This window comes from Callorhinus ursinus, unplaced genomic scaffold, assembly GCF_003265705.2.
Source record: "Callorhinus ursinus isolate GAN/ISIS: 27379988/994484 unplaced genomic scaffold, GSC_fseal_2.0 scaffold40, whole genome shotgun sequence".
Lineage (NCBI taxonomy): Eukaryota > Metazoa > Chordata > Mammalia > Carnivora > Otariidae > Callorhinus > Callorhinus ursinus.
This window is the reverse complement of record NW_027397102.1, coordinates 1,226,125-1,298,213: the sequence shown is the minus strand read 5'-3', so window position 1 is coordinate 1,298,213 and position 72,089 is coordinate 1,226,125. Positions and strand designations below refer to the sequence as shown.

At 37.8% G+C, this 72,089-nt stretch overlaps 1 protein-coding gene across 1 annotated transcript; it reads left to right on the top strand.

Annotated features, from left to right (window-relative positions):
• Window positions 1-47,842: 47,842 nt before the first annotated feature.
• NEXMIF (neurite extension and migration factor) lies at window positions 47,843-55,179 on the top strand. Its single transcript, XM_025866649.2, has 3 exons — window positions 47,843-47,962; window positions 48,654-53,025; window positions 53,618-55,179. Exons 1-3 carry the CDS (start codon window positions 47,884-47,886, stop codon window positions 53,709-53,711), a joined length of 4,545 nt encoding a protein of 1,514 aa, XP_025722434.1. The 5' UTR covers window positions 47,843-47,883; the 3' UTR covers window positions 53,712-55,179.
• The last annotated feature ends 16,910 nt before the right edge of the window (window positions 55,180-72,089 follow it).

Here is a 72,089-nt window from a genome sequence, read left to right as displayed (position 1 = left end):
TGTATGAGTTCTAGTAATTTGGGGGTGGAGTCTCTTGGGTTTTCCACATAAAGTGTCATGTCATCTGTGAAGAGAGAGAGTTTGACTTCTTCTTTGCCAATTTGAATACCTTTTATTTTTTTGTTGTTGTTGTCTGTTGTTTTTAAGACTTCTAGTACTATGTTGAACAATAGTGGTGAGAGTGGGCATCCTTGACGTGTTTCTGATCTTAAGGGAAAGGCTCTCAGCTTTTCCCCATTGAGGATCACATTTGTTGTGGGTTTTTCATAGACGGATTTTACGAATTTGAGGAATGTTCCTCTATCCCTATGCTCTGAAGAGTTTTAATCAGGATAGGATGCTGTATCTTGTAAAATGCTTTTTCTGCATCAATTGAGAAGACCATATGGTTCTTCTCTCTCCTCTTATTAACGTGTTCTATCACATTGATTGATTTGTGAATGTTCAACCACCCTTGCATCCCAGGGATAAATCCCACTTGGTCATGGTGGATGATCCTTTGAATGTATTGTTGGATCCTATTAGCTAGGATTTTGTTGAGGATTTTGGAATCCATATTCATCAGGGATATCGGTCTGAAATTCTCCTTTTTGATGGGGTCTTTGCCTGGTTTGGGGATTAAGGTAATGCTGGCCTCATAGAATGAGTCTGGAAGCTTTCCTTCTGTTTCTATTTTCTGAAACAACTTCAGTAGAATAGGTATTATTTCTTCTTTGAACGTTCGGTAGAATTCCCCAGGGAATCCATCAGGCCCTGGAATCTTGTTTTTTGGGAGGTTTTTGATCACTGCTTCAATCTTGTTACTGGTTATTGGCCTATACAGGTTGTCAATTTCTTCCTGTTTCAGTCTTGGCAGTTTATAGGTTTCCAGGAAGGCATCCATTTCATCCAGGTTGCTCAGCTTATTGGCATAGAGTTGTTGATAATAATTTCTAATAATTGTTTCTATTTCCTTGTTGTTAGTTGTGATCTCTCCCCTTTCATTCATAAGTTTATTAATTTGGGTCCTTTCTCTTTTCTTTTGGATAAGTCTGGCCAGTGGTTTATTGATCATAGTAATTCTTTCAAAGAACCAGCTTCTAGTTTTGTTGATCTGATCTACTGTGTTTCTGGTTTCTAATTCATTGATCTCTGCTCAAATCTTAATTCTTTTCTAATGCATGGCTTAGGCATTGTTTGTTGCTTTTTCTTTAGTTCTTTAAGTTGTAGAGTTTGTTGGTGAATTCGGGATTTTTCTATTTTTTTGAGTGAGGCTTGGATGGCTGTGTATTTTCCCCTTAGGACCGCCTTTGCAGTATCCCATAGGTTTTAAACCAGTGTGTTTTCGTTCTCATTGGTTTCCATGAATTGTTTAAGTTCCTTTGAATTTTTGTTTCATTTTCTATATCTATTCTTTTAATCTTTCCCTTCCTACCTAGGCTGTAAGCAGGTTGGAATGGGCTAGGAATACTTTTGGTGGTTTAAATTTTTATAAGATGGTATCTAGCCCTTTAGTTTTGAGGTTGGTGTACTGTGTGTGAGTATATATATTTATCACATGCAGTCACTATCTTCGAAAGTGAGGATGCACATCTTTCTCAGACGTCTCTTTCCTATAAAGCCATTGAAGTAATGTCAAGTTGTGAAACTAGCACATTCTGATTCTAGGCAGTCAAGGGTTATTTCCTTGAAAAGTTTGACCTGACCAAGTTCCTTTACGAATAGGGAGTAATATTAGTGTGATTTCCATGAGTGGCCCCAACTATCCCTTGGGAAGTAGACATTTCTTGCTCTCAAATATTACCTTTCCATGTCTGGTGAATAGAAAGAGTGACATTTGTGAGTACCTGGGTGGCTCAGTCAGTTAGGCATCTGACTGGACTTCGGCTCAGGTATGATCTCAGCATAATGAGATCAAGCCTTGCGTTGGGCTCTGTGCTTAGTGGGGAGTCTGCTTCTCTCTCTCTCCCTCTCCCTCTGCCCCTCCCCTCCTCTCTCTAAAATAAATAAATTAAAAAAAAACGGAAGAAAGAGTGACATTTTGAAGGCACGTTGGTTTATTTGCAATATGCCCTTGCTTAGTTAGAGTGGTTGAGAAGTGGTAGCTTAGCAAAAACCAACTTATCTCTTAACTGTACAAATACAAGTTTTGGTTCATTTTCCCCTTTTCTTAAGCCCCACCTATATATGGCTTTCATATTGCCCTAATTTCTTGGAGAACACAGAACTCTGCTCAGAAAACAGGCTTCTACCATGCTCAGTTCCATCCTGCTTCTTACTGAACCCATCTCTCTGGGATTACTAGCAATTAGAACTCACATGGAACATTCTACTTTGAGCTTGTGTTGGTAAAGCAGCTGGTATTGTTAAGCAAACCCAAAGGAAGTTTTTGGGTTCTGTTCCTGCCTCCCACACAGCTAAAAAGGAGCCCAAACTACGTAGATCTGAAAGGGCTTTTGGAGACCATCTGGTTCAACCCCAGATGGAAAATTCAAGCTCAGAGTTGAAAAAAGGAACTCACTCAAGGTTACAAAGGTCAGATAATAGTGGACCTCTGACCTTCAGAAGATTGTGTCAATCCTTAATTGTATGTTAAGGAGGAATCTGATATATATATATTTAAACTACTAATGTGTGTGTGTGTGTGTGTGTGTGTGTGAGCATTTCCATATATTCCATATGGTTTGAGTTTTTAAAAACTTTATTTTGGATCAATTTTATATTTACAGAAAATTTTCAAAAATAGTAGAGAACTTCCATACATTCCTCACCCATTTATGTTGTCAACTTACATTACTATGCAGCATTTATCAAAACTAAGAAACAAACATTAGTATATTACTATTAACTAAACTTCAAACTTCATTCAGATGTCACCAGTTTTACCATTAACATCCTTTTTAAAATGGCAAGATCCAATCCAGGTTACCACATTGCATTTAATCATCATGTGTCTTTAGTCTTCTGTGGTCTTTGTCAGTTTCTCAGTTTTTCATGACTTTAACATTTTTGTAGAGTACTGGCCAGTTGTTTTTCAGAATGTCCCTCCCTTTGTGTTACTCTGATATTTTTCTCATGATTACACTGGGGTTATTGGTTTTGGAGAATACCAAAGAGGTAAAGTGCCATTTTCATCACATTATATCAAGGGGTACGTAATACAAACAAGAGTTGTCACTAGTAATTATCACTACTTAATTTTAATCACTTGGTTAAGTGATTATATATATATATATATATATAGTCTCTGCATCTTCTATATATCTATCCACTTGTGTATATATATATATATATATATATGTATATCACTGAATAATAGTCCATTGTAAAAATGTTTATCCATTATCCTGTTGAAGGACTTCTTGAATACTTAAAGTTTTTGGAAATTATGAATAAAGTCGCTATATACATTTACAAGCAGGTTTTTGTATAGACATAAGTTTTTAATTCACTTGGGTATATACCTAGGAGTGCACTTGCTGGGTTATATAGTATGTCTATGTTTAAACTACTAACTTTTAACATTATCCCTTTCAAAGAAATCTGGCTTGAGGATGTGTGTATGGTGCAGTGGTATATCTGCTGCTGAACTCAATTGGAAGAGTGATCACTTTAGTACCATATTGAATGTGGATGGAAGATGGAATATCCACAGTATATCTCCTCCCTAGCATAGACAGAGATGAAATTCCCGCAAATGACCACTAGATGGCAGGGTACTTGCGGGAGCCCTGGGAGCAGGAAATCTTTGGAAGATTCCGGAAGCTGGTTAAAATTCTATCTTCTTCTCTTTTCTTGGTAAAGGATATTTGAGCAAAATCAGGAAATAATACAAGATTTCTGTCTCCTAGCATGTGCCTCCCTACTGATTCAAGAAGTTAAGCTTGAGGGAACATACCTCAGTATCATAAGAGCCATGTATGAAATACCCACAGCAAATATCATCCTCAATGGGGGAAAACTGAGAGCTTTTCTTCTAAGGTCAGGAACACGACAGGGATGTCCATTCTCACCACTGTTGTTCAACATAGTACTGGAAGTCCTAGCCTCAGCAATCAGACAACAAAAATAAATAAAAGGCATCCAAATAGGCAAAGAGGAAGTCAAACTCTCACTCTTCACAGATGACATGATACTTTATGTAGAAAACCCAAAGACTCCATCCCAAAATTGCTAGAACCGATACAGGAATTTAGCAAAGTTGCAGGATATAAAATCACTGCACAGAAGTCAGTTGCATTTCTATACACTAACAATGAGGCAGAAGAAAGAGAAATGAAGGAATTGATCCCATTTACAATTGCACCAAAAACCATAAGATACTTAGGAATAAACCGAATCAAAGAGGTAAAGGATCTATACTCTAAAAACTACAGAACACTTATGAAAGAAGTTGAGGAAGGCCCAAAGAGATGGAAAAACATTCCTTGCTCATGGATTGGAAGAACAAATATTGTTAAAATGTCAACGCTACCCAAACAATCTACACATTCAATGCAATCCCTATCAAATTACCATTGACGTTTCTCACAGAGCTGGAACAAACAATCTTAAAATTTGTATGGAACAAGAAAAGATCCCAAATAGCCAGAGGAATGTTGAAAAAGAAAACCAAAGCTGGAGACATCATAATTCCGGACTTCAAACTGTATTACAAAGCTGTAATCATCAAGTCAGTATGGTACTAGCATAAAAACAGACACATAGACCAATGGAACAGAATAGAGAACCCAGAAATGGACCTTCAACTCTATGGGCAACTAATCTTCAACAAAGCAGGAAAGAATATCTAATGGAAAAAAAGTCTCTTCAACAAATGGTCTTGGGAAAATTGGACAGTCACATGCAGAAGAATGAAAGTGGACCATTCTCTTACACTATACACAAAGATAAACTCGAAATGGATGAAAGACCTAAATGTGAGACAGAAGTCCATCAAAATCCTTGAGGAGAACACAACCAGCAACCTCTTTGACCTCTGCTGCAGCAACTTCTTCCTAGAAACATCGCCAAAGACAAGGGAAGCAAGGGCAAAAATTAACTATTGGGACTTCATCGAGATAAAAAGCTTTTGCAGAGCAAAGGAAACAGTCAATAAAACCAAAAGACAAGTGACGGAATGGGAGAAGATATTTGCAAATGACATATCAGATAAAGGGCTAGTATCCGAAATCTATAAAGAACTTATCAAACTCAACATGCAAAAAACAAAAAACCCAGTCAAGAAATGGTCAGAAGATATGAACAGACATTTCTGCAAAGAAGACATCCAAATGGCCAGCATTCACATGAAAAAATACTCCACATCACTCAGCATCAGGTAAATGCAAATCAAACCCACAATAAGATACCATCTCTCACCAGTCGAATGGCTAAAATTTACAAGACAGGAAACAACAAATATTGGCGAGGATGTGGAGAAAGGGGAATCCTCTTGAACTGTTGGTGGGAATGCAAACTGGAGCAGCAGTCTGGAAAACAGTATGGAAGTTCCTCAAAAAGTTAAAAATAGAGCTTCCCTACGACCCAGCAATTGCACTACTGGTATTTATCCAAAGGATACAAACATAGTGATTCAAATGAGCACATGCACATTTGTTTATAACAACAATCTTATAACAACAGTCTTAACTATTGCCAAAATATGGAAACAACCCAGATGTCCATCGACAGATGAATGGATAAAGAAGATGTAGAATATATATACAATGAAATATTACTCAGCCATCAAAAAGAAAGAAATTTTGCCATTTGCAATGACATAGATGGATCTGGAGGGCATTATGCTAAGTGAAATAAGTCAGCCCAAGAAAGACAAATAGCACGTGATTTCACTCATATATGGAATTTAAGAAACAAAAAAGATGAGCATAGGGGAAGGGAAGGAAAATACAATGAGAGGAAACAGAGAGGAGGCAAACCATTAGAGACTCTTAACTATAGGGAACAAACAGGGTTGTTGGAGGGGAGAGGAGTGGGGGGATGGAGTAACTGGGAGATGGGCATTAAGGAGGTCACTTGAAGTAATGAGCACTGGGTGTTGTATGCAACTGATGAATCACTGAATTCTACTAATAATACAGTATACGTTAATTAAATTGAATTTAAATTAAAAATTTAAAAAAACTTAAAAGAAAGTTAAGCTTGGGTTTCATGTTGGCAAGCATTCCAACAGGTAAACTTGTGTAATGATAAACCTTGGGTTAGATAACAAACTTTGAGCTGGAATAGGGTATGCAACATCATCATGTTTGTGTCCCTTGCTGACCTTACCTCAAAGTAGGAGAAGCTTGGAATCTTGATCCCTGGATTCTAATGCCAGCTGTCTAGTACTCAACCTCTCTCAGCCTCCTATTCATCATCTGTAAAATAAGGATAATAACACATACCTATTTACACCCACAGGACTGTTGGCAGAGATCAATATAAGATAAATAGTATGAAATATGTTGAAGTACTTTATAAATTTAGCATCACAAAAATGTGAATTATTAATTATTAATGATCAAATCAGAACATAAAATGTTACACATTTTAAGTTGTATCATACATTAATAAGTCAGTCTTGAAGATAAAATCTGTTTCCCTCCATCAGAATCAGTACATTTAGTTCTTAAAATGACCCAGTATTTTTCTCACAACTTAGTGGGTAGGTAATTTTTTATTTTAGCAGTTGTAGAAAATACATTAGCTTGACTCCAGATTGAGCTGATTTATTCTTTGCCCTCACAAAATCCACATTATTTCAGTTCTCCACATAGACAAACATGCTTTTTTTTCTGAGTGATATAAATATGTGAAAACTCTCACACATTGCAGTGAAACTGGAGTTGCTGATGCCAAATGCAGAAGACCCTTTAGGAAGCCATTGTCAAGACAATAAGACTAATTGTTACATAGGTAGGTGTCTGTCCACTCTCCTCTCTCAGTGGGAAATTTTGCCTAGCCTGGCAAAAAATAATCTAAGCCCAGGACCTTGAAATTCACCCAGTGATATTTTTATGTTGGGGATAAAAGCAAGGCTTCAGCCTAATTCATTCATTTGCTTTATTGTTCTTTTTAAAACATAATACGTATTTTATACATATTAAATTTAATGAAGGGATTCATTTCATATGTTTTATCTATTATCCTACTTAGTCACAATCTCTCTCCCATCATATGCATAACATATAACTTAATGAGTGAGACAAACTACACAGGTGTATGGGAAGTGTTGAGTGACAAAGCCAGTCCTTTGGGAGTTTAGAGCAAGGCAAAGTTATATTGATATTATCAGGTCAGAGAAGGCTATAAATTTTCCCTTCCATTCTTAACCCTAGTAATGACAATGAACAAACCCAACCAAAATCTTTCCCAAATCCATGTGTACAGTTTTATTTTTCAAGAACTAGGTAGATTCCTTGGGTAAAATCCTGCTTTGTAGAACTAGTCCTTCCTTAAAGTGTAATTTTTTTCCTTGCCTACACATTATTGCAGTGTCAGTAGAGCTCTGTATACCCTAGGACAGAAGTGAGGTGGGCAAAGGGGGAATAGGTAGAGATGACCTGAAAAAGCTTTGCATTATTTTTAGTTGTACTTCCCCCCTTTTTTCTTTTCTTTTTTTTTTTGTGTGTGGGTTTCTGGACATACAGTTTTGGATTTTCAGAGCTGAAAGAGACCTCTGATACCACTTTATCTACCCCTCCAACCTGAACAAAATTTATAGGGGGAATTTAGTATAGTAGAAAAAGTGTGGGATTTGGCAAGAATTGTGTTCTAGTTCCAGTTCAAGCACTGACTGTATTCTTGGGGAAGCCATCTGATCTCTCTGGAACTCAGTTTCCTTATATGTAAAATGGAGGTGATAATACTTACAACATTGTAAGACTGTATTGGTGGTTCCTAAGGCCACCCTCAGGCTCATAGGTGTGCTAGAATGACTCACAGGACTTGAAAGTCATTATAATCAGGCTATGGTTTATTACAGCAGCAAAAGGATAAAAAGGAAGATCAATAAAGGAAAAAGGTACAATCAGGCAGAGGCTAAAGGACACCAGGTGCAAGTTTCTAAGAGTCCTCTCTCAATGGAGTCACACAGGATGTGCTTAATCCCCCAGCAACGAACTCCAGAAACATGCAAAATATTTTCTGCCAGAGGAGCTTGCTTGAGCCTAAAAGTCCAGGGTTTTTATTGGGGTTAACTATGGTGATTGATTGCAGTTATGGAAATTCCAGACCCCCCAGAAGGAAAGCAGATGTTCACCATAAATCACATTTTTTATATAATCTAAGCAAGCTGGTACAGTGTGGTTAAGGGCTTTAAGTATGCACAGTGCCCTTATCAGTTAGTAACATAGGGAATTCTAAGACCTCAGTTCCCAGGAGCCAGCCAAAGGCCAGTCGTATAAGTAGGCCCGTCTGAGAATGTAGAAGATTTGAACAATGCAGGCGTGCTGGGTTAACTCTTTTCTTCACAAATAAGCATTAAATTATTGTGAATTTAATACACTGCTTTATCATACATATGATATATACATGTATATATATATGGTGTATATATATATGACATATACATGTCAAATGTCATATATATGATAAAGTAGTACATGAAGTGTATTAAATTATTACTAAATGTAAATAAATATATATCACAGGCATCATCATATATATATGATAAGCAGTACATTACACATGAAGGATTATTATTATTACAAATGGGTAATGAAGGCTAGAGGTGCTTTAGGGTATGACTGAGAGCAGTAAGAATGGAAATTTTGCAAGGCAACTCAACAGAGCAGTGAATGGGAGGCTATAAAAAAAACTCACAAAGGATTTTATTTTTCTCTGTGATGGAGATAATTTTGTCACTGGAACCATTCTGTCCCTCTCCAGTTTGACATTGTACTTTCTTATCAGTAGCTTTATATTTCCGGGGGCGGGGGATGCTGCACAAGCCAAATTGCTCCACCACCCATAATAGAGTTTTGGCAAGGATGTTACCCTCCCAAGGAAAGTGCAAAATTGAGCCTCTGGAGAAAAGCATAGACAGGTGCTTCCCAGAAAGCCCTGATCCAGGCCCAGTGAAAAACTATGACTGGTAATATAGCTAATACCAACAATGAATTTGAATCTGAATTGAATTGAGATGAATCTATGTGAACCTGAATACTGTTGGAGTATAAATTTGAGGTAAATACTGGGCTATATGCCCAGCTAAACCCTGATTTTTTAAAAAAAAATTGCCTTCTAAGGATGAAGAAAAAGGCTTTGGAAAGGAAACTTGGGCATCATGCACTAGGATGATTTCCTAGTGTGGAGGGGAACAAGGAGGGCCATCTTGAGGAGGCACACATACTCATACCTAAAACTGCTAGAAGCATATACCAAAGAATAGTCTTATTATCTGAACCCAGGTGGTAATGGCAGCCAGTAGATTGGAGAATAGCTTGGAGGAGGGTAGATCTTACAGATGGACAACAAGCCCCTTGATGGTACTTTGGTAGGGGAGAGCCTGGTTAAGAGTATTTTGGCTACTGTCAGATTCTTCCTTTCCTTTATACCAACATAGCTGCTGTTGTTCCCTGCCCCCAAATCACCCAAGAGTGAAACCTGAGGCAGTTACCTTTATTCTTCATTTAAGCTAAAATTAGCTCATTTGTCTTGCTGGTATGTTCTTTTACTCTTTATCCTTGAGGTATGTGAGCCATGTCAGTAGTTCAAATTGGCCCTGTGCTTCCAGACTTTCCGAACATTATTTAAGGCTGTTTCTGAGCCCCCTGCTCCAGGTGGCCCTGGAAAGTTTTCATGCACAATGTAATGTAGGATCTTTTGTGTGCTGGCAGAAAAGGACAGAGAATAGATGGAGGCCCTGCCATCAAGGGACCCCTTTGCTTCTTCTGAAGTAACAGATTTGGCAGGTTGTGCCTAAAGAATTAAGGGATTGAAGCACTTCTTGCCCCACCTTATCATTCCTTAGAACAGCTTCTTCTAACACTCACCACAGTTAAAATACTAGCCTTCACATTTGTATGACATCTTATATTTTTCTAACACTTTCCTGTATATTATTTGATCCTTAGAATATTTTTGTTCATGCTCCAAGGCCAAGTTCAAATGTTATTTTCTACAAAGGGAAATTTAATTTTAACTTCCTCTGACTTCTTGAGGATCTTTCTATGATGCTTTCTTGGTATTTAACCACTTTTCCTATTTTTGTTCTAATTATATATAAAGTTTATTAGACTGTAAAATCTTCAATGGGAATATCTAGATAGGATCCATCAACAACTTAACCTATATCAGACAAGTAATGAATAATGGAGTAGAAATAGAGTAGAAAACAAATGCTTGAAGCTTAGATAACTTTGCCAAAGTCATTTACTTTTGTTAGTGGAAGATGTGAACTGGAACTCAAATTTTCTCCTAATTTTATAATACTATTTTAAATTTTCTACCACACTACTTCCCTTATCCTGACTTCTTACTGCAAATCACACTTACTCTTCAGAAGGAGGAAGATCAGCAAAGTCCCTAATAGTCAAGGAAAGCTTTAAGGAGGAAGTGGACTTTGACACATGGGTATAATTTTACTAGGTAAGATGCAGAGGGGAGGGTGTTCCAGACAGAGCTAACATTAAAAGTACATAGGTAGGTAGGTAGAAGAGCATGATATGTGGAGATGCCAAGCTTAATCAAGGTATCAGGACTTGTTTGGGGGCAGGTCTTGAATGCCATACAGAAATGTTAAGATGTTACGTAGTAGGAAATAATGGCCCATGCAGGCAGCCTCATATGAGGGAATGGTCTGTAGTAGGGAGGACTTAGGGTTTTCTGGTCTGCTAACTCTTTTGGAAGTTAGGAATGATGGCAGGGACCTAAGCCCCTGAACCTCCTGCTTCCTGGCTTGGTCAGCTCTGAATATAAAATATATTTTATTAAAATATTCTAACTTGTTCAGTGCATAAAATATCAGTTGCCAAATTTCTAAACCTCAGCTCAGAGAGGGCCATCTTACAAGTCTGAAAGAGTTTCAGAACTCTTTGTCATGGTAATGTGGATTTTGCCTTGCCTAGGAGACACTGCCAACTTCTAAAAGCCTCTCTCTGGCACTCTAATTAGAGGAGTTTAAAGTAAAAGGAGCTTCTGAGACAGAGGATACCTCCTTAAGCCACCCCTCTCAACCTTTTAACATCTGGGTTTAGCCTCTGGGGAACACTATCATTCACCATTTGGTTCATGGCACTTAAGTTCTTACCTACTGTCCAGGCTTTTAAATGTCCATGTCATCTGGTTGGTCCCCTATATTGCAAAGACTTACCAAATTTTTAATCAGTCCATCACTACCCTGTCCTCAAAAATAGCAAGTATCAAAAATACATTGGCCTCCACTAACAAAGCTCCACCACACCTGGTAAGAGGGTGAATCTTTTTTATTCATTTTATTTGTTTTTTCATTTTTTAAAGTTCAGTTAGCCAGCATAAAGTACATCAGAAGTTTTTGTTGTACTGTTCAACGATTCATCAGTTATGTATAACACAAGAGGGTAAATCTTAATATAAATTCCATATACACCAAACCTGTGGGTTCTCTCTCCCTCTTTTCCTCCCTTACCTCTCTCTTCCTCTACTCTTCTCCCGCCTCCTTTCAAGCATACTTCTTATGGTTTGTTGTTTGATACAAATTGCATATTTGACAATGGACAGAAATACAAAAATCCTGCTCTCATCTGTTCATACCACTAACCTCCTGCTTTCAGTTGTCTCTGCAAAACACCCTAGCAACCTGTCCTAATATTTCTTTCCAACAAATATGCTCTTATTCTTTATCTGAAGAGCCATGGAGCTTCACCAAAGTCTACTTTTTTAACTCTTCCAAAAGGCAGCCTCTGAAAGCTAAAGGGAGAAAAGACAGAAGGTGGTTAGTGGGATTTGAGCCTTCGCAACAGAATTGTGGGAGGCAATGTGGAATAATAGAAGGAGCATAGGTTGGAAGACTGCATTTTAGACTTAGTTTTCTTTTAACTAACAGTTGTCTAGGCTTTACATATATTTCTCACACATTTATATTCCTTTAGGGTCAGGATTATGGTTAATGTTTGTATCATCTAACAGTACCTAGCATGCAGCAGATGTTCAGTTGAATCACTAAGGCCTCCACTGTGCTGTACCCTCCCTTCCCCTGCCCAATTTCTCTATTCTTTGGGTTTAGATCTTGCTTCCCCCACTTCCTAACTTTGAGGCCTTGGGTAGTTTTCTTAACTTCTCTGATTATAAAGTTTTTTCACCATACACAAAAGACACATAATACTTACTTTATAGTTTTATTACAGATCAAATAAAATAATAGATATGAAATGTTTTATGACCATAAAGTACTGTGAAAAATGTAAAGTGGTTTTATCATATTAGTCAAGAAATATCAAAAAGCACAGAATTTTATCACATCTGTGAACCATGCTTCCAAAAAGATTATGTTGTGTCATTCCAGGCCCATTTTACAGACCCAGGTTTGCTTAGATTCAGCTCATTTGGACACTTTGATTAAAGTTAACATTAAGAAAGAAAAAATCCAATCTTTATCTGTGTTTGATACAAAGGCCAATAGCCATTACATCACTTGAATGTAGTTCATTTTCCTTTGGTTCTTGGTGAAATTCCCGAAAGTATACCCATGAGTAATTAAAGCAGACTGGTTCTGGTGGAGGAAGTACAATTAGTAAAATATTAAAAACTTCAATAAAAACTGAATCTACATTCTCCCAGCCATTTCAAAATATAAACTGTATAAATCTGTGTTCTAAATTACCCAAAGGAAATATTTTCGGGGAATCAAGAAACAAGGATTTACTGATCCCTTGTTGCATGTCCATCTCTGCTAGGGGCATGGTGGGTGGTAGATGTAAAATCCTGAAAACCTGCTTTCCAGGAGCTCAGATACTGGTTGGGTCCACAAAACATAGGAAAAATAAGGTTCTTTCTTTTGTGGGATGGGCCTTGAGAGGTAGAGTTTAGAGAGGCAAAGAAGAAGGCAAAGAAACCTTGCCTGTGCTAGGATAGTAAGCGTTGCAAGTGCTGTGCATGATGCTAGGTAAGGCTTTTGAGGTATGGTGGAGTCAGATTACAGAAGTCCTTGAAAGCCTTGTAGAAGAGACTGGATTTGGTATGATTAGCAGTGATGATTCACTGTGAGTTCCTGAGCCAAAAAACTGAAAATAGTGTTGTTAGAAGCAATGAGCAGGTTTAACTATAGACAGACACCTACTACCAAAAATTCATTTATTGGCTCCCCTTGTAGAATGTGGTGGTAGGCATGGAGAAGGACTATGGAAAGCAAGATGTGGCTAGAGAAAAGAGAACAAGGACAATGGGGGTCAGAAGGTCAGAGTACATTTTATTTAATTAGTCAGGACTCTGGCATCAGATGATTTTTATGAAAAAACATTTCTGTCAGAAACAAATAACATTAAATAGTTTATAGGCTTAAAGTGTAGTGGGTTCCCCAACAGTAGATTAGCAGACGCAGAAGAATGTATCAAAGATATTAAAGACAATGTAGTGGAAAGCACCCAAGCTAAATAGCAAAAAGAGAGAAAAATTTTAATTAGGATAGGTTAAGGGATTTCTTGGACAACATCAAGCAAACAGACATTCACATTATCAAGGTCCTAGAAGAGGAAGAGAGATAGAGGGGCCAAAAACTTATTTGAAGAAATAATAGCTAAAAACATCTCTAACCTAGTGAAGGAAATAGACATCCAGATTCAAGAAGCACAGAGTCCCAAACAAGATGAACTCAAAGATGTCCACATCATGACACACAGTAATTAAAATATCAAAGGTTAAAGAGAAAGAGAAAATTTTAAAAGCAGCAAGAGAAAAACCAAAAGTTTACACACAAAACCACCCTATAAGGCTATCAGCTGATTTTTCAGCAGAAACATTGCAGGTCAGAAGGGAGTGGTATGATATATTTAAAATACTGAAAAGAAAAAAGAAAAAAACTAACAACCAAGAATACTTGGCCTGGCAAGATTATCATCCAGAATTAAAGGAGAGATAAAGACTTCCCAGAAAAACAAAAGTTAAAAGAGTTTATTACTACTAAACCAGCCTTGTAAGAAATGTTAAGGGGACTGAAGTGGAAAAGAAATGTCCATATTTCCACATGAGAAGATTATGAATAAAAAGATATAAAATATGATAGCATATACATATACATAAAAAGTGGAAAAGGGAGTAAAAAGGGTTTTCTTTTAGAATTTGAACTTAAATGACCATTACTTAATTAAGACTGCTGTACATTTGAGATGTTATATAGGAACCTTGTGGTAACCACAAAAGCAAACCTATAACGGATACAAAAAATAAATAGAAAGAAAGCCAAACAAAACACTACAGAAATACTACAGAAATCACAAAGAAAGAGAAGAAAGGAACAGAAAAGAACTACAAAAATAACTAGAAAACAATTAACAAAATGGTAATAAGTACACACCTATCAGTAATTATTTTTTCAACAATTACCTTAAATGTAAATGGACTAAATGCTCCAGTCAAAAGGTATAGGGGGATGGAATGGAAAAAAAAATAAAACAGTATGCTGTCTAGAAGACACTCACCACAGACCTAAAGAGAAAGACAAACTGAAAATCAAGGAATGGAAAAAATTTACCATGCAAATGAAAGTGAAAAAAAAAGTCAGGGTAACAATACTTATATCAGACAAATAGACTTTAATACAAAGACTGTAGAGGAGAAGATGGAAGCAGAGCAGGAAGTCCCTAGGCTTGCATCTTCCCACAAATACAACTAGATAACTATCAATCATCCTAAATACCCCAGAAATCGACCTGAAGACTAGCAGAACAAACACAACTAAAGATAGAGAAGAGGCCACAATGAAGATAAGAAGTGTAGAGATGCAGCTAGGAGAGAAATGGATCATGGGTGCTGTGGTGGGGAGGGAGCCATGGTTGAGGAGAAGGACAAGAGACAGACTAGCACACAGGGGAGCCCTCACAAGGAAGAGGAATCCCCATAGCAATTGGCTTGGAAAGTGAGAGGGGCTGAATTTCGTGAGTTCTTACAACCAGTGTGGCTTAAAACCTGGAGTTCTAAAGGTCAATGAGTTTGGCTTGGATAGAGCCCAGAGGACATTGGGCTGCTCTTGGAGAGAAGGCAGGAGAAACAGCCCACAGACATACAGCATGGAAACAGCAATCTGAAGAGTGCCTGGGACACAAAATGGGGAGGTTATTTGTTCATCTCAGAGTGTGTCCCAGACAGGCAGTGTTCACAGAGAGATCCCTCCAGGAACAAAGGAACTGATTGGCACCAATTCCTTCCCCCACCCCTCAGCATAAGCACAGGAATTAGCGCAGCACAGGCACTGGTTACCTAACTTACTTAATTAAACCAAGCCCCACCCCCACCCCTACTCTCTGGTGGAACCAACCTTCCCAGTCACACTTGCCTCCATCCCAGTGCAGTGGGCCCCCTCTCCCACAAGACCAGACCAGAACTCTGCCTAAACTACATATTCCAACCCAGGAATTTTGTAAGGCTCCAATTCCAGCAGCAGTGGCAACAAGTCTCATTTCGTAAGTAGACCAGAGCAAACATAGTTAAAACATGCCACATTTAGGCCAGGGAACAAACACTGCCCACAACAGACAAAGAGAGCCTGTGCAGTTAACTGGCCTGAAGGATAAAGCAACCAGGACACAAAAACAGAGCACATGCAGAACACATTTGAGACACTCCCTGAAGCATTAGGCCCTGGGGAACAGGGGTCATTACACAGCAGGGCACTACAGGACCTCTTCTTCTAAGGCCATTACCCTCAAAAACATTAGACATGGCCGACTTTCCCAACAGAGAGGAAGAGGCACAGAGACCTAGACAAAATGAGTAGACAGAGAAATTTGTTCCAAATGAGAGAACAGAAAACGCTACGGCCAGAGATCTAAGTGAAACAGATATAAGTAAAATGCCTGATGGAGAACTTAAAGCAACAATTATAAGGATACTCACTGGGCTTGAGAAAAGAATAGAAGTCATCAGTGAGACCCTTCCCACACAGATAAAAGAGTTAAAAAAGAGTCAATCAGAGATGAAGAATGTAATGAGATTGGAAACAGGCTTGATGCAATGAACAGCAGGCAGAAGAAACAGAGGAATGCACTAGTGATATAGAAGACAAAATAATGGAAAATAACGAAGCTGAACAAAAGAGACAAAGAATTATGGAACACGAGAATTGACTTAGGGAACTCAGTGATTCCATCAAAAGTAATAACATTCCTATTATAGGAGTCCCAGAAGATGAAGAGAGAGAAAAGGGGGCAGAAAATTTATTCAAAGAAATAATAGCTGAAAACTCCCCTAATCCAGGGAAAGAAACAGACATCTATCCAGGAGGAACAGAGAGTTCCCTTCAAAATCAACAAAAGCGGGCCAACACCAACACATATTGTAATTAAACTTGCAAAATATAGTGACAAAGAAAAATCTTAAAAGCAGAAAGAGAAAAGAAGCCCTTTACTTACAGGGAAGACCCATAAGTCTAGCTAGAGATTTCTCAATAGAAACTTGGCAAACCAGAAGGGAGTGGCATGATACATTCAATGTGCTGAATGGGAAAATCTGCAGCCAAGAATATTCTATACAGTAAGGCTATCATTCAGAATAGAAGGAGAGATAAAAAGTTTCCCAGACAAACAAAAACTAAAGGAGTTCCAGTAAACCAACCCTGCAAGAAATATCAAAGGGGACTCTTTGAACATGCAGGACAGACCAAATGTGATAAAGAAAAGAAAGAATCAGAGAAAATCTCCAGAAACAATGACAAAAAAAAAAGGATTAAAATGGCACTAAATACATATCTATCAATAATTGCTTTGAATGTAAATGGACTCAACACTCCAATCAAAAGACATAGGGTGTCAGAATGTATTAAAAAAACACAAGACCCCTCTATATGCTGCCTACAAGAAGACTCACTTTAGACCTAAACACCTGCAGATTAAAAGGGAGGGGATGGAGAAATATTTATCATGCAAATAGATGTCAAAAGAAAGCCAGGGTAGGAATACTTATATTGGAAATAATAGACTTTAAAACAAAGACTGTGAAAAGATATAAAGAAGGACACTATATAATAATAAAGGGGACAATCCAGCAAAAAGATCTAACAATTGCAAATAAGTATGCACCCAACATGGAGCATCCAAATATATAAAACAATAACAAATATAAAGGAACTAATTGATAATAATGCAATAATAGCAGTGGACTTTTACACCCCACTTAAATCAACAGACAGTTCACTTAAACAGAAAATCAACAAGGAAATAATGGCTTTGAATGACACACTGGACCATATGGCCTTAACCGACATATTCAAAACATTTCATCCTAAAGCAGCAGAATACACATTCTTTTCAAGTGTATATGGAACATTCTTGAGAATAGATCACATATCAGGTCACAAAACTGGCCTCAATAAATACAAAAAGATTCAACCTTACCATACATCTTTTCAGACCACAGGCTATGAAACTTGAAGTCAACCAAAAGAAAAAATTTAGAAAGACCATAAATACATGGAAGTTCAACAACATGCTACTAAACAATGAACAGGTCAACCAGGAAATCAAAGAAGAAATTTAAAAAATGTAAACAAAAGAAAATGAGGGGCACCTGGGTGGCTCAGTCGTTAAGCGTCTGCCTTCGGCTCAGGTCATGATCCCAGAGTTCTGGGATCGAGCCCCGCATCGGGCTCCCTGCTCCGCAGGCAAGCCTGCTTCTCCCTCTCCCACTCCCTCTGCTTGTGTTCCCTCTCTCGCTATGTCTCTCTTTGTCAAATAAATAAATAAAATCTTAAAAAAAAAGAAAATGAAAACACAACATTCCAAAATCTTATGCAAAATCTTACAGCAAAAGAGGTCCTGAGAGGGAAGTATATAGCTACACAGGCCCACCTCAAGAAGCAAGAAAAATCTCAAATAAACAACTTAACCCTACACCTAAAGGGGTTAGAAAAAGAACAACAAATGAAGCCTACACCCAGCAGGAGGGAGCAAATAATAAAGACTAGAGCAGAAATAAATGATATAGAATCAGAAAAAAATAGAACAGATCAATGAAACCAGGAGGTGGTTCTTTGAAAACGTTAATAAAACTGATAACCCCCTAGCCAGACTTATCAAAAAGAAAACAGAAAGGACCCAAATTAATAAAATCACAAATGAGAGAAGAGAAATAACTACCAACACCACAGATATACACACAATTATAAGAGAATACTATGAAAAACCATATGCCAAAAAATTGGACAACCTGGAAGAAATGGATAAATTCCTAGGAACATATAAAGGGCCAAAACTGAAACAGGAAGGAATAGAAAACTTGAAAAGACTAATAACCAGCAAAGAAATTGAATTAGTAATTTAAAAAAAGTCTCCCAACAAACAAAAGTCCAGGGCCACAGGGCCTCACAGGTGAATTCTATCAAATATTTAAAGAAGAGATAATATCTATTCTTCTCAGTCTATTAAAAAAAATAGAAAAGAAAGAAAAACTTCCAAATTCATTCCATGAGGCCAGCACAACCCTGGTACCAAAATCAGATAAAGATTCCACTAAAAGAAAACTACAGGTTAATATCCCTGATGAACATGGATACAGAAATCCTCAATAAAATACTAGCAAACCAAATCCAACAGTACATTAAAAGAATCACTCGCCACAATCAACTGGGATTTATTCCTGGGTTTCAAGTGTGGTTCAGTATTCACAAATCAATCAAGGTGATACACCACATTAATAAAGAAAGGATAAGAACCATATGATCATTTTAATAGATGCAGGAAAAGCATTTGACAAAATACAACATCCATTCATGATAAAAACCCACAGCAAAATAGGTTTAGAGGGGACATACTTCAACATAAAAAGGGCCATCTATGAAAAACGGGCAGCAATTATAATCCTCAATTTGAAAAACTTAAAGCTTTTCCTCTACAGTCAGGAATGCGATAGGGATGCCCACTTTCACCACTACTCTTTTAGATAGTACTGGAAGTCCTAGCAATAGCAATCAGACAACAAAAAGAAAAAAAAAGAATCCAAATCAGCAAGGAAGAAGTCAAACTTTCACTATTTGCAGATGACATGATACTCTATATAGAAAACTCAAAGGACTCTACCAAAAAAACTTCTAGAAATGATACATGAATTCAGTAAAGTTGCAAGATACAAAATCAACATACAGAAATCGGTTGCACTTCTATACACCAATAATGAGGCAGCAGAGAGAGAAATTAAGTAATAAATCCCACTTACAATTGCATCAAAAATAGTAAGGTAACTAGAAATAAACCTAACAAAAGAGGTGAAAGACCTGTACTCTGAAAACTATAAAATACTGATGAAAGAAATTGAAGATGACACAAAGAAATGGAAAGACATTCCATGATTATGGATTGGAAGAACAAATATTATTAACATGTCTATACTACCAAAGGAATCTACACATTTAATGCAGTCCCTATCAAAATACCAACAGGGTTCTTCACAGAGCTAGAATGTGTGTGGAACCCCAAAAGACCCTGAATAGCCAAAGCAACCTTGAGAAACAAAAAAGCAAAGCTGGAGGCATCACAATTCCAGAATTCAAGTTGTACTGAAAAGCTGTAATCAAAATAGTATGTTACTGGCACAAAAATAGACACAGTGATCAATGGAACAGAATAGAAATCCTGGAAATAAACCCACAACTATATGGTCAATTAATCCTCAACAAAGCAGGAAAGAATATCCAATAGGAAAAAGCCCGTCTCCTCAACAAGTGTTGGGGAAACTGGACAGCTACATGCAAAAGAGTGAAACTGGACCACTTTGTTACACCATACAGAAAAATTAATTCAAAATGGATGAAAGACCTAAATGTGAGACCTTAAACCATAAACCTCCTAGAAGAGAATACAGGCAGTACCTCTTTGACATTGGCCATAGCAACTTTTTTCTAGATATGTCTCTTGAGGCAAGGGAAACAAAACCAAAAATAAACCATTGGAACTTCATCAAAATAAAAATCTTCTGCACAGCACAGGAAATAATCAACACACCTTAAAGGCAACCTGTGGAATGGGAGAAGATATTTGCAAATGACATATCCAGTAAAGGGTTAGTATCCAAAATATATAATGACGTTATGAAACTCAATACCCAAAAACCAAATAATCCAATTTAAAAATGGGCAGAAAACATGAACAGACATTTCCCCAAAGAAGACATCCACATGGCCAACAGATATGTGAAAAGATGTTCATCATCACTTCCCATCAGAGAAATGCAAATCAGAACTGCAATGAGATACCTCTCACATGTCACAATGGCTAAAAACAACAACACAAGGAACAACAGGTGTTGGCGAGGATGTGGAGAAAAAGGAACACTCATGCAGCATTGGTGGAAATGCAAACTGGTACAGCCACTGTGTAAAATAGTATGAAGGGTCTTCAAAAAGTTAAAAATAGAACTACCCTATGATCCAGCAATCAAACTATGGGGTATTTACCCAAAGAATACAAAAACACTAATTCAAGGGATACATGCACCCTGATGTTTAGAGCAGCATTTCCGACAATAGCTATATATATATATTCCATTGTACAATGGAATATTACACAGCCATACAAAAAGAATGAAATCTTGCTGTTTGCAATAACATGGATGGTACCAGAGGATATTATGCCAAGTGAAATAAGTCAGTCAGAAAAAAGCAAACAGCATATTATTTCACTCATATGTGGAATTTTGGAGACAAAACAAATGAGCAAAGGGGGGGGGGGAAGAGAGAGAGGTACAAACCAAGAAACAGCCTCTTAAATATAGAGAACAAGCAGATGGTGACCAGAGGGAGGGTGGGGGAATATGTGAAATAGGTGATGGGTATTAAGAATTGCACTTGTTGTGATGAGCACTGGGAGTATGCAGTGTTGGGTCACTAAATTGTACTCCTGAAGCTAATATTACACTCTATGTTAACTAGTGGGAATTTAAATATAAACTTAAAAAGAGGAATATATGGGGGAAAATATAGTGAACAAGGCAAAACCAAACCACATTCTTAATTACAGAGAAAACGTTGATGGTGACCAGAGGGGAGGGGAATGGGGGAATGGGTGAAATCGGTGATGGGGATTAAGGAGTGCTCTTGTCATGATGAGCACCGGATGACATATGGAATTGTTGAATAACTCTATCATGCACCTGAAACTAATATTGCTCTGTATGTTAACTAATTGGAATTAAAATATAAAGTTACAATGCCAAAAAAAAAAAAAAGCTGGAGGTATTACAATTCTAGATTTCAAAATATGCTACAAAGCTGTAGTAATCAAAACAGTATGGTACTGGCACAAAAATAAACACATAGAACAATGAAAGAGAATACAGAGTTCAGAAATAAGCCCACAGTTACATGGTCCATTAATCTATGGAGGCAAGACTATACGATGGGGGAAAACAGTCTCTTCAGCAAATGGTGCTGGGAAAACTGGAGACCTACCTGCAAAAGAATGAAATTGGATTACTTTCTAACAACATACAGAAAAACAAACTGACAATGGATTATAGATCTAAGTGTGAGACTAGAAACCATAAATCCTAGAAGAAAACACAGGCAGTAATTTCTCTGATATCAGCTTTAGCAACCTTTTTCTAGATAAGTCTCCTGAGGCAAGGGAAATCAAGGCTATTGAGACTATATCAAAGTAAAAAGCTTCTGCACAGCAAAGGAAACAATCAACAAAACTGAAAGACAACCTACTGAATAGGAGATGATACTTGCAAATGGCATATCTGATAAAGGGTTAGTATCCAAAATGTATAAAGAATTGATACAACTCAACACGAAAAAAAAAAAAAAACAAATAATCCAATTTAAAAATGAGCAGAAGACATGAACAAACATTTCTCCAAAGAAGACATACAGATGGCCAAGATACACATGAAAAGATTCTCAGCAACACTCATCATCAGGGAAATTCAATTCGAAACTACAATGAGATATCACCTCACACCTGTCAGAATGGCTAAAATAAAAAACACAAGAAACAAGTGTTGGTGAAGATGTGGAGAAAAAGGAACACTCATGCACTGTTGGTGGGAATGCAAACTGTGGCAGCCACTGTGGAAGACAGTATGGAGTTTCCTCAAAATATATTAAGTTATATATTAAATTCCTCTCTATATTAAATATAGAACTACCATATGATCCATAATCACACTACTGGGTATTTATTTATGCCAAGACTATGAGAACACTAAATTGAAAGGGTATTTGCACACCTATTTTTTGTAGCAGTACTTACAATAGCCAAATTATGGAAGCAGTCCAAGTGTCCATCAGTAGATGAATGGATGAAGTAGAAGCGGTATATATAGTCAATGGAGTATTATTCAGCCATAAAAGAGAATGAAATCTTGCCATTTGCAACAACATGGATGGAGCTAGCCACTATAATGGCAAGTGAGATAAGTAGTCAGAGAAAGACAAATACCATATGATTGCACTCATATGTGAAATTTAAGAAACAAAACTAACAAGCAAAGGAGAAATAGAGAGAGAAACCAAGAAGCAGACTCTTTATTTTTTATTGTTATGTTAATCACCATATATTACATAATTTGTTTTGGTGTACTGTTCCATGATTCACTGTTTGTTCATAACACCCAGTGCTCCATGCAGAATGTGCCCTCCTCAATACCCATCACCAGGCTAACCCATCCCCCCACCCTCCTCCCCTCCAGAAACCTCAGTTTGTTTTTCAGAGTCCATCATCTCTCCTGGTTCGTCTCCTCCTCTGACTTACTCCCCTTCATTCTTCCTCTCCTGCTATCTTCTTCTTTTTCTTTTTTCTTAAAATATGTTGCGTTATTTGTTGGCTCTTTTTTTAAAAAGATTTTATTTATTTATTTATTTATTTATTTATTTATTTATTTGAGAGAGAGTGCAAGTGAGGGGAGGAGCTTGGGGGGGAGGGAGAGGGACAAGCAGACTCTGCACTGAACACAGAGCCCCATGAGGGGCTTGATCTCATGACCCTGAGATCACGACCTGAGCCAAAACCAAGAGTCCAATGCTTAACTGACTGAGCCACCCAGGCACCTGCAGTCTCTTTTTTTTAATTCAACTTAGTTCACATGTAGTTTAGTATTAGTTTCAGGAGTAGAATTTTGTGATTCATCACTTACATATAACATCCAGTGCTCATCCCAACAAGTGCCCTCCTTAATGCCCACGACCCATTTATTCCATCCCCCACCCACCACCCCTCCAGCAACCCTCAGTTTGTTCCCTATAGTTAAGAGTCTCTTATGGTGGGCGCCTGGGTAGTTCAGTCAGTTAAGCATCTGCCTTCGGCTCAGGTCATGATCCCAGGGTCCTGGGATGGAATCCCATATTGGGTTCCCTGCTCTGAGGGGAGCCTGCTTCTCAGGCTCCCTCTGCCTGCCGCTCTCCCTGCTTGTGTGCTCTCTCTTTCTCTCTGTCAAATAAATAAATAAAATCTTAAAAAAAAAGAGTCTCTTACTGTTTGCCTCCCTCTCTGTTTTTATCTTATTTTATTTTTCCCTCCCTTCCCCTATTTCATCTGCTTTGTTTCTTAAATTCCACATATGAGTGAAATCATATGGTATTTGTCTTTCTCTATTTTGCTTAGCATAATACACTCTAGTTCCATCCATGTCATTGCAAATGGCAAGATTTCATTCTTTTTTGATGGCTGAGTAATATTTCATTGCATATATATACCACCTCTTCTTTATCCATTCATCTGTTGATAGACATCTGGGCTCTTTCCATAGTTTAGCTATTGTAGATAATGCTGCTATAAACACTGGGGTGCATGTACCTCTTTGAATCTATATTTTTGTATCCTTTGTGTAATATCTAGTAGTGCAATTTCTGGATCATAGGATAGTTCTATTTTTAACTTTTTGAGGAACCTCCATACTGTTTTCCAGAGTGGCTGCACCAGTTTGCATTCTCACCAACAGTGCAAAAGGGTTTCCCTTTCTCAACATCCTCACCAACATCTGTTGTTTCCTGACTTGTTACTTTTAGCCATACTGACTGGTGTGCGGTGGTATCTCATTGTGGTTTTGATTTGTATTTCCCTGATGATGAGTGATGTTGAGCATTTTTTCATGTGTCTGTTAGCCATTTGTATGTCTCCTTTGGAAAAATGTCTCTTCATGTCTTCTGCCCATTTCTTACCTGGATTATTTATTTTTTGGATGTTGATTTTGATGAGTTATTTGTAGATGCTGGATACTAGGCCTTTATCTGATATGTCATTGGCAAATATAAGAAGCAAACTCTTAATTATAGAGAACAAATTGATGAGTATTAGAGGGGAGGGGGGATAAGGGGATGGGTGAAATAGGTGATGGGGATTAAGGAGTGCACTTGTCATGACGAGTACCAGGTGATGTATGAAATTGTTGAATCACTCACACATCTGAAACTAATATTACACTGTATGTTAACTAACTGGATTTAAAGTGAAAACTTTTTAAAAAAAGAAACAGAACAAAGGGAAAATGAGACAAAGCAGAAACAAACTCTTAACTGTAGAGAACAAATGATGGTTACCAGAGGAGAGTTGGGTGGGGAGAAGGGTGAAGTAGGTGAAGGGGATTAAGACACTTATCATGATAATCACTGAGTAATATATGGAATTGTTGAATCACTATATTGTACACCTGAAACTAATATAACCCTGTATGTTACCTATGCTGGAATTAAAATAAAAAATAATAACAATAATAAAGGAAACTATTGGGACTATGTCAAAATAAAGAGCTTTTGTTCAGCAAAGGAAACCATCAACAAAACAAAAAGACAGCCTACTGATTGGTAGAAGATATTTGCAAATGATATATCCAATAAAAGATTAATATCCAAAATAAAGAACTTACACAATTCAGCACCAGAAATAATCTGATTAATAAAATGGGCAGAGGACCTGAATTGACATTTTTCTGAAGAAGATATGCAGAAGGCCAGCATATATATGAAAAGATGTTCAACATCACTAATCATCAGGGAAATGCAGATCAAAACCACAATGAGATATCACATTTCACCTGTCAGAATGGCTAAATCAAAAAGATGAGAAATAAGCAGTGTTGGCAATGATGTACAGAAAAAGGAACTTTCATGCACTATTGGTAGAAATGTAAACTTGTACAGCCACTATGGAAAACAGTATGGAGATTCCTCAAAACAAACAGAACAACCGTATGATCCAATAATTCTACTACTGGGCATTTACCCAAAGGAAACGAAAACACTAATTCAAAAAGATACATGCATCCCCATGTTTACTGCAGCATTATTTATAGTATGCAGATATGGAAGCAACCTAAGTGTCCATTGATAGATGAACAGATAAGGGATACGTGGTGTTTATACGTATATACAATGGAATATTATGCAGCCATTAATAAGGATGAAATCCTGCCATTTGTGACAACTTGAATGGACCTGAGGGTATAATGCTAAGTAAGGTAAGTCAGGCTGAGAAAGACAAATACCATATGATTTCACTCATATGTAGAATCTAAAAAAAAAAAAATCAAATGAATAAACAAAAAGCAGAATCAGACCTATAAACAGAGAACAAACTGTTGGTTGCCAGAGGAAGGGGATGGGGGAGTTAGGCAAAATGGGTGAAGGGGAGTGAGATACAGGCTTCCAGTTAATTGAACAAATAAGTCACAAGGGTGAAAGAGACAGCATAGGGAATATTTTCAATGAAATTTTAATAGCATTGTATAGTGACTGATGGTAGCTACACTTGTAAGCATAGCATTACATGTGGACAAGTTGAATCACTATTTTGTACACCTGAAACTAATGTAAAATTGTGTGTCAACTATATTCAAGTTTTTTTTAAAGAAAAAATGTAGTGGGTTCCCAGAGTTGAATCAGTGAATGTCTTCTACACCTGACCTGTTTTCAGCAGCAAGCATGTGCGACAATTTCTCTTCTTTAGGCTTTCCCAGAGCTGGTGGACCTAGCATTTATGTTATTATGACTGAATTATTTTGACTATTGTCTCTGAGGAGAAACTAAGAAAGTGCCAGAAATGAACAAAATGTTAGTACAAAAAGACTGTAAAGGAAGGGGAAGTTACATGAAGATAAGAGAAAAATATTAAAGTAGCAATTTGTTCTTTTTTAAAAAATTGAAGTATGGTTAACATACAGTATTAATTTTTGTGTACAACATAGTGATTCAACAATTATATACATTATGAAATGCTCACCACAGTAAGTGTAGTTACTGTTTGTCACCATACATAGTTATTACAATATTATTGACTATATTCCCAATGCTGTAGTTACTCATGAAACTACTGTTCCCTTTTACACACACACACACACACACACACACACACACACACACTCACACGTCTCTTCTATTAAAATTTCTGCATGTAACCTGAACATATTGGCCTAGAATGATGGTAATAAGGCTGTGTGACTTTTAGCAAGTTACTTAAACTCTCTGAGATTTAGTTTTCTCATTTATAAAATAGCAATGCTAATTCCTACCTACTTTACAGGGCTTTTTAAAGGGTTAAATGCAAATCAATATAAAGCTTCTAGTACATAGTAAATGATATATAAATGTTAATACTCTTATCATTAGACATCATGAGGTGATAGGTTAGCTTAGTGTTGGGACTTACTTACATTCATCTAAAGGTAGCAAAACTTTTCCCCAGCTTGCTGTTTTAGTAGTTGCTAATGTTTAGAATTTAACCCAGTTGCATAAGCAGCTGCTTAAATAGCAGTCTGGCTTTCAGTTCACATATCTGCCTACAATTCGATTGGGGTTATGTTGGAGGAATGGTCAGCAGCTAGTAAATCCAATGTATAACTTGTTCTGGAGAATACTTTATTTTTACCCTTAAAAAATTGACTTATTTATTGTAGTACAAAATAATCCTACTCTCTAGGAATTAAGTGAGCCCATGTCTAAGAGTGATGTGACTCCAGTTTAATTGGTTCGAAATCTACATCCCTGTATTTCCTCATGAACCTTGACTATGGTGTGACTTCACTTGGCAGACCTCAAAAGAGAATGAAAGATATCATATGAGAGGTGTTGACAGTGAGATCTGTTTATTGCCATTCACCTGCGAGAGCTGTCTATGCCACCTATTCATGCACATCAGACACATGAACACTCTCCTTTTATTTGCAGTACATGGAGCAATGATGGCATGCTCATATTTTGAAAGAAATTCCCCTTCTGCTCGGATGAGTTTCCTTCTCTGTTCAACAGGGCCAGGATTTTATCTAAGGGAGTACAAAGGCCACCAGGCCTTTTCCAGGTAAAGTACTCTACACATCTTGCCCCCTTGCCCTTGATCACTTTTATGGTTAAATAAATAAATAAATGTGATTTTCAGTATAAATAAATTGTACAGAAAATACCAAAGAAACCACTTAGCTGAAATTAAGTGTTTAGAAATCATTAGCTCTAGCACCTAATTCTCTTCAGTCATTTAAGTAGATAATACAACCCTGAGCCTACTATGGCCACTTGATCAAAATGGAATCAAATCACAATGTTGCCTTATCACTCCAAGGCGTCTGGGTGACTGTAGAAATTTTAGATAGTGTCAGCAACTAGAGCTGCCACCCTGAGGTAACAGGATTGAGCCCTAGTATATTCAAGTTGGAGGCAGAAGTAAGAAATAGCAACAGATTTTGTCATGTTACCCCACCTGAAAAAAATTTTCAAGTTTCCATACCCATTGATTAGAAAACTCCAGTTCCTTACTCTCAGTTCTTTATATTCCAAGAATTCAAGAATACTTCTCTGGCAGAGCAAACTCAGTAATGAGCAAGGCATTAGCAAAATGACAGGCTCTACACTGATTCTATGACGTGTTTGTAAATGGCAACTTTTATTAGATAGTCTCAGTAGGGGTTCTGAATTGTTAATTACTTGATTACATTTTGGACCCTGTCTTTATAATGGGGCTTTCACCTTTTCAAGTCCAGGCATCCTGGCAAAAAAACAAAAACAAAACACGAATTTAGACAAATTGTAGAGTAGGGCAGAAATGGGAATAACCTATCTGAATGTGGTACAATTATTTCAGAACTGTTGTAAATATGTTGGAACATTTTGTGAGCAGAAGAGGCGGATGATAGCACAAAACTGGTTGAGACAAGAAAATTGGAAAAATGGGTGGAGCAAAAATGGAAAGGCAGGAAGAGGGGAATATAAAAACATGGGTTAAGATAACAATCTCCTTTTTCTCCCAAAAAACTTTGTCATAGGTGTCAAGATGATGCTGCTTGCCCACAGTCTATAGGAAGACATAATAGTTATCTCATTTGATCTAGGTGTATACTAATATTTTTATCTAGGCATATATTGAGAGCTAATTAAACTGTCTCTGGCACTATGAAAAGATCAAAATGTGTGTGCAGATTTTCTTTTTCTTCATCCCACACCTTCATAATGGCAGATGATAGGAGGCATTTTGTTGTACCTCTCTCTTCTGTGACTCATAAGCTCACTGTTCCTGCTTTCTTGCTTGTATCTTGGCCTTTAAATGAGGTGCTTCCTTAGGACTCTAGTGGTCCTCAGAGTTCAGAGGAAACTTGGGTTGAGTAAAGAGGTAACCAGATAAGGGAAGAGTCAGCAATTCTATTGCATCCATCTTATTCCTAGCTAGGTCAAGAAAAGTACTTAAGTATCCAAAAGCTATGGAGCATATTTTCAGGTGAGTTATTGTCAACCTAAAAATGTTTTAGGTTGGCACAACAATGTACATATATGCTATAAGTGACAACAGAATGGATGGTGCTCAGAATATTTATTAAAAACTAACTGTAACTCCTCTAGTCACCAAGGGTCTAATTCATTTCAAGGTATCTAATGACCTATTAAACACTCTTATATCCATTATTTCTCTCATTTGAGTCCCCAACAGCTCTGTTAAGTAGAAATGACAGGGATATTCATCTTAATTTTACAGGATCACACATTAATAAAGGTGATAAAGCCATGACTAGTACCTCTGATTCCTAGCCTAGCATTACTCTAGTCTACAATTCTGACTCTCATGATTCATTGTGAGTCAACTAGTATTAAGGTATTACTTTGATCATGTCATTCCCCCTACTTAAAAATGCATTAAAGAAAGGATGCCATTCATGACTTCAGGACCCACCAAGCCCCATCTCAACAACTTTATATTATTACTTGCCTGGTCCTCAGTTTTCCATAAATAGAGATGATGACACTTATTTTCTGGACTCACAGTGTGGTAATTTTCAGGTGTCAGGATGGGTGTTATAATTTTACTAAATTGTAAAGCCCTCTGTAGTCCTGTCAACCCTATTCATTTATTTTTTTTAAGATTTTATTTATTTGACAGAGACACAGCAAGAGAGGGAACACAAGCAGGCAGAGTGGGAGAGGAAGAAGTAGGCTTCCCGCGGAGCAGGGAGCCCGATGCGGGGTTCGATCCCAGGACCCTAGGAACCCTATTCATTTAATCCCTTAACTTTAATTAGAACTAGCAGTGGAAAAATAATAGGCATGACTTTCTTAGCAGTGCAAAAATTGTTCCTGGGTAAGACACTATTGTATTGATTTTGTTTGTTTTGTTTTTTAAGTTTGACCTGACAAAAGTACCTCAAATGCTAACACATGATTTCAGGTTGTCTTCAGATAGGCAGTCTACTGCAAACTCTTCTCTCCTTTCCTTCTTACTTTTCTTTCAAGGGATGTTTTATACGTAAAGAATTCAACTTAAATGTTTAGAGAAGGATGTTATGCAATTGGAGCTTTCTATCAGTCTTGGGGTAAGTCAGTCCACTTTTATGGTCCCACCAAAGACTGAAGACTGTGAGCTTTGGAGTAACTCAGTGCTAGGTTTGAATCCTGATTCCCCTCCAGCTAGCTAGGTGGGCCTGAAAGAGCTGCCTAACTTTCTCTGAGTTTGTTTCCTTACCCATTGGCAAAGATAATAATATGTATCGCATTATGACTGTTGTCTAAATTAAAGTAATAAATGTATTTAAAGTACTTAGGGTATCACTCAATAAATGTTAGTCTCCTTCCCTTCCCATACTGTGGACATAAAGAGTAACCAGCTGAACATGTGGATGGATCAGTGTAGAATCACTCACTCCTAGAGAAAGTCCTTCTGAATATGTATTTCAGGAATGGGAAGGGTTAGCATCATATCTGAATACTAATGACAGAATTATAGGTATACATGCACAGCAAAGACATCATCTTCAACAGCTGTGTTAAGTAACATATTTAGAAAGTGTAGACTTTATGGTTTCTCCTGGGATTTCATCACCCATTTGATTTTTTTTCTGGCTAAAAAGTATAATTGTATCTTGATTCCCCCTATCTTCCCGCACCCCCCCACACACACATATCCCAGACATCCTCCCAAGAACTAGGTTCCTTCTTAAAATCTGAATAAGAATCTGGGTAAGCATTTGAAGAACATGAGGAAAGTGGATACCTCAGGAGCTAAGGAGCTCGGGACTTCAGAATGAAAGCTCGTGACTTTTTTTTCTCCTAGAAGGTCCTATTTCCTTCATATCTGCAGTAAACAGATGATGCTAGAGATAGTACACCAAAGCTTGAGTCTTCCTTGTTGTGTTGCTGAGTGAGGCAATAAGCAAGAGAGAAACTGTCATTGAGTAAAGGAAGCTAAATGGAGCAGGTAGTGGAAATAATTTTCTCTTTCCTCTAGGAAGGGCTAGAGAGGAAAGATAGCAGAGGCTTTGTCAACTTTCTGGGGCCAGAAAACCAGTGGTTCCTCTCCCCTCTGTCCTCTATCTCCACCTAAAAACCCAGATGAATTCTGGATTCTGCCCCCTGGCTCTTTTAATATTTGACAAAATAAACTTGTCAAGATGTGGGGTAAAGGCAAGATACAGTCACCAGGATAGCCCGAGTGGGGAGGGGCTAGAAGGCAGGGAATAAAAAGTATGATTATATTAGGGTCATGTAAAACCATCCAGTGTGCAGTGATGGGGCAGCTAAGCTGCATGGCAGAGGGCAAAGTTTTTCAATTTAGCAGCCCCCTCTGCTCAGCAAAACTTTGAAGGCACCAAATAGATTGTAGAAACTTAACTACTCTTATTGCTTTTGGTACCACAGAATGTCTTATCAAGAGGAAAGATAAGAGAAGGACCAGACGTCCCCATTCAGGTAGTTCTCCTCTATCAAGCTGTTGAGTTACTTTGAACACTGGTTTCTGTGTACCCTGTCTTGAACCATCTCAAGATCTTGGGGAATTCCACCTCCCAATTTGGAAGTATCTTGTCAAGAGTTGTTTAAATGGCATTCTGGGGTGGGAAAGAGAAGAATATTAGAACTATCACTTTTGATGACCCACTGTGAGCCAGGTGCTGTACTACTTTATATATATAAACCAATTAACAGGGCGCCTGGGTGGCTCAGATGGTTAAGCATCTGCCTTCGGCTCAGGTCATGATCCCAGGGTCCTGGGATCGAGTCCCGCATTGGGCTCCCTGCTCCTCGGGAGCCTGCTTCTCCCTCTGCTTCTCTCTCTCTCTCTCTCTCTCTCTCTCTCTGTCTCTCATGAATAAATAAGTAAAATCTTTAAAAATAAATAAATAAACCAATTAACACTCACAGTAACACTATGAGGTAACTATTACTTTTGACATAAGGAAACTGGAGCTCAAAGTGTTTAAATGATGTCTCCACCATCACAGACCTAAGTGGCAGAGCTGGGACTAGAAGCCAGCCTACTTACTTCATTTTAATACTAATTAATTTATTTCCCCCACTCCTACTTCTACCCATCTCTGAAGGAAGATAGCACTATTTAAGTATTAGTTTTTATTGTCATTATCACTGTTATTATTATATTATGTATCACTGCCCTCTGGAACTGAAGTAGGTGTAGAGAGAAAAGGAGAAAAAGAAATGAAACAGATATTTACTAAACTCTGTACTAGGGACTGAGTGGACATATAACAAACAGTAGCAGATAGCTATTTTTGAACTGTAGCCCTAAGGTAGGTTTATGAAATCCAGGATTCCAAACCAACCAATTCTTTTTTATTATTATTATGTTAAATCACCATACATTACATCATTAGTTTTTGATGTAGTGTTCCATGATTCATTGTTTACATATAACACCCAGTGCTCCATGCAGTATATGTGCCCTCTTTAATACCCATTGCCAGGCTAACCCATCCCCCCATCCCCCTCTCCTCTAGAACCCTCAGTTTGTTTCTCAGAGTCCATAGTCTCTCATGGTTCATCTCTCCCTCTGATTTCTCTCCTTCATTCTTCCCTTCCTGCTATCTTCTTCTTCTTCTTTTTTTAACATATAATGTATTATTTGTTTCAGAGGTACAGGTCTGTGATTCAACAGTCCTACACAATTCACAGCGCTCACCATAGCACATACCCTCCCCAATGTCTATCACCCAGCCACCCCATCCCTCCCACCCCCCACCACTCCAGCAACCCTCAGTTTGTTTCCTGAGCTTAAGAATTCCTCATATCAGTGAGGTCACATAATACATGTCTTACCAACCAATTCTAATGCTAGTCACTACCACCATCATGCTGGAGCCATTCCTTAGACCACAAAGTGCCTCTTGTCCTGTCAACACACAGGTGAGAACTGAAGATTGTGGACAGTCATGATTTATTGGGTGGCTGGGGCAAAGTAATTTGTTGTCTTGGAAACCTAGAGCAGACGTATGCCACTAAATAAGATTTATGAAATCAACATTAAGATATATTTGTTATAAATGTGCTAAAACATAGACAATTTGATAGAGTATGCAAATGTGGGCGATCATGGGAAATTACATAACAGGACTGGGGCTGCATTGCTAGGCTAAGAGCAGTTTTTTTTCTTTTTTTCTCTCTGCCTTTATTTCTTCATCATTTCTGAGGAAGTTGTTAGTGTTTTCATAGCATTGGCATTTGATTTTCATTTTAATTTTCAGGGTATGTTTGCACTTAATTGGAACTATGGCAGGTTCACTGCATGTAGTTTTCCTTTTGCAAACCTTGATTATAATTGAGTCTGGGCTAAAAAGGAAATAGAAGAGTACAGCAAGCAATAAAATCCAGCCAAGTGGAGTGTCATGTCACTGGGCTTTCAATCTCTGGGCAGAGTCCTGGAGAAATGTGGCAGAGCCTTCCTGTAGAAATCACTTTTTTTTTCAGTTTGGGAGGGGAGATAGTGCCAGTCAAAAGCAAGAACCCTCATTTACCTAGGCCAATTTACATAACTCTTAGTGGCTTTGAAAAACTGTCATGACTATGGCTAAGAAAAAATTATATATACGATCTTTAAGATTTTTTTTAACCACAGCATTCCTTCAGTGACCAAAGCCCCTTGTTCATGAGACACTCTCTCTGTCCTTTATAAAAACGTGCCTCAACATGACCTGAGTCCATGGGCAAGCTTTGTGCTTGCTCCTTGTTGCTACGGGCCCATATCCAAAAAGGCTATGCTCTTTGTTGCTATGGCACTTGGTGTCATAGTGTGGGAATGTCTTCTGTTATTCTCTTTCTCACACAGATGACTGGGTAGCTTGAGTAATTTTATTAGCTTTGCTGTATGTTCTTTTACATCTTTCTAAAAGCTCTTTGAATTTGTTTCAGATTTGTACAACTGATCTTCTTGTTGTTACATTGAATCATAAAGTATTAGAATTAGAATCGTCTAGTCCAGCTTCTTCATCCAGTGCTTAAATTTGTTCTTTATTGTTACCTGTTGCTCAGCCTTTGCTTGAATATTGCTAGTGGTAGGGAGATTGCTTTTTTCCCCCTACGCCCCTCTCCCATGACCCATTTCATCCTTGGACATCTCTGTTGATTCATATGTTGAGCTATAGTCTTCCTATCTCAAGTAACTTCCCATTGTGGTCTAACTAAACAAGTTTAGTTTCACTTTTTTTGTAATAGCTCTTCAAGTATTTGAAGACAGGAAACACATTTCTTGAATTTTCTTCCCTGAATTTAAAATCAGTTTTGGGTCCCCTTCTTCTGGACATTTTTCTCTAAATGAGTTCCAATTTGTTTATATCCCTTATCGAAGTTGATTAGAACATATATTTGTTCTTTTCTGCTACCTTAAAGACATCAAGTGTCCCTTGTTCAATTTTTTACTTGTATGTCTATAGATTAATATATTTTTAATGTTACATTATTAGCACTGACAGGTGATTTTAACTAGAACACATACCCTCAACCTTTCCTTCTGACTAATCCACCTCCCTCCCCAGGAGACAAACATTCTAATTTGGCATGACATTATCTGCCCTAACAGTGCTAGTATATGAAGTGCCTAAAAGGTCATCTTCCCTTGTTTCAGCTTTCTGGAGTAGTTGAATTAAGTTCAAACTCAGGATGTTTTTGAAATCTTAAATCTCTCTGGGGATGTTTTTCATAACATCTTCAAACTGGATAACACTGTAATAAATGAAGTATGCTGCACTGGATTAAAAGGTTATTTCCCTTGTGTGTCAAGCTAACAAAGAATGTGAAACCTCCCATTAGGCCCTGGATGTCTCTGGCTGTCAGTACAGAAATCCCATCTCCATCAGGTTCCTAAACCTCCACTCCTCAGTGAAAACTTTAGCCAGAAAACTACCCATCAAAATGAATCCTGAGTGGCACCAAGGCAAATAAAAGGAGCTACAGGAAGAATCAGAAATAAACAGAAGAAATAAAGGACTTTATAAACTAATAACCTGAGTCCAGGTAATCAGAGCTAAAGACCAATGGAAAAACATTATTTAAAATTAAAAATAAGGATGAAACCTCATATATGACCAAAGCCAAACAAAAAATGGACAATGATCAATAACAAGCAGAGTGATACTAGTAAGTTAGAATATTGAAGGATAGCACAAGGATATATATTCTAGGGGGTTACGATACCCTCAGTTAAAGGTCACATAATAAGAAGGTCACATACTAAGATAACAAGTACTTTTGTTTGTTCGTTTTTTTGTTTTGAAGATTTTCTATAAAGCCAGAAACTTCTGCTAAGAGTTCTATAAAGCACTAAGCCAGGCATCCTGGGTGTCTATCATAATGAAAACAGATAAAATGTGGTGGGTGCATGCCACAGAAAATTATGCACAGATAAAAGCAACAGATTAGATATATGCATAGACGTATGAATGGGTCTTTAAAAACATGATTTATAGTAAAAATTAAAAGAATGAGATCTGTAGCATGATACCATTTACAAAAATTTAAAAAATACACACATAAAACAATACACCTTTTAAAAGAATACACACACATTCACCACATTAGAATAGCTATGTATGAAAGAATGTAGGAATAAATGGGAATAAGTGAATAATGACAAGAAAGAAGTTTTGCTTGGATTACTGATGAATTGAGGAATATGATAACATCAATCCTGTGTGCCTGAGACCAATAAGATAAATAAAAAGCTAGGCCATCCTGTACAAATAAAGACAGTGGCTAGATCATTAGGAAGAATAATAGTGTTATCTAGTAGAATTTTCTTTGATAATGAGAATGTTCTGTGTCTGTGGTGTCCAATATGATAACCACTAGCTGCATGTGATTAGCACTTGAAGTATGACATGTGATGGAGGAACTGAAATTTTAATTTACTTATATTTAAATTTAAATAGCTATGTGTTACTAGTGGTTACTGTATAAGACAGGTTAGAGGTTGCAAGTGAGCCCAGAAATTGGCACAGAAAAGGTAAATAGATGCTGTAGTTGCGGACAACACTCCTAAGAAACCCTCAAACCTACCAATAGATGAGAAGATAGAAAAGGAACCTGAGAAAACCAAGATCACTAGGAAAGAACAGCACTCCATGCTTGTCTTCTGCGGGACTTGTTTTTCCCATCAGTAGTTGAACCTCCAGAAGCCTGGGAAGTTCTTCCCTATTGTGGACTTGGCTGTTGGAATTTGGAAGAGTTCTACTGCTGCTGTTTAGTTAATGTGAGCTTTGGAATTACACATGCAATGGGTGTTTCCTAAATAGACTTTAATGAGCACAGGGCCCCAGAATGCCATCTGTATTGCTTTGGGCATCAGCCAGGTTGGCGTGAGCTGGGTGTTAGAGAAAATACCCCAGGGGGGCTATTTCAGAGACTCTGGTACTATGAAGGTTTTTTTGTTGAATTGGCTGTGGGTGACAGTAATAGATTGCTAGGGGCAGAACAGAGAGATAATAGTGATAGATGATTCCTAAGTTACTGGAGAACTCTAACTAGAATGACACCTTACCTATTCTTAGGCCCAACCTCTCTTCTTTTCCGATGTCTCCCCACCTTATACCCCTATCCTTTCCCTTGTATTTGGAGAGTAATTCCTGGTCCCATGTAGAAAATTAAGGGAGTATAAGAAAAACTCTTCTGATGTGAGGGGGGGTGCATGACCTTGTAAATATACGGCATTAGGTTCCTAAGTGATTTTGTGGAGTTGTTGAATTTTCCTTTCCTGTGTTGAATAAGACTTCTATAGTAGTCAAAATTATGTATTTTTATAAACAAACTCATTTTAAAGTATCTCTCTTTACATATAAGTAGCTACACAAAGAGATATCTTGTGGAATCCACTTACTTGTGGAGAATGTCTAGGCCCTCTGACCTTTGGTAATGACAAATCTGGTTGTAAAAAGGTCCAAGCATCTACCAGCCTATCAGCTTGACAGTAACTGCCAAACTCGACTACAAACATGTCTGCAAAAGGAGTATAATGAAGGTGGGGTGAGATCTGAAACAGTAGTCTTACCACTTGTTAGGGGTTGCTTAGCAGCTATGTATTTAATAGGAACAAGCCTAAACTTGAGTGGGAAGTTGCACTTGTCTTCATGGAATGATCAAAGATGGATTCATTTTTACTAAGCCTTAGGCATATGGACTTAGAGGGATTTTTTTTTCTCTGATAAAAGAAATCCTAGTTGCACCAATATCTGGAAGACCTATCCTGGAGGTTGACAAAGCTAAGAGAATAATTTGAAAATAAAATCAAAATACAGAAATAAATATTTGAACCAATCTAAGACTTATGACCCTGAGAGACACCTGCTATGCCAAGTATACTTTTACCTCTCTTAAACTCTAAGTGCCTTGGCTGTAGAGCTTGTGTTTCTCATTTTGGTTTTCCTCATGGCATAGTCTAACATATAAAACAAGTATTTAATAATTGCAGAAGGAATTAACATATGTTCACACTCTTGTGACAGTTCCAGCCTTCCAACCAGCTGTTTATACTGATCTCCATATAGCCAGGAGGGTAAGGAAGTAGGGTACTCAACTAAGCCCCAGATCCTCAGATTTTCATCAGTGTTGAACTTTGCTGTTCTTCACTGCTTACAATAGAGGACAGGTGCACCTCTTCAAGTACACATGTTGAGAAAGCCTTGGAACTATTTCTGAAATTAGAAAAGAAGGCCAGGAATTTTATGAATGATGAAAACTGAGCCCCCCCCCCCCATTATCTGTAACAGCTAGCTCAGCATCTTATGGGAAGATTCTAGTAGGACCAAGATTGATTCAAAATTCCTGGGCCAGGCTAACAGTATCACTTTTGCTCACGGGATGGTTTGTATTTGTTTATGTGTTGTTTTCTTTTCTTTTTTTTTAAGATTTTATTTATTTGACAGAGGGAGACACAGCGAGAGAGGGAACACAAGCAAGGGGAGTGGGAATGGGAGAAGCAGGCTTTCCGCTGAGCAGGGAGCCAGATGCGGGGCTCAATCCCAGGACCTTGGGATCATGACCTGAGCCGAAGGCAGCCGCTTAACCGAGCCACCCAGGCGCCCCTTATGTGTTGTTTTCAATTTACTTTATAGATGATTCTTGTCTACTTACCTAAAAAGAGCTGATATATCAGAAAATGAGTAAATATATCTAATTCCGTAGGGATTCAAAATAAACATATTAATTAATTTGATGTTTATTTCTTTATATTCTTATTTTCTGCTTTGGGGGTAATAGTAAGTAAGAGATTAAGTACAAGACTATAGAAGAAAGCTACTATGATCACTTGGGACTTTTTCAAAAATTTTATTTGTCATGGTATCCCTGGTCCCTCAACCCCCCATTCAAAATTTTGAGTGGTGTTGTAACTAGGCATTATTAAATAGTTAAATTTATTTAGTATTTTCAGATCAAATGAACTCCCAGCTCCTCTTGTCTTCCAACTGGTCCAGTATGCACCATCCTGCTTCCACAATAGAAGAAGGCACTATGATTTTTGAGTGTACATGAAGATTATGTGAGTGTGTGAATGGGAGAAAGATGGTGTTTGGACTGGTACACTTCAGAGTGACAACACAGAGCTCTAGAATCCAGAGGCTAGAAGAGCAGTGCCTCCTTCCCAGGTGGATTTGGAGTTTGGCCTTCCCGCCACTCCCTTTCACACCCCTTTGAGACAAGCAAGGACATTTCTCTTATCTGTGACAGCATTTCCTCCAATAAAGACAAACAAAAAGTTAGTAGTGCTCTAATTAGTGGTTATTTTTATTTATAAATTCTGTTTCTTCTGATGTGTAACATGGTGCCATGTGGGATATTTCCAAGGATGTGTATGTGTTACTAACTCATTGTGTGACATTGGGCAAGTAGTTTCCCGTTTCTGGGACTTGGAGTTTGGGATTGGACTATCTTCTAAGATCCTTCTAACCCTGTGATTCAGTAATTATATTTCCTTTTTTTTTTTAGTATGTTCAGTTAGCCAACATATAGTACATCATTAGTGTTTGATGTAGTGTTCAACAATTCATTAGTTGCCTGTAACACCCAGTGCTCATCACAACACATGCCCTCCTTAATACCCATCACCTGGTTACCCCATTCCCCACCCCCCTCCCTTCCGTAACCCTCAGTTTGTTTCCCGAAGTCCAAAGTCTCTCATGGTTTATCTCCTTCTCTGATTTCTTCCCATTCAGTTTTTGCTCCCTTCCCCTGTGATCCTAGGCACTATTCTTTATGTTCCACCTATGAATGAAACCATATGATAATTGTCTTTCTCTGCTTGACTTATTTCACTTAGTATAATCCCCTCCAGTCCCACCCATGTCGATGCAAATGGTGGGGTATTCATCCTTTCTGATGGCTGAATAATATTCTATTGTATATATGAACCTCAGTGATTATATTTCTGAAAAGAATTTAACAGAATTTTTAAAATTAAATTAACAGTGTAAGAGGGTTCCCCTTTCTCCACATCCTCTCCAACATTTGTTGTTTCCTGCCTTGTTAATTTTTGCCATTCTAACTGGTGTAAGGTGGTATTTCAATGTGATTTTGATTTGAATTTCCCTGATAGCTAATGATGTTGAACATTTTTTCATGTGTCTGTGAGCCATTCGTATGTCTTCTTTAGAGAAGTGTCTTCTGCCCATTTTTGACTTGATTATTTGTTTCTTGGGGTTGAGTTTGAGAAGTTCTATATAGATCTTGGGTACCAGCCCTTTATCTGTAGTGTCATTTGCAAATATCTTCTCCCATTCCATAGGTTGACTTCTAGTTTTGTTGACTGTTTCCTTTGCTGTGCAGAAGTTTTTTATCTTGATGAAGTCCCAAAAGTTCATTTTCACTTTTGTTTCCCTTGCCTTTGGAGACGTGTCTTGAAAGAAGTTGCTGTGACTGATGTTGAAGAGGTTACTGCCTATGTTCTCCTCTAGAATTTTGATGGATTCCTGTCTCACATTTAGGTCTTTCATCCATTTAGAGTTTATCTTTGTGTATGGTGTAAGAGAGTGGTCCAGTTTCATTCTTCTGTATATAGCTGTCCAATTTTCCCAGCACCATTTATTGAAGAGACTGTCTCTTTTCCATTGGATATTTTTTCCTGCTTTGTCGAAGATTAGTTGACCATAGAGTTGAGGGTCCATATCTGGTCTCTCTATTCAGTTCCATTGATTTACGTGTCTGTTTTTGTGCCAATACCATGCTCTCTTGGTGATCACAGCTTTGTAATATAGCATGAAATCAGGCAACGTGATGCCCCCAGCTGTGTTTACACTGTTGGTGGGAATGCAAGTTGGTACAGCCACTTTGGAAGACAGTATGGAGGTTCTTCAAAAAGTTAAAAATAGAGCTACCCTATTACCCAACATCGCACTACTGGGTATTAACCCCAAAGATACAGATGTAGTGAAAAGGGGCACATGCATCCCAATGTTCATAGCAGCAATGTCGACAATAGCCAAATTGTGGAAGGAGCTGAGATGCCCTTCAACAGACGAATAGGTAAAGAAGATGTGGTCCATATATACAATGGAATATAAATCAACCATCAGAAAGGATGAATATCTATCATTTACATCGACATGGATGGAACTGGAGGGGATTATGCTAAGTGAAATAAGTCAAGCAGAGAAAGTCAATTATCATATGGTTTCACTTATTTGTGGAACATAAGGAATAGAATGGAGGACATTAGGAGAAGGAAGGGGAAAATGAAGGGGGGAAATCAGAGGGGGAGACGAACCATGAGGGACTCTGGACTTCGGGAAACAAACTGAGGGTTTTAGAGGGGAGGGGGGTAAGGGGATGGGTTAGCCCAGTGATGGGTATTAAGGAGGGCACGTACTGCATGGAGCACTGGGTGTTATGAACAAACAATGAATCATAGAACACTACACCAAAACAAATGATGTAATATATGGTGATTAACATAACAATAAAAAATTTAAAAAAAAACTAATGATGTACTGTATGGGGACTAACATAACATAATAAAAATTAATTGAAAATAAAATAAAATAGAATAGAATAAAATTCAATTAACAGGATAGATTAGTAGTAAGAAAAGACATTAGAAACCATATGGAGAAAGTCAAAGGATAACTCAACCTACAGTTATTGCACTCAAGCATTAAATGTAACTCAATGCTGCCTGTCAATGAAGGCACTCGGTGATTAGGACACAGTCCTTGTATAAACCCATTCTAACGGAGTGTTAGGTTACAGTGGCATGCTCCTTCTAAGGACACCATCTTGTACACACCAGTGGGTGTCCCAGGTTGGTGTCTCTGTGCTTACTATGCCATTATACTGCCCATTTAGGTCTGGCAGCAAGAAGAAAGAGACTCTTTTTGGAAATACCCATTCCTTACCTGACAGTGATCGGACTTATTATCTGCCACTTGTTCTTTGGACTTGAGAGAGAAAGTAAGCAGGAGAAGACCTAAAAATAAAATTAACTTGCAAAGGCAAAGGGACTCAGATGTGCCCATAAAGTGGAGCTACCTATAGTCTAAAAGTTTAGAAATTAAGACTAGTAGGGAGGTTGGCTATTCCTGACTTGAGTGCATGAGTACTTCTGTTTATTTCTTTCTAGCCCTACTTCAAGTCTTATTGAATATTAGGTTTTATGGCATTGGCATAGAGCTTTAACACAGACAAAGCATTTTCACATACTTTCTCAATGATTTATGGTCTTATGCACTTGCTCTTTTTGGAAATCTCTTTGGAGTGATGTCACAAAGGATGGTGTAGATAAGAACAATAAGTGAATGGAGAAAAGGAAAGTGGGGGAAGGGACACTCAAATGTTGAACCTCTAATCTAGGACAAAAATGCAGTCACTATAGCTGCTGCCCAGGAGCCTGACAGCAAAGAAGCCCTCCCCACAGATTGGTGGTTGCTAAAAATGAAGGCATGTGGAATATACAGAGCCCTGTCACCAACAGCAGCACCCTATTTGCTACCTCTGATAGGATTGGGGTAGGAATGTACAGAAATCAGAGGAATACAGGAAGGGACATGAGATGGAAGATAGTAAAGAGTTCCCTCAAGTATACATCATAGGCTCACCTCAGAATCATACAAAACTTAAATCAGGACTCTTCTTATATGTGAATTTTTTCTTGCACACGTAATTTTAATCTTAAAAAATAAAATTAAATAAATTATAATTTTTAAAAAGCTAGATGAGCCCTTAGATATAATCTAATTCAATTCCCTTATTGTATAGCTAATAATACTTAGGACCAGAGAAGGGAAGGAGCTTGTCTGAGGACAGCCAACTAGTAAGTGGTTGTACTCCATCCATTAGACAATATCCTCTCTTCTATAAGAGTTTTTTTGCTTATATCTTTTGAGTTTTGGAATCCTTATAACGAGAAATGAAATAGATTTATATTGTACTTTTGAGACATATAGAATTCTTGAACTGTGATCATCTCTTTTTCATGCCTCTCTCACCCTTGATATTTTTAAACTTACATGGCTCTTCATTTAAGCATGTTTTCTGTACTTAAAAGCATCATACCTCCATATTCCTAACCTAGTATCTTGAAGTCCTGGCAAATTTAGAAAATGGAATTAGCTAAGCAGCATTATGGATAAAAATGTGCTCTCTGAACTATTGCTGATTCTGCCATCCATCATACTGACTAAAATTGAACTGGGAAGAGTCAGACTAGACAGAGCTTGGCTAGGCTAGCCTGGAAACATTCTCTGGACCTGTTCGCTACAGCAATCCCATCTCCTTGTTCTATTTCAGTTCCTAACTAAACTTGTAGATTCCCCATCCACAACAACTTGCTGGTCAGTTGCCTCCTTTCCAGTATGACAGCTAAGACCCTTGCCAGCTTCATTATCCATGTTGGACCTGATGATTGGACTTATTACTTACCTTGTTTTATTCTCATGAAGATCTTGGCACCTGTATTTCTGAGGCTACTCTGACCTGGAATCCAAGAATCCCTAATGCTCCTTTCACAACCATCTATTAACTCCTTGACCTCTCCCTTCTCTGTATATGCTGACTCCTGCCCCCTCACCTGCCACATTTAAATTATTTTCCAAACACACCTCTACAGCTCTACTCAAATCTAACATCCTTCCATTCTTGTTTCCTCCTTCCTAATTCTAATCTTCCTGACTTCTTACACCTGAAAATTGTCTCCTAACCTATTTCCCTACCTCTCTGATTCTCCCACTCTCACTGGTCTTAATGTCCTACTCAAAACTATTCAGTGTTTTCCTGAATTAAGATTTAGGTGGCCTCCACAGTATAGCTCTTTTCAGTCATATCTTCTTGTGTATACCTAATATTTTAGCCAAATTCTTACTATTCACCAAATTCTTCCCCATCTTTTCCCATGATTCAACATAATTGTCTAATCAACTTTTACAGAGTACATGCCATGTACTAAGCACTACATGTGAGCTACACTCTGTGGAGGTGAAGGGAGCTTAGTCTATTGAGGGAATCAGATATAAAGAGGTCATGTTTATATAAGGTAATCAAGACAAAGATCAATGTTCTTTGGGAATGCAGAGAAGATACTAATTTTGTTTGGGTGGGGAGAATCAAGGAAGGTATCAAGAAAAAATTGAGTAGGGAATAGAAGAGGGAGGTGAAAGGGAGGCTGAAAAGAGAATGAATGGAAGGAGTAGGGGAAGGGAAGGTGGAGGGAGAGAGAATATCAAATGCAAGATACTTGGAAGCAAAAAATGATCTAGCATATTAAGGGGACAGAGATGGCTAGAATATTTGGAAGTATAGGGAGAGGTAAACAGAATGAAAGGAGAATATAACTTGAGAAGTTGAGGATTGATTGAGAGGGGTGTTATATACAGGTCAAAACAGATATTTAAGGCAAGTTGTCAGACCTATTAATTCTGCAGCAGTTGTTTAAAAGATAAACTAGAGTGGGGAGAGACTCATGGCATCTCATGAAGTTCCTTCAGTCTGGGATGCCTTTCCTCTATACTTCCCCATCCTTACCTCCTGAAAGACCATCCATGAAGGTCCATCTCAAATGCTGCTGCTACTGATAAAGCTTTCCCTGATCGCCCTCCTCTCTAGAAGTGGAATAGTTCTCTCCATTTGGAACTCCCATAGAAAAGCTTTGCTTCTCTTTCAGTGTATTATACATTTATTAGAATTTGTTTCTGGCTTGTTTCCCCCAATAGACTCTGAGAGCCTTGAGAACATGGATCTAGTTTCATTCACCTGTCTTCCACTGCAGTGCCTGGTACACTACCATTACCACAGGTGGTACCTAGTCAATTTGTTGAATTGATTTAAACTGGTATCCTTGAAGATCAGCACTACTCAAATCCCAAAGGTTATGTTGTTTCAGGTCCATAGGCAGAAACATGATTTACTTTCTTGCCTTGCTTTTCTTTCTTTCTTTTTTTTTTTAAGGTCAAGGACAGCACAAATGCTAGGGCAGGTCACTTAGACTCTGAGACCTGAGGCTTAAATACCTTTGGGGAAGAACATAGCAGCCGACTGGGATAGGATATATGAGTCCCCTTTCAGGTCCAACTGAGGGGAAGGGCATGTAGGCAGGGTTGCTCTTCCAGTTTAATTGAACATTTCCTTGCTTCAAAATACCTGTCTCCATGCTAATGTTATTTCAATGCCATTACACTGCATGATTTACCATGATCAGCAAAGCAATTTGTTGTACATAATTCCAAAAGTGCTAATCAATTTTAGCTCAAAATAGATTTTTAAAACCTCACAAAATTTGTTGTCCCAAAGTGCTAATCAGTGGGGAAAAGCTAAAGCAAGCCAAGAACTGTTTGTATTCCTATGATACAAAATTATAATCCCTCTCCCAAATCATTTTTATAAGCAACCAAGATATAAATAAATAAAAATATGGGAAAATATATGACTTCAGGTTGTCTCATAGCTGAGTTTTGAAAAGATATAGGAAAGGAACAGGGTTTAGCCTTCTAATTCTGCAGAACAAAGGCCCAAATAATTGATAATCATTAAGTTTAATATCTATACTTAGTTTTCCCTTTTAAAGAAAATGTGAACCTAATAGAGCCAATCCTAAAAGATAATTATAAGTACAAAATGAGATAACATCTGTAACCATATCCAGCCTAGCACCTGGTGGGTATTCATTCCTTCTTTTACTCTCCCCTTTCCAACTCATTAAGCTCCCATCACCTTCTCCACCTCTTCTTTATTTCTTGCCAAATTGTATTTCGTCTATTCTAAGCCCTTTATGATTCCCTTTAACTTAGAACCATAAATCCTGGGTACTTGATCAGATTTTCTATTAGAGGAAATTTTTGTTCTTAGAAAAATAATATCCCGGAGTAAAGTTACAATGGCACTAATATGTCCCCTGACATAGTGTTCTTGTCCTGTGTGACAACATTGGATAATTATTGATACTTAAGTATATTGCTCCTACATATATTTTCTGGTATATTAATTTTTACTAATAATTAATCCTTGTCTGAAGCAGCTGCTCCTTATTACCTGAAAGAAGGTGAAAGTATAGATCAATAACATGTGGAAACTTACAGTTCTATATCTTTGTTTTGGCCAGGGGTTGGAAGTGGTAAGAATTATAGAGAAAGCATTTTGTGTTTTAAGAAAAAAACACTTAGTTTCTTGGTCAAGAGACTTGAGTTTCTTTCATAGATTGCTATTATGTTATTTGGTGACCTTATTTTATTTTTTGTTTTTCTGTGTCTTGGTCTTCCTGGTGATGAAAATAGACTTCCTTGTAACTAGACTTAGGCATAAGGGACAATAAGGCACTAAATTGTTGAAATCTACAAATAATTTGACCTTTATCAAGTCCTGCCAAGATGGAGTTAGTGAAGGGGGGTGTTAAGAGTAAAATGATACCTGAAGTTCAATTAAGTTTGTTTTTGTTTTGTTTTGTTTTAGAGAGAGAGAGAACGCATGAGCAGGGTGGCACAAAGGGAGAGGGGGAGAGAGAGAAACTTAAGCAAGTTCCAAGCCCAGCATGGAACTGGATGCGGGGCTTGATCTCATGACCCTGAGATCATGACCTGAGCTGAAATCAAGAGTTAGACACTTAACAGACTGAGCCACCCAGGCACCCTCCAACTGAGTTTCTTAAAAAGAAAGTTGCACAGAGGAATCCATGATAATAGTATGATTCCATCTGACCCATATGATTCTATCTGAAGCAGAAGCTCAATCATCTGACCTGTTTATTCAGTTCCACCACAAATGAGCCCTTCTTGCCAAGGGATGGAGACTTTGAAATTGCTAGTCACTCCTCCCCACTTTTTAGAAATCTTCAGCCCTTCTTTCTGTGTAAATACAACTAAGCATATCCTTCTCTTCTCCCTGGCACCTGTGGTTTATTGGCTACTCTCAAATCAGGTCTTGTATAAAATGAGAAGAAAGTTTGGCAATTCTGATATATAAATGTTCAGGGAAACTCAGCACAATCTGACATTTTTAAAACTGAGTGGTTGCCTAATACAGACTTCTTATTTTACAGATAAAGAAATAGGTAAAATATCATAGAGATTGAATCATGTAAAATTCTGCTTACTGCTTTTTGTTCCATCAAAGCTGTACCTACTTTTTATGGTTTATTCATGTGGTAGGATAAGTGAGTATACATTTGAGATTTTTGTAATAGCTGCTTGGCCATCAGCAGTCTGTGCTTTTTAAAAAAATATTTATTTATTTATTTATTTATTTATTTATTTATTTATTTATTTAATTTTTTATTTATTTATTTGAGGGAGGGAGAGAGAGGTGGAGGGAGAGGGAGAGAGATAATCCTCAAGCAAATTACCTGCTGAGCACAGAGGCCAACCTGGGACTTGATCCCAGGACCCTAAGATCATGACCTGATCTAAAATCAAGAGTTGAACACTTAACCAACTGAGCCACCCAGGCACCCTGAAGTCTGTGTCTTTAATAAAGGTATGGATACTTGCCTGAGAAGAAGGTCTAGGAAAAAGGAGGTTGTAATAAATAAGGATTTATATGTCTATCACATGTTCTGATGGCATGTGGTAGACAACTCCATCTCAGGTGGCCTTGTTTTCTATTGTTTTGCATATACCTACCACCCAGGTAGGTGGGCAGGAGATAAAGGGCTATAGATATGTAATCTATGCCCTAAAATACCAGATGATGTAGGGACCTTTTCAGAAATTTCAGATTTTCTTTGTAGCAACATTTTAAAATCCTGGTGGGCTGGGAGGAATATTTGTCAATAACAGAGTTAAGGTCATGAACGTTGAGAAACCAGGAAAGGAATTCTCTGCCTCTTTCCATCCTTAGCAGTCCAATTTTAAGGCACAGAGAGAGAAAAGCTGAGTGTGATGTATATGTGTGTGTGTATGTATGAATTGCCTTGTTTTTGAAGAGCTTTAGATCATCTGAAGTGGAAATGAGGCAAACAGAAATAAAGCCAATCACTACACGCATACATTCCTTATCTCAGGTCACTCTGGACTTCACGTTGCATCCTTTCTAAGTGGATGGCCATGATTAGGTTAAATATATTCCTATCTGGAAGAAGGTGTAAGTTTGCCTGCTTCTTCAGATTTCCATTATGAATAATATGGTAGCCTAGAGGGGATAGAAGTATCTAGGATGTATGAATGAAGTATAAGTTTAAAATTGAAGTAAGATAAAAAAACAGAGAGGGAGGCAAACCATAAGAGACGGTGTAGTTAAGAGAACTGAGGGTTGATGGAGGGAGGTGGGTGGGGGATGGGCTAAATGGGTGATGGGTATTAAAGAGGGCACTTGTTGGGATGAGCACTGGGCATTATATGTAAGTGATGAAACACTAAATTATACTCCTGAAACCAATACTACACTATATGTTAACTAACTTGAATTTAAATAAAATTTTAAAAACTGATTTATATAGTAGGTATAAACTATGAAAAAAAAAATAGTAAACAAAGAAGCCAGTCTGGAAATGTAAATTCCAGTGAGCCTTTTAAGACCTATCTAACTGAAATAACCTTAAAACAGAGAAAAAAATACATTTACTGACTAACATTATATATTTGAAATGTGCAGGTTGGACAGCATTTGGACTTGGAATGAAACAATAAGAGGTTACATTCATGGATAACCAACAAGATAAGGCTGTTGTTGCCTCAGCCAATGGAGAAAACACTCTGATTAATGGGGTCAAAGAAAATGGTAAGAATTTAATTATAGTATATACTATCTCTCCTAGTAGTCTTTTGTTATTACTGTAGATTTTTAGTGTCCATAAAATGGACACTTGGAGCAGGTTAAGTCTAGGGTGCCTCTGAGATTGATATTAATCCTAAATTTTGTTCCACCAAATTTCTAACTGGGCTAGAAGGGTTTTTAAGAGCTAGCTAATCCAAACACTTTGCTTTTGCAAACCATCTTTGTTAGATGAACACTTAAGTTCCTCAAAATTCATAGTGAATTAGAAATATGCTCTGATGTGTGGCTTGGAATGTCTAGATGCAGAGCAGCTTCCAGAACAGAGGTCTGAATGACAGGACTAAGTTTTATAGCTTAAAACCATAACTATCCCACCTGAGCATTTTCCCACCCTGAGAGCCTTGACTTTCAAATTGATCAAGCAGTCCAATTATTTCCTTATTTCTGAGGAGAGCTCTATCTGTGTCTAAAGAAAAAGCTTAATCTAAACAAGTACTATTTTTCACTTGTGTGAATGTTCAATATAAAATCAGTGTTATTCTTTAACTTTGTATTTTCCAGTTCTAAAGCCAGAGAAGTTGAGCCTTAGCTTATATAAGATCAAGTACCAGAAACTGATCAAGGGAAAGAGAGTTAATGAGTGTGGTCTAAGACCTTTAACTTTATTTCTGTCATTTCCTTCCCTTTTCTCCAGATTCAGAGGACCAGGATGTGGCAATAAAGTCATTGGCAGCTCTAGAAGCTACGGCACCAATCCAGCCTATACCGGTGGTTCAAAAAGAGACCCTGATGTATCCCAGGGGTCTCCTGCCTCTGCCTTCTAAGAAACCTTGTATGCAGAGCCCTCCATCTCCTTTGGGGCTAATTGAAGCACCTGAGCATGCTGCTAATAGTGCTTCTGTGAATGCCATCTCCCTTACATCTGGTGTTGCAAAAAGCCTGCATACATGGTCACTGCCCAATGAGTGTGAGAAAGCTCCATTCGCCATAATGGAGCCTGCAGGCATGTCAGCTCTGAATGGGGACTGCCTCATGCAGCCAAGCCGGACTTGTTTGGGCTGCTTCATGGAATCCAAGGATGCAGTAGATCCTGAGCCAGGGATCAGTCTGAAAGTTGGTGATCTAAATAAGGATTATGAAACCTGTGCAGTTTCTGATATAGGGATTCAGTGTATTAATGCTGGAGAAAACATGAAATATGGAGAGCAGTTGCTCTCAGACCAGCTCCTAGGTTTTCCTCTGCACAAATCAAGGGCGGGAGAAAAACGGGAAGCTGAGAAATCTGACATCGACTTGGAGGATCCAGCTCAGAAAAGTTATTATGAGGCATTACTGTTAGACAAGTGTAATACGGAAGAGGCTTTGCTGGCAAATTCCAATCAGGATTGGGGTTACTTTGAGACTTTCATTAGTGAGAGTAAGATTGAACTACTTGACCTCTGTTCCAAAAATGAGCTGTCTGTCAACTTATTCTCTGAAGAAGATGTGGATAACTACATGTTTGATGATGATGAATCAACATTGGGCAGTGATGTCTGTTCCTTGAAAATTCGATATGAGTCCTTCCAAGACAATGTTCGAGACAAGACCACCCTTCTAATGCAGGAGGATGCCCAATTCAACTTTTTCCCCAGTGTCTTTACTACTTGCCCCAAGCGGGAGTCTAAGAGTGGGGTCCTGAAGCAGAACAGCGATCTTTCCCAGTTTAAGGTCCCTGATGTGAATATCATCTGGGGGGAGGAGGATAAAAACTTGGACAAGAAGAAAAGCAAAGAAGAGGAACAGGAAGACAAGGGTGTAGAGAAAAAGGATGAAAAGGATAATGGAGAAAAATCTGCCTTAAATAAACCATGCAGTGGGACTGAAGTAGGGCAATTTAAGAATACAAAGCAGGGCCATCTTACCAATTCATTGGAGGCATCAGGGAATTTCAGTGATGACAGTTCCTTCATTGAGGTCTCTTATGATGCCATGGGGGAGATCAAGGACTGTAGCCGCTATATGGCTCGGGACACTAATTCTGGCAGCTCCTCCTCCCAGCAGAACTATGGGCTTAGAGCCAAGAGAAAAGTCAGGTACAGTGAAGACTATCTATATGATGTCGACTCACTAGAGGGTGAAAAAGTAAATGAGAGGAAGGAATGGCTGCCAGGTGGTTCCAAAGAGGAAGATGATGATGAATGGTGTCCCAAAAAGAGAAGAAAAGTAACTCGTAAGGAGCCTCCTGTTATTATCAAATATATCATCATCAATCGCTTTAAAGGTGAGAAGAACATGCTGGTGAAGTTGGGTAGGGTAGATTCCAGTGAGACAACAGTAAATTTAAGTGAGAATCAGCTCAACAAATATGCCAAGCTGGCCCCCTTGAAGGGTTTCTGGCAGAAGAAGAAAAAACAAAGAAACAGCAACACTGACTCCAACAAGATACCCTTATGCCAAAAACAAAACTTTGAACCAGGTAGTTTTGAGGTGTCATTCCTGCCACCCGCTCGCAAACGAAAATCTAAACTTGGCAATAGGCACAGGATTCAAAGAATCTCATCTGTGGAAACTTCAGCAAGTGGTAAGCAGATTTCATTCTGCAGTGATCAGAGGCAAGGTAGTACTCGTAAAGAAGATGGAGGCCTGAAAGGTACACTGAAGTCAACACCTCTGGCTGTCCCCGGCTGTGCAAATGGATCACATTTAAATGACGTCACAGGCCCTGACTCAGTGAAAGTCAAAGCCCAAGATGCAGGATTTAAGGGGCCAGAGAGGAAAGTGCTCAACAAAATCAAATTTAAAAGTGAAGCCAGGTTAAAATCCAAGAAAATCAAAGCTGGGCAAGAAAGCAAACCAATTGTTCAAATGAGCCCTCTTTTGGAAGATCAATCCTCTATGGCTACTTTAAAGAATGAAGCTATTCCTGGGACCTCAAACAGTTCTCATCTATCTGAATTTCATGAGGCAAAGGTTGCTAAGAATTCTACTTTCTTACCAACCACCTGCTCTTCTGAAATGCCTCTATCATCTGCTAATGTTGCCACCAATATACCTGTTATCCCTGGAGGGTATCTGCAGACATTGTTAGATGCTTCTGATTTGTCAAATAATACTGGTATATCATACTTCGCTCACCATTCCCCAGAGCAAAATGAAGGCAGCCTCACTCAAACAGAAAAATCTTTTGTGCCTCTCCAGCCTGCCCAGGACTGTGTGCTTTCCTCATCCTCTGAGTCTGAGCTGCAGCAGTCATCCCAAAACTTCAAAATAGAATCAAGCAACTATGGAAATGTGTGGTCCAACAAGCCTACTTCTGGTCCCCAGGAATTCATGGCTGAAGTCTCAAGGGAGATAGCTCCAACCCAATCTAATGAATTTGGAGTCTCCCAAGTAGTCCCCATGGAAAATAACCTCACAGCTACAACATACAATCGAATCTGCCTCAATAGTGGTGGCAGTAATTGCAACAAGGTCCTATATGCCTCTGTGCAAGACACCCAACTCCCATCTGATGACTCTTACCAATTATGTCACTTTAATAATGGAGAGATATGCTTTCCTTTCCAGCAGGGCCCAGCCAATATGGATGATGATCGGCTCTTTAGCTTTGATTCAATGGCCCCACTCTCTGTCAACTCAAGCAATTATTGCTCCTTAAGCTTGAAATCCTGTGAAAAAGATGGTGATGATGATATTACTGATGACTTCCTGGCCCACTGCAGCCCCAAGCTGGTGATCCAGCAGAGCATTGATGAGATAACACCATTAAAGGAGTCCACTGACCTCCTGGATATCTCCAACTTCACTCCTGACAAATTCCGCCACTCATCTCTCTCAGAGATGTCCCCACCTGACACCCCCAGTCTTTCCCCTCAAATCACCAGATGTGAGAGTATCAAGACATTAGGAACACTGAAGGGGTTCCAAGAGGGTGTCCCAGGACCATTGGGCAATATGGAGAAAATCAAGTGGGACTGCAGTACCCTTTCACGGCAGGTCCAAGTGGATGATGGATTTACTTTAAATAATCATCAGTTTCAGTTCCATATGTTCAATGATGAGGATTCTGTCAGCCTGCTCCAAAAAACTCCTTGCCTATCAGCATTTAATGATCCATCTGGTCAAATGAGTACTAACAACAAAGTGTCAAAATCAAGAAAGAAAAGTTCACCCAACAAGAGTGGGGCTATGAACCAAAGCTCTTCTCAGAAAAACACCAGGAAAAAATCTGTCAAAGCCAACAACAAAGGGATTGAAAAGCCACCTGGCAAAACCTCCCGCCAGGCCCCTAAGTCAACAAAGAAAGGGAAATATATGGCTGCAATCAATGGAGAGAAAATGCAAATTGGCATTGGCCGTGGGGGAAGCCAAATCAACAGCATATCCTCCACAGGGAAGTCATTGGCTGAATGTATCCAACATGGTAGTCCTGTGACCTCCATGAAGATGCCAAGTCAAAAGGGACTTTCTGGAGATTGGACTTTGGGGAAGGAGAGTAGCCCAGCCTGGAGCGACCTGAACATGGGCACCAACACCAATAACCTCCTTGATGATGACCAACGGGAATTTCAGGAGCCTTCCTATATCTTATCCAACATCGCCTCTGGTATGGCAGATGTGCAGAGATTCATGATGGCCTCCATAGAGCCCCTTTGGGAACCCATGGAGCACCATGGGGACCCCAACATATTCTACTCCCCAGAGTCTAATAGCCTAAAATTAAAAACCCTCAAAATATTGGCTGGGACACCACAGGAATCTAAGAAAAAGGTCAACAGTGGGTCCCCAGGAGCCACTAAGAATCACAGGTCCATTAAGGGTGTGAGTAAAAGCAATGGGAAAGCAGTGATAGGTGATCCTGGTCGTGCAAACATGCATGGTTATGAGGACTCTTGCTCTGCCTTCTTTGATAAAAAGTATAATAACCTGAGCACTTTAGGCAATAATGGACCAACACACAAAAAATTATATCGTCACAAATCCAGCTCCAAGGCCCTGAGAGATGAGAAGTGTAAGGGAAAGTGCGTGGAGCGAGAACAGGTCCACAAGGATGAGGCTGGGACAGCTTCTTTTGAAAAACTGAGGTAATACTGCACTAAAATGGCTGAGATGATGTACCCTTAGCTTTCCTACTACCTGCTAAGCCCACAGTCCCTCATTTTTTCCTTCTTGAAAGCAAAAGTTTGCATGAAAGAAACTGTCCCATTCCCTTCTTTCTCAAATTAAAAAGAAAAAAGTGCATGAAAATCCCTATACCTTTAAGCCACCCAAAAGATTGGGCAATTCTGTTGTGGCTTTACTAGGGATAAACTCTAACAAGGCTACTTTTTCTGCTGTTCAGCATTAGTTTTTACTAATTGAGAAAATAGAACTAAAATATGCTCTTGAATGATTTTGGGAAGGGAAGGGCTTTGCAGTAAAAAACATTTTGAACAACAGAATCAAAAAGTTATATAGACAAAGGGCAAGATCATTTAAGCAAAAAGAGCATAATTTGGAAAACAAAATCTCATCGTGTGGCAATTAGGAGTGCTTTCTAGTGCCCCCTGTATCTGTATCTCTTTCTGCATCATACAGCATTTAGTATGATATAAACAAATTTAGATTGTATGATCCCTTTGTGGGACATACACTAAAGCTAACTAAGGTGGCATAAATTGTTTGGTTTTTCTGCAGGGATTCCAACTACAATCTCCTAAAAGCAGAAACAGCATTTTGGGTTTTACCTGTGTTTGAAGAAGAAACTCACATTTTCCAGAAAGACATTTGATGTTTGTGTTTTATTTCTTTCAAAATATGCCTTGTGGTATGTATGTTGACATGTAAGTGCTTAAAGAAAAGAATTTTGAAGTGTGGGAATAAGTCTTTGGAAGCAAATTTTAATCTGATGTTCTATGTAAAAGACTTCAAAAGTCATACAGTTGCACAAGTAGTTTATGCACTATTTACCCAAGGAAAAAAAGGAAAACATTGTGCCAAACTACAAACAAGTGACTGTATTGTATATATTTTTACTTCTATATCAACATTTGGTTGTGAGTATTTGGGGAGCTTGTCCCTGTTGATTTACTAGAAACATTCCAGTGATTCTTGCTATTAACCACCCCCACTTATGTGGATAGCACCTATAGATCACAGTGGAAAAATAATGTGGTGTTACACAATTTACCAAAACTTAAAGGATACTGTTTGAAATGTGCCAAATTTCCTTACCTCATCTCACAGATTCACCCCACAGTTTAAAGCTCATTAATGGATTTTTAAAAAATATATATGCATACATACATTATTTTGAAATTTTAAACTCTACTGTCCTGTGTGGAACCATAAACAAATAAGGCACAATAAAGTTTTGTCTGTTCCATTGTCTAAAAGTTCAATTGTTGAAAAAGTCTGGAAGTCACAACAGCTAAGTCCATCAGGGACCTAATATATGCATTTACAGAACCTTTTACAAGGAAACAAAACAGCTGCTTTAAGTTTGTTTTCTAAAAGCAAAATCTGTAGCTGAAAATTATTTAAAGTGCAAAGTTATATTGCTGATACTTTATATCTCAGTTTTATATATTTTATAATAGTCTGGGATAAATTATAAAATAGCTATAAAATCAACACTAATGATAAATGAAGTACATAGATTGCTTTTATTTAAGTAGTTTCATAAATGTTTTGTCAAAATTGCACTCATATCATGGCTTTAGTGTTCTTTGAGTGTTTAATCTTGCAATGCCAATGTCATTTAAAGAAAATGTTAAGGCATCTCAGTTCAACTCCTATGAGTTACATACACATATTAGATAAGTTTAACAATTTGTGGTAACAACTAATCAGGGCCATATATATATACACTAGTCTGAGGATGACTAGTTTTTGATGCCAAACACTAAACTTAAATTTCAATTTTTATATACATTTTTGAAATCACATTTTTATTCTGCCCTTCCCCCTTTTGTCTTTAAAGTTCACAGCTTCAACACTACTCGTGTTGCTTTTTCTTCCCCTTTATTCACCACTTGACTTCTAACATTTGATCTATTTTCCTTGCACAGTTGAAGGCCTGTGTGTCTGATGACTGATGCATTATGGCACAGATGAGATAATGGATGTAAAAGCGCTTTGTAGATCGTAAAGTGCTATACAGATATAGGGGATTAATATTATTAATGTTGTTGGTTGTTGTCGTTGTTACTCTTACTATTCTTACTAATACTGTTACTAACCTATTAACTTGTGAATATATAGGCTGTGGGTGGGAGGGTGGAGAATAAGTGGGTGGGGGAAAGGGAGATTAAAAAAAAGGAAGATGTTTCAAAAGGAAAAATTTAAGCAAAATATAAACCTACCTAGTCATTGCCACCTAAATATATTCACAAACAGAGAAGCAACATTTGAAAGTAGTCAGAGAGAAATGGAAGGAAGCCTGTCACATATATAAGTACATACACTTCCCAGTCCATGATTCCTTTCACCAGCCTGCTCTACTACTTATAACTAGGTAGTAAAACGAACAAGCCTGTGTTCTTGATGGTGTGATTGTGTGTGTCTATGGGAATGAGTGGGTGAGGAGCATTTTGTGAGGCTGCTTCAGGCCTGTTCCTAGGCTTTGATGCTCTGTGTGTGGTGAGTCTTAGACAATTACTTAATGGAAAGGCACCAGATGAAACTTGTCTCCTACTCTACAGCTGCCATCCAGAAGGGAAATTAATCAAACTGGAACACTTTCTTCTATTTCTCCACTCTGATAGCTAGCTGTTTATGCTTAATGCTATGGCTGGTTCTTAGGAACTAGATTTTGTTTTGTTTTTGTTTTTGTTTTTTCTGTTTTGCAGCTAAATTTTGGCTTGGAATTACCAACTCGACCTGTATTATGATCCCCAAGACTCCAGACCTCAAAGTCACTTACAGGAATGGAGTGCTTTCTATGTAATCAAAAGGTGGCAATTAAAGAAGAAATAAAGAAAATGTTCCATGGGTACAATGTGTTTTATAAAAAAAATATGGGAGGAGTTGTCCTAGTTTTCCTCAGTTCTGCTTTGGAAAATGGGGTGGGGGTGGGGTAGAAGGACAGCCTGAAACTTTCAGAAACAGTTTCCTTGTCAGAACTTGCTATCACAAGTCCTTTGGAATGGATGCTCTTTCAATTGCTCCTATGGAGCCCATTTGGGGCCAATTCTAGGGCATGGTTCATCCCTTTCTCCAAAGAGAATTGACATTTTAAAGTACCGTTTTTAATGGCCTACTACAGTGCATTATGTTTTTAACATATGTATCTGTGACTTGTAATCAATCATTTTCTACTAAAACATAACAAGAAACTAATTTTGATTAATGAGCAATAGGACAAGGCAAAAAATGTTTATTCTTTTAATTTTGCTTAATATCCTCTCAGTATATTATGTTCTGAGTACTTCAGTTTTTATGGCTTTTTTGGTCCTGTCAGTGCTCACAATTTTTTTTTCCTCCTGTCACAACATAGTAGGCCTGACTTTTTGGAGACCCCTTATTCAACCATCTGCCTTAGTGGAGTGAGGACCACTGATATAAAAATAGTGTTTTGCCCTGTCACTGATATTTCAAGTCAGATATATGGAATTTTCCTTGGTCTGAAACCATCTTGCTACTCCCTTCTAACATCTCTTTGAGACGCTGCTTCCTATTAATGCCTCCTCAACAGAATCCCATTTAATCTTTATTTTCCTGATAATGGTATTCTCCATTAATTCTTCTTATTTAATTTCAGTCGTTGGTCTTGGAACTTTTCTTCTTTTATAATCTTATATTCCACCTCCTCAAAGTATCAGAGTTTAAGAACCTTAGCCAGGCTACTCCTGGAATTTCAGAGGGCAACCTTCTCACTCTTAATTACCTTTAATTGTCTTGGCCACTTTCAAATCTAATTTTAAACACACACACACACACACACACACACACACACACACAGAGAGAGAGAGAGAGAAAGAGAGAGAGAGAGAGAATTATATTGCATGACTAAGGAAAGTTGGAAACTCCTTTCCTTGAAGGTGTGTAAAACTATCTCTGATCCCCTTTCTGCCCTGGTTAGGTGCTAGACTATGTGGAGAGGGTGCTGAAATAGTAGCCTTGACCAAGGTTCTTTGAAACTTTGGGGGTTATGTTTGGGCTGTGATAACTGGCTTAAACCAGTGGCCTCTCCAGCATCTCATATACCAGCTTCCTCACATATGCTGCTTCCTCTCAGCTTTCTCTTCTGACTTCTTGTTATTCTGTGCAATTATGTGTTAAGGCCTTACCTTCTCCTAAATCTTTTCAAACCTCCTGCACTACCTTGACCATCACTTCTTCAGTCATCTCCCTGAAGTCTTTGGTGCTAGGTGGGCTTTTGTGACAACTTTCACCTTCTCTGACCTTTTTCCTTGCTGAGAAGCATCTGTATGTGTGCAGGGGGGAGGGAGGACAGGGAGGGGGTTAAGCATGTATGTAAGAGGGAGAAGCATAAAGGATGCTTCAAAAGCTGTAAACAGCTCTGATTAGCATCCTATGTCCTGTTATGTGAGGTTCTGCCGTTCTAGTGAATTTCTGTTTTAGTGGGTCCTGATGAGCATTTACTGCCTAAAGGAGAAAAACCATATCCAAGGACCTCTTAACCAAGCTTGCTCTTGGTCTGACGCAGATCCACCACATCTTCAATTTACAGATGCTCTCAGAACAGTTCCAAGAATTGAAGAGAGCTGAGTTTCTGCCCTGAAGAGGAGAATGGAGCACTAGCTAGTCCTAACTAGTGCTAGAACTTAAGTGTTTGTTTTCTCCTGGATTATTAAGAAATTATCTAATTTCTGGAGTTTTATTTTTATTTAGGATTTTTTAAATGATAGCTTATTATAGGAATATGTCCTTTTATGAAATAAAATTAATATGAGATTTATTTTCTAATCATAAAATTCACTAAGCCCACCACTATGTTTAGAAGATTTAGTACCAAAACCAAACATTTTAGTAACTAGGGATAAATAGGAATCTTGTCAACCCAGTGTAGGCCAGGGATTTTTGTGAAGGTTTCTCAAGGACCCGAATAAGGGGGGATAATTTTTAGCTGTGCTGTTTAACTTGGGAAACACTGTCATCAACTTGAAGGTCCTCAGCCAGCATGGGATTATTTTGATGGCAGTACACAGGCTACCCTTTAAGGCACATTTTTTTACTCAGAGCATTAAACAGTAGCTACAGTCATGAAGCAGAGCTCCCATTGCAGCTACATGATACTTGAGATGTACTCTTCATTTCAGAATCATAACTAAGAGATGAAACATTGGAGAAGGACAATGTAAAGGAAAGAGGATTGGTACAAAAGTGTAAGGTGTCAATGAGGCTTTAAAAATCAGTATCTGGGTAAGTAGAAAAGAAACACTCGACATGAAATGGAAAAGATGTTTGTCCATCTATCAGACTCAGTGGTTTCTGAGTCTTAGACATCCTCTTCAGAAAGAAGAAAGAAGATGTTTAAATCACTCTGCTTCTTTCAGAGATACCTGGTTTTACAGCACAAAAGAAAAGGCTTAGAACAAAAACTAGAAGAGGTCTTTTGTTTTTGACTCCTGGTGAGGAGGGTAGAAAGCTTAAAATGCTCTACTGGGATACCTGTAGCACTGACTAGAGTTTGCTGCCTACAGTTTTGAATGTACTAGTCCTTAATTTAATTTCCATAAAACTGAATGCACCTCTTTGGTAAAGTACTGATTTATGGTGCTAAAGAAACTATTATCTCCATTGTTCTCCTCTCCCAAGCCCTTTAAACATTTAAGAAAATTTAAAATAAACATGTTAGAGGCCCTTTTTATGAATGTAACTTAAGTTTCTGTTTGACATATGACACTGCAACTTTAAAATGTTAGGAAATTGTTTGCCTTTTTTCTTTCAGAGTTAAGCTTTATAAATAATCTGTAGAGTCAATTGAAGTATAAAGCTTAAGGATCACTCTTAAGACGCCTACAAAATCTTGTATATTTTTAAGTGTGCCAATTTGTAACATATTTTGTAAGTGTATATTTTTCTTAGAAAAGTGCTGTGAAGTGTCTGTATGTGAGAGTTTTCCTTTTTCTGCACCACTGGGTGCTAATAAAAGGATATTTACTTCAAAGTTTCTGGTTTTAGAAACCATAATACAAAGAAAAAAATACACTTTTGTTGGGAATTTTGTAACACAAAACATGTTGTGAAAGAGTGTAGTGATCTTGTGCAAATGAAAATGAACATTTGTGAGCTTCTTGCTGTTTTATAGATTTTCTTGTAAATTATTCTTGTAACACCTCTGGTTTTGTTGTTCTTGTTGCAAAGGTTTTAAATATTTGTGACTGAGTGTATGGTGAAACTGTCATAATGTACCTAGCTGAGTTTTGTTATTGTTTATGGAATAAATAAAAAGAAAAGTTTAAAAATACTGCTTTGGAATCATATGTAACAAATCAAACCATTTCTAAATAAATTCTATGTCCCAAATAAAAAGTACTTCATTGTCTAGAAATTGATGGAGCTAGACAGTATTATGTTATGTGAAATCAGTCAGTCAGAGAAAGACAAATACCATATGATTTCACTCATATGTGGAATTTAGGAAACAAAGCAAATGAGCAAAGGGGGAAGAAAAGAGAGAGAGAGAGGCAAACTAAGAAACAGACTCTTAACTATAGAGAACAAACTGATGTTTACCAGAGGTTATGTGGGTGGGGGGATGGGTTAAATAGGTGATGGGGATTAAGGAGTTCACTTGTGATGAGCACTGGGTGATGTATGAAAGTATTGAATCACTATATTGTACACCTGAAACTAATATTACACTGTATGTTAACTAACTGGAATTTAAATAAAAACTTTAAAAAACCTTGGTTGTCTAGAGCAGTGTTTCTCAAACTACCTCTGGTGAGGGACTGATCTTTTTCCTCTGTCCATCACAAACTGGTACTGTTATAAAACACAATAGAAATAAACTTCTTTACAATTGAAATGGAAAATAAAAAGAAATAAAAGCCCTAATGTATTTGATTCAACATGTAAAATTACATTTCAAAACAAACATAACAGGGAAAACGGAAAGAATTGCAAAGATCTGGTACCCTATTTGAGACAAGTCCATTGACCAATGTTAAATTGCCATAGAAAGTTCTAACTGTGCTTTGAGTAACACTTTGAGTAGGAGCAACAGCATTACTATCATCTGGAAACTTGTTAGGAATGCTGTATGCCAGGCCCTACACCAATTCTACTGAATCAGAATCTGAATTTTAACAAGATTCCTAGATAATTTGTGTGCATGTTAAAGTTTGAGAAACACTGGGCTAGAGTTTTTTGCAGGGGATTCTTCTGTCCCTCAAATTGGGGAATCATTTCCTAGTGTGTCCCATCTTCAAAGACCTCAGAAAAAATGGTGTCCTTGTTTTGTGGTCCAGATGGATTTTGCAGAGATGTAGTCCTCTCAAAGTGTTAAAGTTGTTTATTAAAAGTTATAAATGCTTTTTTCCCTTCCTGCTAGAATCATGGAACACTACATCAAAAACTAATGATGTAATGTATGGTGATTAACATAACATAATAAAAAATTTAAAAAAACACAATATAATATATAAATAAATATGCTTCTGTTGGAATACTCTTAAAAAAGTTATAAATGCTAATTTGCTTCGTACCCCAAAAATGTCAGATTTTCCGTAATTCCCTACATTTCCTACATCATTTTATTTACCACCCACCCAAAGACCCTGTCTCTTTTAATCAGGACTTCCCCAAGCTCTATCCCCACTGTGCTCAGTATTTTAAAATTGGGTATGCATAGAAAAGCTGGGCTTTGCTCCCAAGTGCCCAGATCATGTGAACCATCCATCAGAGCCTGGAGCCCTGGTCACTGTGGCATACACAAGCCAACAGCCACTTCCTTGGTTTTAAATATCATTACTCAAAGAAATTGAAAAATGTGTATGAGATAGTAGCCCACTATTCTCATAGAATGATCTCATTCACTTCCACCACTTCAACTACCACTTAGATTTTTGCAAATCTCTCCTGAGTCCCCAGCCCCAGTTATAGGCTGGCTATCTCCACTTGGACAGTCTGCAAGTTTCTCAGACTCACCTATTCAAGATCATTCCATAATCCTTTTACCCTCTGAGTGTGCTTTAACTTAGTGAACGATGCTGCCATTCATCCAATTAGTGACGCAAGCCAGGGAACAAGGTTTACCAGCAGCTCCTTTCTCTTCCATCTTTTCATTCAATTGGTGCCTCTCAATTCTCCTGCTTTTCTATCCCCATTGGCACTGCGTTAATTTCTTGGTTTTTCATGTTTGTGGTATTTCACCTGGGCTATTGCAACATTGTCTTAATTCAGTGATTTCCAGACTTGGTTTTCACACCCTGGAAATTCTCAGTAAGGAGAAAGAAATGGAGAGGAGAATCTCTATAGAATTGTCAACTTTTTATTTTGTTCAATAAAGTCATTTAAAAAAAACTATGAAAAAATTATTTATTATTAATTCACAGAAGATCATTTTAACACCAAAATACAATGAGACAGTGCTTTATTAAATGTGCTCTATGTTGTCTTTTTTAAAAAGATTTATTTATTTATTTATTTATTTATTTATTTGATACAGAGAGATAAAGAGAGCATGAGCAGGGGAAGAGGCAGAGGGAGAGGGAGAAGCAGACTCCCCACCGAGCTGGGAGCCTACACAAGGCTTGATTCCAGGACCTGGAGATCGTGAGGCTTAACCATCTGAGCCACCCAGGCACCCCTGCACTATGTTGTCTTTTTCTCTTCATCATGGTCCATAAGAGACTGAAACAAAGCTTCCAAACCCTTTAAACAGTAAAAAGAAGTTTTGAATTTCAGGGCTAGAGGAGTGGGGGAGGACAAAGGACAAGGGGCAGAGCAGTTGAAGCCCCCAGGATTGGACCCATCTAATGCTCTGAGGCTTTCTCTCAATTTCAATAAGTTCCCAATGTGATGGAGATTACAAATGTATATTCTTCACTCTGTGCATGATTCAGAAGTGTATTCTGGTGAACATGGCCCTAGGAAAAGATTTTTCTTGAACTAAAGTAATCGCAGGGTTGGAGTAGATGAGTGGTTCCATTCTATTCCCAGTGGTCTTACATCCCTTTTTTTCTTTCTTGGCCAAAGTTGAGAAACTACCAAGGTTTAGGGTGAATGTGGCAGATCCTTTGTCTAAAGACATTTGATCTGTCTTGGAGCTGACCTCTTGTTGGACTTAGTTTAGGGGAGGAGTGATTATGACACTGTTTTAATATGGTATTCTATTTAAAGTAATTAGAGTTGTGGTTATTAAACCTTTCAGGCTACATAGCACTTTTATAATCTAATGAAATCAATGGGCCTTTGCCCCAGGAAAATGAACATACTCAATTTTTTTAATAGAATTTCAGAGGATTTACAGATTAGGAACTTCTGTATGAAGGGCATCAATTTCCCAAAACATCTTCCCCACATCATAATGGAGTTTCTTAGTCTGTCTCCTCTTCTACACTGACCCAAGATAATACTATCATTTATTTATTGTCTACTATGTGCCAGGCACTTTACATGAATTATCATTTCTCACAACAACCCTGCAAGGAAGGTATCTTCCATATTTTACCTTTAAGTAAATCGGGACACAGGCCAAATAAACTTTCTTAAGAACGCACAACTAATAGTTTTCAGACTTTCACCAGAGCTGACTTTCATGCTTGCCCCATCAAAATCCCATGTCTCTAACTCAAGACATTTATTTCTAACATAAACCATATTGTCTATACTACTTCAAAAATAGGATGATAAATATTAATACTGACATTAATCATTTTTCAATAAAGATTTGATTCTATATCAGCTTTGTACTAGATGCTAAGAAAATAAAAAACCTAACTTGCCCTTTAGGAGCCCAGAAATAAAACATAGAGGTACAATTTAACAACTAAAATAGAAAAACACTCACTGATCAGTTTAAGTTGAATAATCACATGTAAGGTAACTAATGATTTGCTGTTCTTAAGCACTTGAGAAGAAAAAAACTTCCATCCATTGTTATGGAGGAACTAATATCACAAAATACCACTCCCAATAACCAATATCTCACCTTCTACCCTTCCCCTATTTTGGAATCAGAGTTGAGTGTGAGCCTCAATCCACCACTTACTAGCTACATGATTTGGGACAAATTAATATATCTGTATCCCAGAGTCTCTGCCCAAAAAACCCTAGTATAACAAAACTAGTGCTCCCATAGTCTTATTTTGATTACACTTGTGAATTCAGCACCAAGTGGGCAGTTGGGTAATACTTATTAGCATTTGTTATTGTTTAACAGACGTGAACAGCATTTTCCTAATAGCACTTATTTTGATTCCTTAGAAATTACTCCAGCTCCCTACCCTCAAGTATTTGGTTTTCTTTCATTAGGCTACAAATTAAGAAAATGAGTAAACTTGTAGTTCAAAGAGTCTTTGATCTTTATTTGGAGAAAGATGTCATTTTAAAGACAAAATTAAGGGCACCTGTGTGGCTCAGTCTGTTAAGCATCTGCCTTCAGCTCAGGTTATGATCCCAGGGTCTTGGGATCAAGCCCCACATCAGGATCCCTGTTTGGTGGGGAGCTTGCTTCTCTCTCTCTCTCTGCCTGCAGCTCCCCCTGCCTGTGCTCTCTCTTTCTGTCAAATAAATAAATAAAATCTTTAAAAAAATAAAGATAAAATTAAGTCATCATATTTAACATGTTTAATATTGCATGTAATACATATAATGATATGCATAATAGTTTCATTAATAGACTTAATTTATTATCAGTGGCAGAGTGACATAGTTAAAAGTTACAAATTATTAATCAAGATACCTGGGTTCTCTTCCTGGCTTTGCCACTAAATTGGTTATAAAAACTTGGACAAGTCATTTCCCTTCTGGGCCTCAATTTCCCCACCTGGAAAATAGTTTAACATTTAAGAGCATGGAGTGTGAAGTAGACTGCCTTGGATTAAATCCAAGCTTCTCCTCCTGTTGACAATAAGACCTATCTCAATTTCTCCATCAATAAAATGAGAATAATTATGGTACCATTCTCATAGAACTTGAAGGAGAATTAAATGACATAATGCATATAAAACATTTAAAATAGTGGCTGATATATATATTATAAATGCTCAATAAATATTAACTACTATTATATTGGAAGGTTGTGCCTTTTAATTTAAAACCCGTGTATCATCTGGGTTGCTATGGCAAGAGTAGAAATTACTGAATTAACTATGGACATTTATTCATGAATCAATTCATTAATTCAATGAACTATTGTTCAGCACCTACTATATGCCAAGAATTGTGCTAGGTACTGGGAATGTCACAGTGAGCAAAATGGGACTTTGACTCTCTCTTCATGAAACTTATAGAAACTTATAGTACTCAACAAAGTACTTTGATTATGAATATATTTTAAAACTGAAATAAGAAATCTGAATAGTTCAGTTCAGTATTCAGTATTCAACTCTAAATATTCAGTAAAGGAATATACTTTTTTATGAGAACCACTGACAAGGAAACTTTACTCAATACTGGGGTTGGCACCCTAAGGATGAGTAGGATTTACCTAGTTAAAAAGGAAGATGGAAGTGAGAGCAGAAAATATCTCAGAAGAGCCACAAGTAAAAGTCCTTTGGCAGGAAGAAGCATGGAACTAGAAGACTGCCAGTGTGGCTAAAAAAAAGTAGAGATGAGGTCAGAAGGCAATGCTCCATGTGTTCCAATTTGGCCACATTTTATAGAAATTCCAACAAGGCAAACTTCACATTGTACAATACAAAAAACTTGGGAGTTTGACTATGTGCAATTCTTTAAATCAAATAAAAAATTCATTAGAGCATAAATTAATTTCATAATGGACAGTTTTTGAAGAATAGGCTGTTATGTTATTGCCACATTTCAATAGCATTTTAGGCATTAAATGGAAATGCCTTCCATCCTTATCAGTATTATATCAACTTCGAACTATGCTAAGCCCCTCACAAACACACTCACATAAAATGCAGACAGACCTCACTTGTCTTTGGCTTTGAGTTAATTTCATTGGGTCTAATTTACATCCTCTTGAAGTTGGCCCTCCAAGTGCCCACCTAGCTTAGGCATTGTTTCTAACTTCAAAATACATAAAGGTTTATGTACAATAACTATCAGCCTAACTTAGTATATCAAACTATCCTGAACCTTACAATATTTAAAATATGCATCTGTTTCTATATATTTTCTCAGAGACTTATAAAAAAACAAAACTATCAATTTGCATTTTACGAGTTAGTCAAATAACAACTTTATGTCCATTTGCATGATAAATGTTTCTCCATCCCCTCACTTTCAATCTGCAGGTGTCTTTAGATCTAAAATGAGTCTCTTGTAGGCAACATATAGATGGATCTTGTTTTTTTAATCCATTCTGACACCCTATGTCTTTTAATTGGAGCATTTAGTCCAGTTACATTCAGAGTAATTATTGATAGATATGTATTTAGGGCCATATTGTGACTTGTTTTGTCATTGTTTCCGGAGATTTTCTCTGCTCCTTTCTAGTCTTTGTCACTTTTGGTCTTTCCTTCCCACTCAGTGAGTCCCCTTTAATATTTCTTGCAGAGCTTGTTTAGTGTTCACAGACTCCTTTAGTTTTGTTTGTCCAGGCAACTCTTTATCTCTCCTTCTATTCTGCCTTGCTGGATAGAGTATTCTTGGTTGTAGATTTTCCGCATTCAGCCCACTGAATACATCATGGCACTCTCTTCTGGCTTGTCAAGTTTCTGTTGAGAGATCACAGCTAGCCTTATGGGTCTTTCCTTGTAAGAAGACTTCTTTTGTTTTGCTGCTGTTAAGATTTTTTCTTTGTCATTATATTTTGCAAATTAATAACAAATGTCTTTGTGTTGGCCTGCCTTTGTTGATTTTGATGGGAATTCTCTGTGCCTCCTGAATGTGGATACCTGTTTCCTTCCCCAGATTAGGGAAGTTTTCAGCTATTTTTTTCTCAAATAAACCTTCTGCCCCCTTTTCTCTCTCTTCTTCTGGGATTCTTATGATATGAATTTTATTATATTTTGATGGAGTCCCTGAGTTTCTTAAATCTGTTCTTGTGATCCATAATTCTTCTTTCTTTTGTTCAGCTTCATTATTTTCCATTATTCTATCTTCTATATCACTTATTCATTCCTCTGTTTCTTCTATCTTTGTGGTCATTATATCCAGTCTGTTTTGAACCTAAATTATTGCATTTGTCATCTCTGACTGATTGTGTTTTAACTCTTTTACCTCTGTGGTAAGGGGCTCCCTTATGTCTTTTATACTTTTCTCAAGTCCAGCAATTATCCTTATGATTGTTGCTGTAAATTGTCCACACTACTTATATCCACATTACTTATATCTGGCACATTTATGTCCACATTACTTATGTCCACATGACTTATATCTGGCACATTACTTATATCTGATTCAATAAGATCTCTGGCTGTGACCTTTTCTTGTTCTCTCTTTTGGGGTGAATTCTTCTGTCTTAGCGTTTTGTCTAAGTCTCTATCTTCTTCTTTGTGTTAGAAAATCCTGTCATGTTTCCTGTTCCTAAGAGTAATGGCTTTATGAAGAAGAGGTCATGTAGTGTCCAGAGCCTGGCACTTCAGGGAGTATCTCTGGTGTATGCTGGGTGCACTCTGGTGTTGTGTTTTGGTTGTTCTGTCCTTCAGGCCAGTGGTCTGCAGAGGGCAGTGTTTGTACCTTAGCCAGAGTGTGATGAGTTTTAATTTTGTGTGCTCTGGTGTGCTTGTTAAATGAGACCTGATGTGGGCAGTGTTTGTACCTTAGCCAGAGTGTGATGAGTTTTAATTTTGTGTGCTCTGGTGTGCTTGTTAAATGAGACCTGATGCTACTTCCACTAGAACTGAAGACTTGCAGAACCCTCTGGTCTGTAAACATGGTGTGAGAGGGAGTTTCTGCTGGTCTCCTGGGGAAGGGGCCCACTCTGCTAGGACTGAGGCACACATGTCCTAGAAAAGCAGTACCAGCAGAGCACAGCGGGGGGCAGGGGAAGGGGGACTTGGTGTAAGCAGGTTAGGGAGACAGTGTAGGTGCTGTGCTATTTACTGCAGGTGGTTTTGTGCTTATGCTGACAGGTGGGGGAGGGAAATGGCCAGCCAGCTCCTTTGTCCCTGGAAAGGGGGTCTCTGTGCTTGCTGCTCTCAGGGAAGCACTCCCAGAAGGGCAAATAACTTCCCCTTTGCATCCCAGGCATTTCTCAGATTGCTGTTTTCATACTGTCTGTCTGGGTTGCTTGCCTGCCTGGGGCAGTGCAGTGCACTTTGGACTCTACCCCAACCAGTGCCCTCAAGGCTCTATCTCAGCCAAGCCTGCCAACCTTTAAAACTCCAGTCTTTGAGCCCTGCTGGTTATAAAACTCAAGAAAATCAGCCCCTCTCATTTTTCCAGCCAATGGCTTTGGGGAAGTGTTCTCCTTGTGTATATCCCTGTGTGCTCCAATCTCTCATTTTTCTCCATGACCAGGGTTCCTTCCCTTCCACAGCACCTGCAATCTGTTTCTCCTCCAAACCACATCTCCAAACTTTCTACATTACTCGATGTGGTCTCTTCTCTCCCTTTAGTTTTGCAGTTTGTTCTGCCAGTCCTCAGGTCAATTTCTTGGGGTTACAGAATGATTCTATAGTTATCTAATTGTGGTCAAGGGATGAGACGACCCTAGAGTCCTCCTGCTACACTGCCATCTTAGATCCCCTCTCAGAATACACATTCTTTTCTAGTGCACATGGAACATTCCCCAGAATAGTTCACATACTCGGTCACATAACAGGCCTCAATAAATACAAAAAGATTGAAACCTCACCATGCACCTATGCTGACCACAATGCAATGAAACTAGAAGTCAACTACAAGAAAAAATTTGGAAGCACCACAAATACATGGAGGTTAAACAATATGCTACTAAATAATGAATTGTCCAACTGGGAAATCAAAGAATTTTTTTAAAAACATGGAAACAAATGAAAATGAAAACACAGTGGTCAAAAACCTTTGGGATGCAGCAAAAGTGGTCATAAGAGGGAAGTATATAACAATACAGGCCCACCTCAAGAAGCAAGAAAAATCTGAAATAAAAAACCTAATATTATACCTAAAAGAGCGAGAAAAAGAACAACAAACAAAACCTACAGCTAGCAGAAGGGATAATAATAAACATTAGAACAGAAGTAAATGATATAGAAACTAAAAAACAAACAAACAAACAGTAGAACAGATCAATGAGATCAGGAGCTGGTTCCTTAAAAACATTAATAAAATTGATAAACCCCTAGCCAGACTTATCAGAAAGAAAAGGACCCAAATAAACAAAATCACAAATGAGGTAGGAGAAATAACAACCAAAACCACAGAAATACAAACAATTGTAAGAGAATATTATGAAAAACTAGATGCCAACAAATTAGACAACCTAGAAGAAATGGATAAGTTCCTAGAAACATATAAACTACCAGCACTGAAACAGGAAGAAATAAAAAACTTTAAACAGACCAATAACTAGCAAAGAAATTGAATCAATAATCATGAATCTCCCAACAAACAAAAGTCCAGGACCACATGGATTCACAGGTGAATTCTACCAAACATTTAAAGAAGACTTAATACCTATTCTTCTCAAACTATTCCACAACATAAAAATGGAAGGAAAACTTCCAAATTCATTCTATGAGGCCAGCATTATCTTGATTCCAAAACCAGACAATGACTCCACTAAAAGAGTACTACAGGACAATGTCCCTGATGAACATGAATGCAAGATTCTCAATAAAATACTAGCAAATTGAATCCAACAACATTAAAAGAATCATTCACCATGATCAACTGGGATTTATTCCTGGGCTGCAAGTGTGGTTCAATATTTGCAACTCAGTCAACATGATACACCACATTAATAAAAGAAGGGATAAGAATCATCTGATCCTTTCAATAGATGCAGAAAAAGCAATTGAAAAAGTAAAACATACATTCATGATAAAAACCCTCATCAAAGTAGGGATAGAGTGAACATGCATCAACATAATAAAGGCCACATATGAAAAACCCACAGCTAATCTTATTGTCAATGGGGAAAATCTAAGAGCTTTTCCTCTATGATCCTCTATGACAAGGATGTCCACTCTCACCACTGTTATTTAACATAGTACTGGAAGTCCTCGTCTCAGCAATCAGACAAGAAAAAGAAACAAAAGGCATCCAAATAATCAGCAAGGAAGAAGTCAAACTCTCACTATTTGCAGGTGACATGATACTCTATACAGAATACCCAAAGATTCCACCAAAAACCTGCTAGAACTGATACACAAATTCAGAAAAGTCACAGGATACAAAATCAATGTACAGAAAGTTGTTGCATTTCTATACACTAATAATGAAACAACAGAAAGAGAAGTCAAGGAATCAGTCCCATTTACAATTGCATAAAAACCAGTAAGATATCTAGGGTAAACCTAACCAAAGAGATAAAAAACCTGTATTCTGCAAAATATAAAACACTGATGAAAGAAATTGAAGATGACATAAAGAAATGGAAAAACATTGCATGCTCATGGATTGGAAGAACAAATATTGTTTTTTTTAAAGATTTTATTTATTTATTTGAGAGAGAATGAGAGATAGAGAGCATGAGAGGGGGGAGGGTCAGAGGGAGAAGTAGACTCCCTGCTGAGCAGGGAGCCCGATGTGGGACTCGATCCCAGGACTCCAGGATCATGACCTGAGCCGAAGGCAGTCGCTTAACCAACTGAGCCACCCAGGCGCCCGGAAGAACAAATATTGTTAAAATGTCTATACTACCCAAAGCAATCTACACATTTAATGCAATCCTTATCAAAATACCACCAACAGTTTTCAAAGAGCTGGAACAAACAATACTAAAATTTGTATAGAACCACAAAAGCCCCCAAATAGCCAAAGCAATTCTGAAAAAGAAAACCAAAGCTGGAGGCATCACAATTCCAGACTTCAAGTTATATTGCAAAGCTGTAGTGATCAAAACAGCATGATACTGGCACAAAAACAGACACATAGATCAATGGAACAGAAGAGAGAACCCAGAAATGGACCCAGAGCTATATGGTCAACTAATATTTGAATAGGAAAAGAATATCCAATGGAGAAAAGTCTCTTCAACAAATGGTGTTGGGAAAATTGGATAGTAACATGCAAAAGAATGAAATTGAGTCACTCTCTGACACCATACACAAATATAACTCCAAAATGGATGAAAGACCTAAATGTGAGACAGGAATCCATCAAAATCCTAGAGGAGAACACAGGCAGCAACCTCTTTGACCTTGGCCATAGCAACTTCTTACTAAATATGTCTCTGGAGGCAAGGGAAACAAAAGCAAAAATTAACTATTGGGGATTCATCAAGACAAAAAGCTGCTGTGCAGTAAAGGAAACAATCAAGAAAACTAAAAGGCAGCCTTCAGAATGGGAGAAGGTAGTTGCAAATGACGTATCTGATAAAGGTTTAGTATCTAAAATCTATAAAGAACTTATCAAACTCAACACCCAAAACCAATTAATCCAATTATGAAATGGATAGAAGATATGAATAGACATATTTCCAAAGAAGACATCCAGAAGGCTAACAGACACATGAAAAAGTGCTCAACATCACTTGGCATCAGGGAAATACAAATCAAAACTATAATAAGATATCACCTCACACCTGTCAGAATGGCTAAAATTAAGAACACATAAACAACAGGTGTTGGCAAGGATGCAGAGAAAGGGAAATACTCTTACCCTGTTGGTGAGAATGCAAACTGGTCCAGACACTCTGGGATATGGTATGGAGGTTCCTTAAAAAGTTAAAAATAGAACTATCCAATGAGCCAGCAATTGCACTACTAGGTATTTACACTAAGGATACAAAAATACTGACGTGAAGGGATACATGCACCCTGATGTTTATAGCAACATTATCAACAATAGCCAAATTATAGAAAGAGCCCAAATGTCCATCGACTGATGAATGGATAAAAAAAAGTTGTGGTGTATATATACAATGGAATATTGCTCAGCCATAAAAAAGAAAAGAATGAAATCTTGCCATTTGCAATGACGTGGATGGAGCTAGAAGGCATCACATTAAGCAAAATAAGTCAGTCAGAGAAAGACAAATACCATATGATCTCATTCATAAGAGGGATTTAAGAAACAAAACAGATGAACATTTTGGAGGGGGGGAAGAGAGGCAAACCAAGGAACAGACTTACCTGTGTAGAACAAAGTGAAGGTTATGGGAGGGGAGGTGGAGGGTGGATAAGTTAAATATATGATGGATATCAAGGAGGGCACTTGTGATGAGCCCTGGGTGTTGTTTTTAAGTGATGAATCAGTAAATTCTACACCTGAAACTAATATCACATTGTATGTTAATAACTGGAATTTAAATAAGAGTTTTAAAAAGTAAAAATAAATAAAAAATTAAATCAACTTGCTGAACAATCCAAATTTATCTGTTTATTAAAAAAAGTTGTTTGAAATTTTTAAAAAATAAAGTATTAAAATTACCAAAAGGAAAAAAAATACAATGGATCAAAGTAATCATTAAGCAGTACCTGCTCTTCTGTAAATCTGTAACTTTGCATTTACTTACCAACTCTTTCCAGGTGTGTCCTATTGACCAGTTAAAGACCTGACCATCTTAGACTTTCCTATTGATGGTGTAAAAAAATAATAAATTTCAAATAGTTTCCTTTTCTTAAAATTAAATCTTTTCCATTGATTATTTGGAAAGAATTATATGAGAGGTGAGTGATCTTCCTTTGATTCTATAATGAGTAACATAAAAACTTTTGGGAATCAGTAGCTCTTAATCTCATTGCCATGGCTTACTTGTCCTGTTGACTAGGTGGTTGAAAAATGGAGATCTGAATGATACATTCTTTAAAATATATATTGAGATTAATTTACATACCATAAAATTTACCATGTAAGCCTAAAATTTAACAATTTTAGTAAATTTACTAAATTAGTCAACTCACTAGGATTCAGTTTTAGAACATTTTCATGATCCTAGTAAGGTATCTTATTTATGTTTATATTGATTCCCTATTTT

Bases quoted from the DNA above. Each gene is read 5' to 3' on its own strand.
- NEXMIF (XM_025866649.2), top strand. From the start codon at position 47,884: ATGGATAACCAACAAGATAAGGCTGTTGTTGCCTCAGCCAATGGAGAA. The intron at 47,963-48,653 runs GTAAGAATTTAA...CCTTTTCTCCAG, and splicing joins TAATGGGGTCAAAGAAAATG to ATTCAGAGGACCAGGATGTG. The intron at 53,026-53,617 runs GTAATACTGCAC...GTTTTTCTGCAG, and splicing joins GCTTCTTTTGAAAAACTGAG to GGATTCCAACTACAATCTCC.